Below are 72089 nucleotides of genomic sequence, written 5' to 3' on the forward strand. Positions count from 1 at the left end.
AAGTTGCTTGAGTCTTCTTTAAAGTTACACCTACCTTAAAGAAATTAATACTCCATTTTTGTATAGTTTACACAAGAGAAAATCTCAAATAATTTAATTAAGTCCATCATTCTAGATAACATTTTGCCAAACAATATCTGTAGAGAAATGTTTATGAACTTTTTGGCTTGAATTTCAATTAATTTTTCTGTACATTTGTGATGAACTTTTTAAGCCTCTGAACACTTCAGCTTAGATCAAGCATAAAGGATTTGAGGCTAAGCAATAAAAACAATTGAAGCTATATTTATACAAGAACAAAAGGTACAACCACAGCTATAACAAGGAGAAAGAAAGCTTTATTTTCCCTTAGTACTGAGTTTAAAGTTAAGTGATCTTAGTGACAAGTAGCTTAGTGACAAGTAGTAGTGACAAACTGGAAATTGCAGTTTGCTAATGAACAAAAGAATCAGAATCTTTAAGCTGTAAAACATTTTTAAAAAGATTCTGTGACTATCTGCGATAGGATGTAGAAGGTCTGTAGTACAGGAAGGAATGAAGGAAGAGAAAGAAAAGGAAGAAGAAAACAGGAAAAAAAAAACAGTCCTAAGTGATACCTCATACTTAATAACAAAAATGTCATCAATACAAAGGATTTGGGGTTTTTTTCCCAAGTGTCTGAATTGGAAAGTGCATATATTAGCATGTTGCTTCCCGGGTTTGGGTTCAGATTAGGGGTTCTGATATGTGTTAATTAGCTGGTTCTGTGTACCCCCATGCAACCCCTGTGTACCCCCCTCCCCACGGTGGTCCATTCCCGGGTCTCTTACCATTGGAGCTCACCCTGCCAGTCCTGTAACCACCCCCATCCACTCCAGAGAGTTCAGTGTCTGTTTCCCTGTTCCTGCAACCCCATTCACCTTGGAGCCCAGTCCGCCCCCATCGCGTCCCCGTTGGTTACCGCGATCCACATCACTCCCCTGTAGCCTGCCCCCACTGGGCGAGGGGGGCTTCCGCCTCCCTCAGGCCGCCCCCTATAACATCCTATGCCTTCCTTTGTCCAGGGCCATTTTCATCCATGCGGCATTGGGAGCGGTTTGCAGCTTCTCCACCGCAGCTCCCGCGGCCATTAAACCTTTCCAGCCGTCCAGGCGAACGAAGTGGACAATTCCTTCGCCTCTTTGTCTCGTCCTGTGTGTGGCGATAGAGCGCGGCCAGCCCTCGCCCCGCGGCGTGGAAGGCAGAAGCGCCTGGGACTCTCACAGCAGCCCCGGTCCCTGACGAGAAGCAGCGCCCATTCCAGGCTCCATGGAGCCGCCCAGGACCCGGAAAAATAACGCATCATCGCATTAGCAGGGTTTTTTTTTCAGTATTTACTGATACATCAACATATGCAGTTGTAGAAACATCAAGAAATGTTTATTACTCAACCTTTCTTACATAGGTTTTCTTCGTTTTTTAGCAAGATGATGTTAAAGATATTCAGAAGCAACATCAATGTGTTAAACAAAATTAGGATTTCCATTAATTTCAGGAAGGTTTTTTTTTTCCCTTACTTATTCCCTTCACTTATTAACACATAATTAAGAGTCCTTGTGTATATGTAAGAACCAGATTATGTATTTGGATTAATTGATCAACCAATCAGTTTCTTTGTAAGAAATGCTCAGTTCCTATTAAAACATCACTCTCTTCAACTAAAAAACATAGTTAGCTCTACAGTGGGAGATGAAACACCCTTTATGACTCTTTGGGAAAAAAGTCTAGTCCCTGTTTATTGGAAGGTATAATAAATAAGTTTTATTTATATTTCCACACAGTGTTTGATGAATATGTGAGATGCATTATTAGTGACTGATGATGGAGGGAATTCATTGAATGTTTTCCATTAAAAGATACTCCATAAGAGACTGGTCGTTTGATGACATCTTTCACTGTGTTTTTATTCTACTAGTAAGAAATGGATTTTCCCTGAAGAGTAATTAATTGAGTTAATTTGTCTTAATCTCTCTGTACATGCATCATAGTACATATGTATAATGTCTATTGTACTATTCAAAATTTTGCCTGAAAGAAACACAAAATTTACCCATAAGAAGAGGAAGCCAGGAAAAGCATTTGAGCATAACCTCAGATTTGGATAGTGTTTCTTGTTGATTTGTTCCCTTAATTTTTCATGTTTTTTTAGGAAGGAAATAACATTAAATTTCTGATATATGGGACCCAAATAATATGCTTATTTTCTGAAGATGTTACAATGTAAGAATACACTCAGGTACTCATAACTTTCTGTTCTAGAAGCACTTAAGAATGTAGGAGGATTGATTCAAGAAGGGATTTTTCCAGTATTTTCCTATATATTTGACAGTATTGCTAGGCCTTGACTTTGTGCAAAAAAAGATTAGAAATATGTCTTTACATTTTATTACTAATACCATTGTCCTGAAAGTAAAAAAGGAGCCTTGAAGCTAAGCATGTACATCAGTCACAGCTGATGGGATAAGAAGAATGGAGACAAAGAATGAAGAATGAATGATTTGGATTGTTTCAGGAAAAAGAGATAAAAAACTAATAAAAAGAAAAATTGAGAGTCTCCCAGAATCAGTATGCTATTTATTTGTTAGGAGGAATAGGGTTTCTGAGAAATTATTTCAAGTCTATTTCAAGCACAAGTATATTAAAAGACTTGCTTAAAAGTGTTAGCTGACAATACATTTCTATTTAGTATTTGATGACCTTTACAGTAATGTCAAGCATATACAAACAAGAAATTGGTTTATTCAAAAGAAACTTATAGTCAGAAAACACTATTAGTAAGCACACCATAAGGAAGAAGGTATTTTTTCAAAACACTTGGAAAAGAACTCATCATTTTACCTCATATGTTTATGGCCTTAGATACATATTTTACAGAGAGATAATAGTATGTCCTGTGGGCTCTCAGCTCAAGAACATAAGTAAGAGATGAAGCATGAATTAAGACCTCCTCTGATATTTTATGGTGAAATTCTGGTGGGATAAATTATTTATTTTTAAGAATATTAATGGAAATATAAAGACATCTTTCCTACTAACATACTCCTAATAAAGAGATGCAAACTTAAAGGAAAGCAAATCTGATCAGAGTTTTAAATTATATTTATATTATTTTAAAACTATAATTACAATAAGCTGTATAATAATTATAGAACCATAACTAGTAGTGAAAGAGTACAAGTCCAATGAGAGAAAGGATGTCCTTATTTATAAGTTGTCAGGGGAAGTCTGTTGGTCATGCATAGTCCAAGTGCCACAGGAGTCTTTCATGGATAAACTCTAGACATAAATAAATAACATTTCCAAATCCTGCTGAATTGAGGGGACTCACTTGGACAAAATGCCTTTTAAAATGACTCTAGATTCCACTCAGGGTCGAACTTCATCTGTAAGTGCTAATAATGTATCTTTTGTATATTGTCAAAATTGAAAGAGCAAATGGGTAAAATTTGTCTTATTTGTAGCATATATTGAGGGACTAAGGAGTACAGGACTGAAATAAGTTACTGCTGCTTTTTTAACTTCCTTAGCTGATCTGGACAGTTATATTTTAACTTCAAATAAAACTCTTGGCCTTTAAATTTTGTGAGGCACTACAAGGTTTTCCTCATCTGTTTGTTTCTTCATTTAATAAAAGAGTATCACCATGCTGAAGAGTCTGGCTATCCTCCCACACTTTTGTTGGGTTCTGCCTCTCACTTTCTGTTTCTAATTTCCTGTCCAATACAACACAAACCTGATTAGCATTGTTATTTTACAATTTAAATGATGAAGTCTAAATCTCCTAAAGGACTAAATTATTGCTGTTTTCCCTCCTTTTAATTTTTCCTTTGAACAAAGCTTTCTAAAATTGTACTGGGTATAATTCAGGGATACAAATGTCACTCTGGTGCATGTAATAAAGTCCCTACAGAACATGTGATCTCATTCTTTTTTGTTAAGATATGAGAAGGGAGACCATTAAAAAAAATTGCTCAGTTCTGTTGAATAACTTATTATTTAAATAAAAATATTTAATTCCATGTATTATACTGCTGCAAATATCAAACACTTAGAACTTTTTAAAAGTGTGGACTTCTTTAGACCCTTGAAAACCTTGAAAGAGAAAACATTTATTTAACAATAAGAATATAGGATTTTGAAAGTTTCCTTTCTGAAATCCACTCCTTACCATCCACAGATAGACAGCTTCATGGGATGATCTGTTCAGAGACAAAAGCAGATGCTAAGTAAGTTCACAGAAAATTAAAAAGAAGATTAATTATTTCCATTATCATAACACTTACTTAAAAATTCCCTGAAATTCTATATATTCTTTATTATTCTAATGTCTGCATGGGACATAACTGCAATACAAAGCATTTAATTGTGAGGAAAGAAAAGTATGTGGCAAGAAGGCGTGTTGAATTTGCTGACAATAAAATAATATTGAAAAGTAATGACACTGAAAATTAAGACTGCTATCATATAGAGACTGCTATCAAAGTGCAACTTTCTACATATCTGTGTTGCTTACTTGGGGTTTTATACAGTATATACTACTGGAATGCAACTGCTTATGGGTCATTTCAAGCAATTATGAATTTTCATGTTCACAAATGTGAACAAGTATAAGTTCTGTACATCCTATAGGTGTTTTCAAATATGAAATGATTATTTAGGTTTTCTTGAGGAAAAAATTATATGGTAAAGTTTGCATCTGAAATAAATGAACTTTTAAAATGTATTTTAAAGATATTAAAGACAGAGCTCTAACGCCTATGCTTGTGACTTGAAGATTTATTTTCTGGAGGTTAGTGCTCTGTGAGATTTGACTTAAATGAAAATGTGACATCTGATATGTATTATATCATGCAACCTTTCTGTGCTGCTAATCGACTATTCCTTTAGTTACCTTACACAGAAACCTAGCAAGTGTCTTCTCTTTAGTAATTATGTGATCACTGACATGCCAGTCTATGATGCTTCAATGTCTTGGTGAAATGCACACTAAATTTGAGTCTTTCCACGGCTTCTTAGGAATTGCCCACAGCAGCTTAATTAACATTATAGGTTGTGTTTGAATTTCTCACAATTGTTTTATTTACTTGACCAGTGAATTGCATAGCAACTGCTCTGAGAATCCTGAGTATTTTAAATACATGCCTAAATTCACAGTGGTGCTTTTTTATCTTAATGTGCAATATTACAGAGTCACAGTGCACTTAGAGTTGTAGTGTGTCAATTTAGCAGTCACATTTAACAGCCAAATAAAACCCAACTTCACAAGCATAGTTACTGAAGGTATAAAGCTGTTATTACAACCTAAAAAATTCGACCAGAGTTTCTTCTGTGACAACATTAGACTAATTATTTTCAGAACTGTGTTTTTATGAACTAATAACCACCATTGAATTTAAATAAACAGGAATGCACTACACTATCTTTTTCCCTCTTGCTCTTCTCTTGTTTTAAAAGTGGAAAATTAAACTAAAAGTAAAATAAATTAATAAAGTTTATTTCTCTATGAAAAGAAACCCAAACACATGTGAGATTACAGTCAAATGCATAACTTTATATCTTGTCTGAACCCAGAAACAAAGACTTGGTGAGCCTTAGCTAAAGCTTTTAGGATCTTAGCACTGTAGCTCTGTTTTTGCATGATGAGTTTAGCATTTATGTAAAAAACATTAATAACAGCAAGAACATATCTGAAAGACCAGATGGGCAATAAAGTTTTTTCCTAATTTGGTGGCCACCAGTGGGCTGAACAATAACATTTTATAATGTTTTCCTCTCATTGAATAAAAAATAAATCCCAAGCTACCATCCCTAGCGCTGTAAGTAATAATACAATGTTTTTGATCTTTGCTATTGGACTAGCACATGTTTATAAAGTGACAGAATTCAGCCTTTTGCTAGCATATGAATAAGACTTCATTCTCCATGCTTCATGCTCTTTCTTTAACATCTTAAATATGTGATAGCAAAGCTAAAGAACAGAAGAAGGTTCACATAAATTTTGAACAAAGACACCACACCATTTGTGATTTAAGTATGAAATGGGAATAAATTATATCATTCATTGAAGTCACTAAAACTAGAGTTTAATATCTTCTTGAACATTCAAGTGAAATTCAAGTAGATAAATGTCTTTTGATATATAAGGGGAAATTTACAATGTAAACAAAAAAAAATAGTACAATTATTCACTGTGTCTGGTGCAGTCAGACATTGGTTTTTTACTTTAAAACTACTCCTTTGCAGAACCAAATATGGCAGTGTGGCTTCAGGGAAACCTGTTTTGTGTTCTGCTTCATTGGACAGTGTTAGAAATTCTCTGCTACTGAGTGCTTATAGTCTAGATTGCTAACCAAAAAAAGAGAGTATGGAAATAATGGTAAATAATGACCAGTATTCCACCCACATCCACATATCTGGTTATTTTATCACTGAAGGAGTTAGGTTGGGCAGGTCTATTTTGCCCTTAGCTAATCTGCGCTGGCTATGCCAAATTTCCTTCTTCTCACTTGCCTGCTACAAAAGATGACTTTCTCAGAGATGAAACTGAGGTCCATAGTTTCACTTTTTTTCTTTTTTTGCCTATGTTTTTGTAGATGAATGTAAAAATTGTCTTTCTCCAGATGCCAAGGGCTTTATTCAGTCTCCATGACATTTCAAATCTAACACAAAATTACCTAGAAGGCACATTGGCCTGTTACCTCAGCCCTCCTTGTACTACCCATCAGATCCCAGAGACCCATGAGGGGTGATGTCTTGCAAGCAATCTTTGACTCAGCCCTCACTCTTGCCTGGTAGCTCCCCTCCTCCTTGAGCCCTGTCACTAAACTGCAAAGCCTGTCACAGCTTGTCAGTGGGGCTGAGGCAAATAAGGCAGTAAGTACTTCAATGTTCTCTCTCCATTGTCACTAAATCAACAGCCTTCATTCAGCAGCAGCATTGACATTTTGTCTTTGTTTAGCTTTTTGCTACTCACGTAGCAATGGAGATCCTTGTTGCCTATGATATGCCTCCAACTTCAGCTGAGTTTGACTTTCCTGAAGCCATCTTTTGCATCTGTGAAGGGCAAGGATTTTTGAATTCTTCTTTGGTAACCTGTCCCTGTTTCACCCCTTTTTGCTGCCTTTTCTCCCTTGGAGCTATGCTAGGAATTTCCCACTTAGCCAAAGCAATTTTGATTTTCTGAGTATTGGGATAAACTGTTCTGGTTTGTCATTCAGAACTGTTTTCAGAAACTGGAATACCATCTTCAAGTTTCTGAATAAGCCAAAATCTGTTCTTGTGAAGCTCAGGTTCTGTGCGCTCCTTTCTCACTCCTTTCAGGAGCTCAAAGACCATTACTTCGTGGTCACTGTAGCTGAGGATACAATTTATTACCACATGCCCATATCTGTGCCTCCTTGTTAGCAAACAGTAGATCCAGCTGTGTGTCCCCCCTGTTTAGCACATCCAGTTTCTTAATGGGGAATTTCCCTCTAAAACTCTGCAGAAGTTTTGATTACTGATGTCCTGCCAAACTGTCCTTCTAGGAGATGTCATGGCTCTGCAAGAGACACCTTCTCAAACAGTTTAAAGAAGACTTTGTCCACTTCTTCACCTGAACTGGCTGGTCTGTGACTCACTCCTACCACATTGTTAGCTTCATCAGTCTGACCCTGTCACACAGGCTCTCCTCCACCTGCCAACTCTTCCACACATCTGACTGCTCATTTTCACACAGACCATCCCTCTCCTTCCTTTCATGTGTGTGCCTCCTGAAGGACTTGTGTCTGTCCACCACTTCAGTCAAGTGAGCTGCCCTGCATCCTCTAAGAGATCCCAGGCATGTCACAGGTGTGTGACTGACTGACCTTGCTATTTATCAAAACAAAGGAAGAATTTTATATTTCCTGGAATAAATGGGCTGAAACAATAAAATTTCATGATTACCCTTTTCTTATTATTACTGGATAAGTTTCACAATCAAGAAACACATGAATGTGGTAGGTGCAAAAAAAATTACAATATATATATAAAGTTATAAGAAAGGTAATCCATGATACTTGTCTCTTGATTTTTGATTAGTTATAGTTTAGATTAGAAACGCAGAAAGTTGTATCTGTTGCCAATTGTGTAAGTGATAGCACAAAACAACCTATCAGGGTAGGAAACCCATCATTTCCCTAAATATCAGGCTTGGCCTTTGCAACCACTGAGCTTGGGTTCAAGGCATATGTAAATGGCTCTTGTTTGGTAGCAGCTCACAGTAATTTTTACAAGTGTTTGTGACTTCATAGTGTACATGTGTGACTATTTACCTAAGGAATATTTGACTGTTTCTGGTGGGTAATCCCTAACATGCTGAGCAATCCCATTCATGTTAGTCACATAGTCTTAACTGATGCACAAGGAAGTGCAGGCATTTTAATTTTCACTTAGCATTTTTTCCATGAATGGTATTTTTTACTTTTCAATTCTTGTGAAGGTTTTGAAGCTTAATTTTTGGGAAAGTTTTCCGTTTTGAAAATGGTGGTTCCTCAAATATAACTTTATCTCAGAATAAAAATGTGTTGTTCAGTGTGGGATTTTTCCTCTGGTGATTAATGAAAAAAAGAAGAAACCAAACATACATTTGCAACACAAGTAATTATAAAGTATTCTTATATTATAAAGTGTTCTTATCCAGCTATGAAAATTATCACAGTGATATTCTTTTTTTAAATGGCTTCATGCATGTAGATTGTTCTGTATGTGAAAAAAGAGCACATCACTTGATTTCATGAATTTAATTAATTCCTCCTATAGTGGAAGTAAGAATTTGACAGCCCCAGTCTTTCAGCTGTGCAATATTCAGTAAATTTAAATTACTCTAAATATTCAAAATGCATAAAATATGCTGGCAGTAAGAAAATACAGAGCTAGCTGTACAAAGACCAATAGATGTAGAGTTTGTTCTAATTGACTGTACATGTCCTGTTCCTCAAAGGCAGGTAACTGGAACAGGCCCAAATTAATGTAACTTAAAGAAAGATAAGTCTGTCCTGACTTTAGAAATTATCTCATTCAGACTTTATTGTGTTAACTTGTGACCATAACAGAAGTCAGAGGTAGAAGTGGGAAAAAAAAAAAAAATTAACAGAATTTCTGTGAGCAATAGATCTTTACATAGATTCCCAGATAAGTGGGGGAAATTAGCTTGACTCAGATAGACCCTTTATTAGGAATAAAATGGCTGGGATGAGGGCTCATTGTGTTTTGCATCCGCCACCTAATAAAATTTTGTATCCCTCAGGGTTTTCATATGACCAAGATTCATCACTTCTCATCATTTTCAACACTGAATCCCTGGACAGCCAAGCAAGAACTCACATTGTGACCGGAGTTCAACTGATAAATTCCCTGAGGGAGGAGGAGGGTGTTTTGTTTTAGTCAATCAATTTAAAACCCGCTTATACTTTAAACAGCACAGGGGGAGGTTTTAGGTTTAACTGGTTTTATTACAGAAGCCATCCTGAGCATTCTGAGCAATACTCTGACTGTTATAGTCAGGGGAACAAAATCAGGTCAATGGGAAATTGGATAATATAATAGAATATCCAGTGAAGTCTTATGGGATAGAAGCTCAATAATGATAACTTCAGTTCTTTTGCACATGCTTTCAGCATTTGCCTACATAAATAAAATAAAATAAAATAAAATAAAATAAAATAAAATAAAATAAAATAAAATAAAATAAAATAAAATAAAATGAATGCTCAACGAAACCCAGACCTTTAACCTTAACTAATACTATGGCACTTTCTAGAATGGACTTCAAAGTGCTACATGAGTAAACCATAATATTTTTTAAATGAACCCCAGTGAAGAAGACAAATGCTAATATCTATGCTCTCTCATGCTTCATTGTACATTTTCAACACCCAGAACATATCCTGTGAACTTGGCAGCAATTTGTAGATGAAGGAATTAGCATAATATTTTAGAGACAAAAAAAAATATTCAGTAGTGCCTTACATTCACTAAATGGGAGATTTTGCTATGTAAAAAATATGGAAGAACTCTCTTTCAGAAAACAGTAATTTTAAACTTGCTTCAAAGAAAAAAAAGAGTGAGGAGATCAGTCAAAAATATTTCATATAAGACTATTCATGAAGAGACTAATTTTAACCCAAGTATGTGCTACAGCACAGTGAGTGACTGAATTTTGTATTCTGATGCTACATTGAAAAATAAAGCAGCACAGATTGGGAAAGAAGAATGAACAACAAAATAGTATAAATAAAACTGTTTCAGAGAAGCATAAACTGAAATTTTTCTTGCTTTCTAGAAATTTCATAAAATGCAAGATTTTACCTCTGCATAAAAGGTTAAGACCTTTTATCAGGAGCATCTACTGATATTTCAGTATGTGAGAGTACAGGTCTAGGCTTTCAAATTAGAAGACAAGATAAAAATTATTTTGAAGCATCTTATTGCTCAGTAGTTGACTCACTTAAGGCTGTGTTTAATTTGCCCTCAGTGAAGATACATTAACTATCTCTGAAAACCTCCCTGCCCTCCATATGCTTTGACATAACTTCAGGAGCATCTGTTCCATATGTTATCAGGCATTGAGGTGAGGCTGCCTGGTTGACAATTCCTAGGGTCCTCCTTATTATTCTTTTTAAAAATGGGTGCCATGTTTCTATTTTTCCAGTCACCAAGAACTTCATCTGACTGCCATGACTTTTCAAATATGGTGGTGAGTGGCTTGGCAACAGCATCAGCCAATTCCCTCAGGATGCATCTCACCAGATTCATTTCACCATAGACCTATGTCTATTCAGGGTCCTCAGGGGGTCATGAATCTGGTGTTCCTTTATTATGGAGAGGAGTTGATTTTCAGGGATGTGTGAAGACTGAAAACTGAAGCAAAAACCAGCATGACCACTGCAACCCAGGCTGACAAGAACCTTGACCTTTCTAGTTAGTTTGTGTGTGTTGGGAAGCAACAGATCCAGTAAAGGTTTGCCTCTGATTGGGATTCCACCTGCATTCCACCTTCATTGCACTCCAACGGTTTTTGGGGCTGTTTACAGCTTGCAATTCTATTTTGTTCCCAGAGAAGTGCCCAGACTGGGTACAGCCTGTGAGCATGATGCTTCCTGTAGTTGAACTTTGCTGACAGACTACACTTGATTGGGGTAAACACAAGCCACGAGGTTTCAGTTATTGGCTTGGCCTCCAATTTTCATCCATAAACTCTCAATCTGTTCCACACTGTTTTCCAAAGACAGCTTGGTGGAAACACTCACTGTTTTTTACACATGGGGCAACTCTTTCCCCTGCCCCTTCTTTGAGCCCCTGTGTTTTATCTACTTATAAGCCATGAGTTGCAGCATTCCAGTTGTGTGTTTCATCCCACAAAGTTTAACTGATGTCAGCTAGGTAATAGCTTTCTAACATCACAGAGGTTTCCCACTGTGCCAAAATCTTTCTCCTCAGATGAAGGTTGTTCATTATAACCTAACTGTAATATATAAGTATATTACAGTTAGGCTATAATGAACAACCTTCATCCTATAATGAACAACCTAACTGTAATATATAATATATAAGTATATTACAGTTGGTATTTGGCACTCCTCCATGCCAAAGGTACCATCTGTTGCATCCCGGGCTGTGTTCAGATTAGGGGTTTTAAAATGTTAACTTAGCCAGTTCTGTGTACTCCTTTATACACCCCTGTCCCCCCCCGCAATGGTTCGCTCCAGGCTGCCTGCCATTGGATCTTCCCCATGTCACTCCAGTAACCACCCCCTGTTCTTTCCTGAAACTTCCTTGTCAGTTACCCCATCCCCGTGTCCCCGTTCGTCCCAGAGCCCTCTCCAGCCGACCACGTGGACCGAGTGGACATTCCTTCCCTCTTTGTCTCGCCCCTCGCACACGGCAGCAGAGCGCAACCAGCCCCACCCTGGTGTGTGGAACGCAGCCGCGCCCGGGAGGAAGCGGTGCCCCGGTCTTGCCAAGAAGCAGTGCCCTTGCTGGGCTCTGCAGAGCTGCCCAGGACCGGGGAAGACAAGGCAAAGCCGCAACCAGCCTCCAAGGTACAATCTCCCCCCACTGGGCATGCATTCTGTATTTTTGACTGTATCTTTAAAAGCAAAGTGAGAGAATTTTACACCAATTGGTAACAGAGGTATGTATGACTAGAGTCACTCAATCTCCACTTAAACATAAAGAAGTTAAAAAATAAGTCAAGAATAAGGAAGAAGTTAGGGAAGACTCCATTTTAACAGATGGGATCAGTCAACAGGCTGAATCTGTCTTCTTCCCTGTAAGGACACCTGTTGGGTAAATACCCATACAGGGTGAATATTTTACTGGGGTTTTGAGTTTGTCTGTATATTGCTTTGAATACGTTTTTGCAGTCAGATACTATCAACGGCAATTGTCAAATATTAACTTGTCACAATTTTATATTAATAAAGTGTGTAATTCTGGAAACACTTGGTGTTAGTCCTTCAAGGCTACTAGGCAGAGGGTAAAACATAAAGAGGAAGACCCCCCGAGGGTTCATAAACTGGGAAGACCTGCTGAGGGCTCTCTCTTGTGATGCTGTATTTCCGTAAGTCAGTCAGACCACCCCTCAGTCCAGCAGGATTGCTCAGTGAAGAGCCCCCTTAATTGGAGGCTGACAGACTGGTCAGGCACCAGGGTTTTGGCTTTCATGAGGTCCTGACAGAAAATTAAATACTAAGGGCTAAGGAAATCTCCCAGCTCTAACAGTCTAGGAAATTTCCCCTTTTTATGTTAGAAGGGCCTTACTTTGTCTGGATGTTCTTTTAAAATTCGCTAGTACCTTATTCTTCATGTTCTAAAGCTTGCAAGTATTGAACCTCCTGAGAATTTCGTTGTTTCTCTCAGGCCCTACCCAGACTAAATCAAACTACCTCCCCCTAAACCTGCTGAGTAGGCCAGGGCATTACACCTTGTACATGCATTATGACTTGAGCAGTTGCCCTGTCCACAGCAAATAAAACAGCCTTCCCTGCAGGAGCCACTCCAGTCCTAGTGTTGACAGAAGTGCTCCAGCTGGGTTATACAATATCAGCTCTGTCTCAGAAAGAAATGTGGAGTAGTCAGCAAGAGGGAAAGCCCACTCTCTTTCTGCATCCACCAATCTGTGCATGAACAACTCTCCTGAGTTTTTCCTCATTATTTTAAAAAATTAATCCTTATATTTTAGTAGTAGTTAATGTTATTTAGAGATATTATTTTAGATCAAATTTTCTTCTTGGTGGAAAGGAATACTCTGAAATTTGTTCTGTAGCAAAATAGAATAAATATTTAAATACTTAAATTTCATGCAGAAATGTGTTTCAGAAAATTTCAATGGGAAAATTTTGAGAGAAGACATTCAGTGTACTAGAAAGACAATGAAAAATGCTGAATGACCATCTCAACAGTACCATGTCACAGCATCACGTAATGGTTGAGTTTGAAAGGCATTCCGAGATCATCTGGCCTGACTACCTTCCTCAAGAAGGACCATCTTCAGGCTGTTGCTGAGGACCATGTCCATGTGCATCAATGTGTTTGTATCCTCTACATTAAGGAAAAATTATATGAGAAATCCAAATATTCACATTTTTTATCACATAGCTAGTAAATTAAGTTGTTTTCTCCAATATAAAAATTCATAAATTAATATTTGCATGCAAACAAAAAAATAGTATTTACCTTAAATAACACTGTTAAGTTGAATATTTAAAATGTCAAGTATTTATATAAATAAAAGAATATATTATATACATAGTACTTTATATTTTATAAATCTTTTCTTATGTTAAATATCATATTTAATCAATTCAGCTTTCCAGTGTTGTTCATCATGATTTGTCAGGAATTTTTTTTTATAATTAGACTTTTTATATAGTTATCATTTTCAGATTTCAATCTGTCTCTTCCACAAGCAGACTGCTTAAGTAACATTGTTGTACAGTTATCAAAAGAGAACTCAAGTTAAACTTCTTCTGCATGCATGACACTATAACTGAAATCCTTGTTTAATTGCTTAGCATATAATTATTATATTAATAAATCAGCTATTTTTTATTTAGTGTTCAGGTAGACAAAATTAATTGCCTGGAAGTAGCTTTAGAATTCTATATTTTGCTTTAGTCTTTGGAGCAATCACTGCATCTAGCCAATTCGTGATGCTCAACCAAAGCTGGACCTGAGCACCCATGACCATATAAATCTCATAAACCATATAGAAAATGCAATTATACAGTTAATTATGCTATAAAGAAGAATTCCTCTTTATGCTTGTATTTAAAGCTACTTTGAAGTTTCCTCTACTTCAGCCTTATTATGCAAAATCTTAGTAATTTGACTTTTTGCACTGGATACTAATTGTCTCAAAAGTGTTTACAATATTTGAAAACCGTATTAATTACCAAAATTGTCTTCCCTATTAATTTTTTTATTTGATGAGGTACAGTTATTTTTCAGCCACTACTGAGACATGATTGTGACATCTCTGTCCAGTTAAAAATTTTGAAAAGTAATGATAAGGAAGGGCATGGGAAGTTGAACCATGTGTGATGGTTAAATCTGTCAAATTATAGATGTTTAAATGTTTCCTCAAAAATGGCCATAACGAACTGGTTAAAGTATATGATTTCAAATTGCCACATAAAATGTGTAAACCTCCATTTCCTTGGAAAAAGGCAGGCTTATAGGCATACTATATTTACCTCCTGGCCTGCTAATCAGGGTATGCTTGCACTTCATGGTGCAAAAAAAAGGGGGTTGCATTTCTGCAGCACACTGCCTAGGCTCATTAGCTCTAACAGCAGGGCTAATTAACTCAGATGCAGAACCACACAGCTATGGATGTTCTGCTTTCAGATTTAGCATTGACATTAGTATTTGCAGGGTACCCATTTATTCCTCTAAAATGCCTGTAAAGCTTCACATAAATGTAAGTTTTTTGATAAGGAAAGAAAAGACTCTGCAGTTGCAAAACTGATACTTTTTCATTCAGTAAGGTAAAAACTACATTTTTTGTTATTTAGTGTGTTAATAGAGTATTACATAGCGCAGTACATTTCAGATTAGAGATTTGATTTTATCTGTAAGACTTTAATCACAAAGGGTTATGCTTTAGTTGTTATAATTTACTATTTTGTGAGGTACATTACTTTTCAAGGGATTTCATTAGTACTTTATTAAAGATAAAAATTCTCATGAATCTAACTGTCAAAATAAGGCTGGAAGGAGAATATATGTTTCTGTTTCATCTAAGAAAAGAGGTTTTGTTCTCTTTAGTTTGTATGTATATATATATTCACATATATGCAAAACCTCTGGGAGTGTTCAAGACCAGGCTGGATGGGGATTTGAACAATCTGGTCCAGAAGAAGGTGAATCTGTCCATGGCAGGGAGGTTGAAACTAGGTTGTCTCTCAAGTCTCTTTCAGCCCAAACCATTTTATGATTCTTTGAAAATTCATGAGGGCATTTCCAGGAACAAACTTACTTAAATGCAAACTAGTGTTCACATTGGAATTTTTTTTTTTTTAATCCAAGGCACTTTCAAGCAAAAAACTTATTCTAAATTGCTGATATTCCACATTATTTTGTTTATGTAATCTGTCATAACAGTCACAGAGTGCAACTGTAAGTCATCACATAATGAAATAACAAAATGCCATCTGTAGTGAAGTTTCAGAAATTTGTAGGTGATAGGATTCATCCTAGTTTCTAGTGTAATGTCTCAGTAGATGGGGACAGATGTCATCCAAATACCTGCTAGCCAGATATCCCTATATTTCTGCCAGTAGCATTTGCTATTCAAGCAGCTTATTGTATACTCATTATTTTAGTGCTTACTGCTTAGCTCAAAGTTTACTGATGATCTCTCACCTTCCCTTTCTCAACCTCTGCATTTTTCCTCTATCATTTCTTGATTCATTTAATCTACTAGATTGGAATTCTGTCAATGGATCTGTAAACTCAGTTTTTATTTACTGGTTACTATTTTGTGCCATAGTCTACACTTCTGAATGATCATTGAATGATCAGAATGATCATTCTGTTTTCATAGTTTCATTGTAATGCACACAAATACTATAAGTTGTTCTGTGTTAGGGCTTGCAATGAATCCTTACTTATATTCAGGCCTAAATACTTGTGAATTTTCAATGATTTTCTAGAATAGTGTAGAATAATAGTCATGAAGTACACATTCAGAGTACTATGTATCTGAAATACAGAGATCTATTCAATAACTGTGGAAATACAGAAAAGACTGATAAATTTGCAGAATGAATAAAATACATATATCAGAAGACAGAACTTCATCAAACTGTATTTCACATTTATAAAACCAGCAACATTAACAATTTCTGAAAAAATACATTTTGCTTTTAGGTGTCTATTAAAAAATTACTATTTTACTTCATCTTCCCCTCCACCCACCTTATTTCAAACCAATTTTCAGTAATTCAAGTGGAAAATTCCTGATCTGAGTATATAGAGGAAATATTTTTTCATTGTGGACAAATAAAAAAATTTGGAATCCTTGAGTAGAGATCAAGCAAAGGAAGCTCATTCCAGGAAAGTCAGAAAATGTGAAAAAAACAAAACAAAACAAAACAAAACAACACAAAACAAAACCAAACCAGAAAAAGAAAGCTCTCACCAATACTTAGGATAAAAGGTGCAAATCAGTACAGTTCAGTTTTTGCAGGAAACAGCTTTTGTATGGATAAATAACTTGGCCTTACAGAAGTTAGCCACAGAAATTCCATTAACTTTGATGGAGAAATTTTTTTTCGTATTTGTAAACTCACTGTACAAAGAGTAAAAACTTAATCCTTTCTATAATTCTGAAGCAAAACAAGTAGGTCTTCCTCTTGTTTTGTACCTAGGAAATTACAGAATGAATAAGAGCATATCTACCTGTCACAGCATATAGGAGCAAATTAGCTCCTGGGTAGTAGCCCACCAGGGAATTAACTTGATCCCTGAAAAGAGGAACCACATGCCTGTGCTGATACAGTACTTGTGCTTCTTGTCCTGAAGGGCCAGGCTGTTGTGATGCAACAATGCGGCTAATGGTTGTATGTTGCTGCTTCTGAATGACTTGAAGGATAGCTATTGTGTCAAAAAATGTTCTATTGATTTTGTTTTAAACCTGCTTCCTGATAATTGAACAAGCACACTCAGTACTGTTTATGTTGGGATGTGATGGGTTGACCTTGGCTGAGCCACCAGGTTCCCATCAGATCACTCTATAATTCCACTTCTTCAAAAGGACAGAGGGAGAAAATTCAATTAAAATATAATGTGTTCAACAAGAAGATCACTTAACAATATTGTTACATGTTTCACTTGGAGAAATTAATTTATTACACATCAATTGTAAAAGAGAAGCATGGTGAGAAACTAGAAACATCTTCCCCTCGCCGCTCCCTTCTTCCTATGCTCAACTCTGTCCTATCTCTCCCTAGTCCCAAGTCATACAAGGAGATGGGAAAATTGTAGTTGCAGTCACTTCAAAGCTCTTCATCTCTGCCTTTCCTTTTTCCTCACACTTTTTCACTGCTTTGATGTAGGGTGCCACCTATGGTATACAGTCCTTCTTTAAATTCAACATCGGTCCTTGCTACTGGTTCTGCCAGAAAACCCGCACCTGTATGTGCCTCGCTCCATGTGGTGCAGGTCCTGTTGGGTGCCAGCTCCTGTGTAGGCACTTTACAGGCTGCAGCTTCCTGCAGGGCATATCTGCCTGCTCCACCATAGGGCTCTCCAGAGATTGTAGGTTGATATTGATATCTGCTTCACTATGGACCTCAGTGGCTGCAGGGACACAGCTGTCTCACCATAGTCTACATGATGGCCTTAGAATTCAACACCTGAAACACCACCTCCCACTCCTTGTCCCCTGACCTTGGTGTCTGCATGCTTCTGTCATGTTTTCATCCCTGTCTTACAAGCTGCTGCACTGTATTTTTTATTTTTAAATATTTTATCATAGAGATGCTACTGATGTCATTGATTGTTTCAGCTTTGGCCAGTGGTAGGTCCAGCTTGTACCTGGCTGGAACTGGCTCTGTCTGAGTGAGATGTGGGCAGTTCCTGGTGTCTTCTTATAGAAGTCCTCTTACAGCCACCCCCTCTAGCAAAAATCTTGCCACACAGTTTCAATACTAGGAAAAAAATTGATCATTTCTTACTCAGTGTCTCCTTTATGTTGATGATTTTACAGTCCTCTAGAAAATTTCTATCTGCTGACTTTTTTTCCAAGATAAAAGGTTCCTGGCTATTTAATTTCTCTTTGTAGGGAGCCTATTTCTCATTTGAACATTGTTTTCACTATTTTCTGTGCTTTCCTAGTTCTGCTGCTTTCTGGTTTAGTTGAAATTACCTCAACCTTATCTTGTATTTTAAATGTGAATTTGTACAGTAGCAGAGTGACAGTGATTTCTAATTTAGTCTCCGTTCTCTGCTGCTTCCTATTAATTTGTATGGCATTTTAGGTGTTGTTAAATCTTGAATTGACCATTGAGAAAACTGTTTACTATTACTCTTTTCTGCCAAGTCGGAATGTATAATTGTGTGTTTAAGGCTTTTTTCCCCCTCTGTAAATTGCTTTATATTGGCATAGACTTTATCTTGACAAATAATTTCAATATACGCATTCAACATTGTAAGAGCTTTCTGGAACTCTTCAAAGTCAAATTTCAGTTGGGTTGTATTATTTTTGAGCAAATTTCATAACTTATCACAGATCATTCCTGCATTAGTTTTGAATACAATGAATTTAGCTGAGACAGAGTTCATTTGCTCACAGCAGCCCTCACAGTGCCTTGCATTGGTGGCTAGAAAGGTGTTGATAACACAGCAGTGTTTTGGCTACTGCTGAGCAACACTGGCACAGCATCAGCCATGCCTCTTCCAACATTTTCCTCCATCAATAGGCTAGGGGTAGGAAAGGTCTTGGGGAAGGACATAGATAACGACAGTTGACCCAAGTTAACTGAAGGGATTACACATACCTTTTTCAGATATAAAAGCTAAGAAAAGAAGGAGCAAATGGGGGGCATTTACTATTTACAACATTTACTTTCCATAGCAATGACTATACATGCTGGAGCCCTGCTTCCAAGAAAGTGACCAGATACCACTTGCTGATACAGTAATAAAACATTTGGGATTTTTTTTCCTTTGCATGACCAAATGCAACCTGTCCTCCTTTCAGTGGATGAAAGGGGTGATAGAGTGGCCAAGGTCAACCCACCACACTATTGCAAATTCATGTAAGTACCATTCTTCTACTGTAATAATCAAGGTGATTAAATTCTTTAATACACCAAGAAATTGTACTCTGCTCCCTGCAGAGGTTATAAATAAAGGGATGTAGTTCTCTTTAATTTTTACAGATTCTTTGCTAAAGATTGATGTTACACTTTGATTTATTTTCTGTTCTTTTGGTATAGACAGTAATGATAGGGGTGGGTTCCACAGGATAGCAATTTAGGATTTTAATAGCTCTGGAACACTTAAAGGAAAATACTATCTCATTTTTGCAATTTGTTACTGTTACAAGTTTATTTTAAATTCTGTTATACTGACATTATAGAATGAACCTATCCCTTGTCTTCTGTGAAGAACAGATTAGTTGGGAAACTTCAGAAAACAGTGTTATAGTGGATACTGAGACACACACAAAAATTTGATTTGGTTTTTCTGCTATGTATCAATACTCTTTAATATTCCATCTACATCTTAATCATGTATTTGTCTTACATATATGGCAGGTTTTTGAAAAAACTGCTTTTTTTTTTTTAGCTTTCATGGTTTCAGCACGCTGAAGAATGGTCACTATAATTTTCAGTTATTCTGATGGCAATTTAACATTTTTTCTACTGGGCTGTATGTTCTTGTCTTCTCTTTGTTGGGAACTGGCTTCTCTTTCTTAAAGGATGTCTCTGCATCCAGTAGTCTCCTATTCCCCACTGCTTAACTTATGCCAACCTTTCTTCATGGTCTTCTTAAAGGCTTTATTGATCTCTTTGGAGTTCAGTAAAACTCTTCCTACACGTGGGAAAATTACTAACCAAACTTGAGAAGAAGATGATTGAAAGCAGGGTAAAAAAGTTGCTGAAAGGATATATCTCACAGTGAAAAGAGTCTATGATAGTTCCTCAAGAATCAGCCTTAACACTTACAGCATTGCATATTTTGACAACAAAAAAGGCAATGTAACCTATCTTATAGAGACAGTTAGACTTGTCTACATGTAAACTCATACCTAGTCATATCATCACAACAACTCTTCACTATTTACATAACACTGCTCCTTATTAGGTATTTAGTGTTCACTGAGCAGGGAATAGCTAACAGCTGTTGACTGTTTTCAAAGTTTAACTTACCACTCTTCTGTGGGAATAAGCTGTCTCACAATAAAATAATCTTACTGTAAGAAAGTAATCATGGTGATTAATCATATGGAATTGACCACAAAGAAAATTTTTATAAAGTATCTATAATAATATAAATTCTTATCCCAGCTCACTCTACAGTAATTTTGCTGGGTAAACAAATGTCAAGATTATTGTTTATTTAGGCTTGTGTTTTAGCTGAGGCTAAGGCACTGTTACAGTTTCAGGTATTATCAGCTAGCCTATGGTATATTTAACCTAAAACAAGCTGTTAGGTTCTTAAATTGGCTTGATACTACAGGGCTTAATGTTACACCTGCATAACTGTGACGCACTATAGTTCTACCACTGGGGCACAAAGCTCTCCTTATACAGAGTGATCCAGAGAACCAAAAAAGATCTGTATTCTGAATTGCTTTCTGAGTAGCTTCTCTCTGCACTGGCTTTTCATAGTCCCTTTTCTGTGAGGGCTAAACCTCTATTGCCGTGGAGCATAATACATCTCATACATAAACATGAGCTCTCTAAAGTCCAAAACTCATACCAAAGCACTGGCTTTTGTCTAAGCGTTTTGATTGAGGGACAAGTTGATAAACAATAGAAAACCCCCCTTACTTCATAAATCATACAAAATTCCTAGTCACCATCAACATCAGCAGCCAGTTATCCGCTGCAGCTCATTTTTGGTTTACATAAGGCCTACAAATTATTTCTGCCACAGTCATATTTGGTTCCCAAGCTATAAAAATGTAATGCAAATACTTACCATTAGGGAGGTGAAGCTATTGATCATTTTGAGACTTTCACGTGCTACAAAGTTAGTGGCCATTTAGATGCTTAAATGGAAAAGAGAATGATGGAATGTCATGCACCACACACATTGCATTTTGTATAAAATGACGTACAGAGGTAAACCTGATTTAATGCATGCAATTATTGTTACACTGTTACACTGTTTGCACTTTAGATGGCTGTGTATATGCAACCAGATAGATACTTTCACAGAAACTTTGAGCGTTATAATATCAAGGCAGTCATTGAGACTTCCTAAATCATAGTAAAGTAAGCTTGTGTACCCTCTTACAAAAAAAATCCAGAGATTTGCATTTCCATAAAACAATTATACATGAGTATTTTCATTTTAATTTTTATGAGTGTGAAAGTAATAGAGTCAGAACATGACCCTGTACCTGTGTCATCCATAGTAATTGTAAAACACAAGAAAGCAGGAAAGCATGTTTCAGAAACAAATGTTTCCAACTATAAAAAGCACTGTATAAGTTCTTTTGTAGTAATTAAGGCCTCATTTAAGGTACTGGAAAAATAATTTAAATTATAGTAAATGTGCTTTTATACCCGTTTTGGGCTGATTTAACTGAAATATTTTTAGCTTCATACAATTTCAGACATACACAGCTTTGATGCTGAAGATCAATTATGCAGAGGAAAAACTAAAGCTCTTTGTAAACTCTTTATATCAGTTAGGTCATCTGTTTATCTTTTCTGTTCAAACATCTGGGTTTGTAGAACAGCTGGCCAGTATTGCAAATGAAAGTTCAACAGTAAAACAACAGCCCTTCCAAGTTAGCAGCATTAGAGGAAAGGAATGCATCAGGGTGATCCACACCATCAAATTGATTTATTACCACAGATGGTAAGAAAGACTAGCCAAAGCCCTGAATTCAAGTTGACTGTTTATTTATGTCACTGCTAGACCCTCAGCTATTTCAGGAAACCAACTAAAGAATGTCTGCCAAAATTCTTTAATAGCTTCTCTGAAGATAAACTTTAAGGACCGTCATAAAAATAGTGAGCAAAAATTCAAAGTAATACAAAATTAACCTACCATAATAAAAGGTCCCAAGAAATGTCTCTAGAAATTTCCCTACCTTTTTTTTTTTTTTTTTTTTTTTACTATTGATATTGTCTATGGGGTTTTTACATGATATCAAGTATCTAGAATGAAACATTCAGGATTCTGCAATAAAAATGCTGAAGCCTTTCACCGTATTCCAAGGTTGTTCTACACTTCCTGTATATACAGAAATAGCTCTAACAACTTCAATAAGAATACACTCAAATGTTTACAATGTAATCATGGCCCTAAAAATCACTTTACAGGGAGTTGCCACAAATTTAAAAAAAAAAAAAATGCAAAGGAAGCCGATCGTGAAGTATTTCCTGAAAAAGGAAATGTACTGAAAAAGGCTACAATTACCAAAAGTACAAACTAGTTGGTTATTAATGTTACAGTTGTTTATTCACAAATTTTGAAATTATACAAAGCACTTTATTACATTTTTAAGTTTTATGCAGTTTAATGTTTCTTTATTCTTCATATATATAACAATTTATCTTAATGATATTCTTATTCTACTTAAGTAAGAGCAAAGACTAATTTAACTTAGTTGCTTAGTATGATTTCTGCTTTATTGCTGAATGTGTATATTTAAACATCCTTTCCTTTTCCATTTTAAATTTTAGTGACTGATAAATTTTGATGCCATGGTCCTCATTCATCTACAAAAAAATTATTTCATATCTTAAGATATCTTCAGTAATGCATAAAGCAAGATGTCAGCAAGGCTTCTGAACATGTACCTAGCTTTAATAAGTCTATAACTTACAGGTGGTTCCCATAGGTCCCATTGATCGTATCCTACACCCCTTTTTGATTACTTGATAAATCAGAACCTAGTTAAACCCTAGGCTTCTGAACAGATACGGCAAAATCAAATGATGATATTTCTTCATTTCTTCTTGCAGAAAGTTAATTGTGAAAATGGGGAACAGAAATAATGTTTTTATTCAAAAATAGGACTAATATTTTTACAAAACCCATTTATTATTGATTGTAAAAAAAGCCTGTCATTTTTCATCATTAAAATAATGCCATATATTCTTTGAGATCTCTACAGTGGTTGAGCAAACCTGCCCATGTCTGAAAATCTCTGGTGTAATATGTTAATGTAACTGTTGCCTGAACAATAAGCATCAGGAAGAATCACAGAACTACAGAGTTCTAGGAAGGGCCCTTCCAAAGGCCCTGTCTGGAGATCATCCAGTCCAACCCCTCCTTCCCTGCCAAGGCAGAGTCACCTGAAGCAGGTTTACAGAGAAATGTCCAAGTGGGTTTTGAATGTCTCCAGAGATGACTATTTTTGTGTTTTACTCTATGGTCATTGCTCTTCATCCTGTCATTGGACACCACTGAAAAGACTGGCACCATACTCCTGACACTCACCATTGAGATATTTCTGTGTATTGGTGAGATCCCCTCTCAGTCTTCTCCAGGCCCAGCTCCCAGAGTCTCTTCTCATGAGAAGCTCCAGACCCCTGATCATCCTTGTCGCTCTCCACTGGACCCTCTCCAGTAGCTCCTTGTCTCCCTTGTGCTGAGGAGCCCAGAACTGGACACAGCACTCCAGGTGTGGCCTCACCAGGGCTGAGCAGAGGGGGAGGATCACCTCCCTCGACCTGCTCGTCACGCTCTTCCCAATGCACCCCAGGATGACATTGGCCCTCCTGGCCACGGGGGCACTGATGGCTCATGAGCAGCTTGTGATCCACCAGCAGTCCCAGGTCCTTTTGCACAGAGCTGCTCTGTAGGAGGGCAGCCCCAGCCTGTGCTGGCACTTGGGGCTGTTCCTCCCCAGCTGCAGGATCCCACACTGACACTCACCCTTGCTGAACCTCATCAGGTTTCTCTCTTCTCAACTGTACAGCTTATTAAGTTAATGGCAGCACAGGATTCATCTGTGTTTCAGTCTCAGCTAAATACACCACATTACTACACAGAAAGAGAATCACTATAATGTCATGCCACTTTACGTCAACATACAGCAGGAAAGTCAATCTAAATTTTAGTTTTTTCCTGCCAAGAGAAGACCATAGGTTTTTTCCCCCTTGTAAGGCTCATGGCTTTTCAAATAGGCCAGGTATGAGGCTCTGTATAATGAGCATCAAGATTACACACATACCAGCTTTACGTCCCTGCAGGAGAAAATGTCAAGTCAAAATATTTAGCCAAATAGTAGCATCCAAAATAGAATTACATATTGGTTTGACAGTTGTCGTGTGACAGCCATTCATTCTCTTCTGGTTACCTCCTGTTATCAGAGACCCTAGGTGCAATATATTTTGACATCCTTCCCACACTCTGATTTTTTACATTTAGATAAAATCAGACAAAAGAACCACGTTTTGAAACATGGTTTGATTTTACTGTGATACAAAGAAAAAGGTTCATATATAGCTGTTATATTGTTTGTTGAGGGATCCCTTTCTTTTACCTTAAAACTGAAAGTTTCAGTATTTTCTTTTTGTAATCCTATTCTTATTGGGAGGTGAGGGGAAGGGGGAAAGGGTTCAATTTGGCATTTAAAATATAGACATTAGCTGTCCTCTCTCTGGATTGTAATCTTAGGCCTTTTGGGGATTTTGGAAAATTCTGAGGTTGGAAAAAATCTGCATTTTGATCACAGGGTTGGTAAAGGTACCTAGCATCTGCCTTCACTATACTTATTTAATTTTGCTTTTACCATTAGAAAAAGAAAAAAAAAAACAACAAACCAAACCAAACAAAAAAGCCCCACCAACAATAAAAGTGTGGTAATTTTTGCAAAAAATGTTGCCATTTTCAAGGATTATAAATAGTGTTGTCCTGTATGGGAATGAGAAGAGGCAGAAAAACCATTTATTGCAGGATATTGAGGCAACAAGCAGTGTGTGCTGTTTCTTTCTTGATAATACAGCTAGCAGAATACATCTAATCCCAGAGATACTTCCTCACATACATCTCTGGCTTTATATTCTCTATGCAGTATTTAGCCGTGAACCGTTCATTAGAAATTAATGAAAAATATAATTCATTATGTTTGAAGTGGTAGATCAAGGACAGTTTACTTTCAGTTAACTTAAGTGAATTGAAAGGGCAAGTTTAGTTCCTGTAAGTAGTCTGACAAAAAGAATTTAGCTCTAGGTTAAAGATGACAATAAAAGGTGAAAATCCTGTATATTGTCTAATTGCATGCTTTGTTTCAAAATTCAGGATTTGATTTCCTGTTTTGGTGCCCTCAATAAACATATAACTAACAAAACACATTAAATTAAGTGTATCCCAAGAGTCAAATATACCTCAAAAGCCAAAAATTCAATAGGGTATCTTCAGTATTTTTTGATACTCTGAGACTTCAAAAGCAGTCAGGGAGAAGAGCATTGCCTTAACATACTCAATTTTCTTCTGTGCTTAATTTACTTCAAAACCAAAAATTACAAAATGATAGTGGTGAGGAGAACCTTCAGAATTTATCAGCAAAGATGATCAGATATTCTGGTTGGGAAAATATTGAATATACTCTTTTGTTAGTGACATCCTTATTAATATGTTTATTTATTCCTAATGCAAAAATTTTCTTTTACCACCATTCACTTAAAACAATTTTTTTGTATTAGACAGGTAATTCTACAGGTAATATTGACCACATTATCTCAATAGGAGAAGGGACTGTAGATATTTACTGCGGGAAAATTATCTGACAATTTCAGCCAAATAAGCAAATTTTAAAAAAAAGTAAATGTGAATTTTTATGTGTCATATGATTCCTTTATTGAAAATTCTTGAGACATAGCTATGTTAATATAATCAATTGTCCTGTTGTAAGTACTTTAGAAAAGAAAATGACGCTTCCCCAAGTGGGGAGGTGTAAATATCTAAATATACTGATACTCTAATCCTGTTCTCTCATTCCATGGACATAATGAAACAAACAAATGTAACAAATGAGGACCCCATAAGTGGGCACAGCACTCTAGATGTGGCCTCACTACATCTGAGTAGACCAGCAGGATCACCTCCCTCGACCTGCTGGCACTGCTCTTCCTAATGTACTTGGACACCACTGGCTTTCTTAGACACCAGGGCACACTTCTGGTTCATGGACAGCTTGTTGTCCAGCAGGACCCCCAGGTCCTTCTCCACAGAGCTGTTTTCCAGCAGGTCAGCTCCCATACTATGTATATATATATATGGTGTATACTTATGTAAATATATATATTTTATAAAGTGTCTCTCTACTACGGAACAGTCATAAGCATACTTCTTTCTCCATACCTTTGTGATGAATGACACTTCATTCTTTTCTTAAGTCCTTTAATCAACAGTAATTGGGACAATTTTTTGCGCTTTTCTTTCTCTTTTGTTTAACTAAATCGCAAGAGATCACCCTTTCTGAATTCTGGAAGTCTATAACTTCACCATTTTTCCTTGATTTTCCTTTGTCTTTGATATGACTACTTCTTGCCTGAACTACTTCCTGCATTATTATCCCAAGTTATATTTTTGTCTTTAGCACATCACTCTTTCAAATGAAGGTCTATACCTTCTACACTTAATTCAGAACTCTGAAGTAATGCAAAGCCATTTTGTTTGGCTCAGTCCTTGAACATCACAGTATTATCTAGTGAAATTATTTTTTTTGGTTCCCTATTCTCCTCTCTTGGTGATATTATTTATATAGTTTTTGCTAAAGAGCTAGAAACTAATAATGCAGAACCAGAAAACTATTACTGAATTTCTGTAATGTTTATATACTATGGCCTCTACTATTAGTTATTCTTCTAAATGATCCATCAGAAAGGATGGCTGAAGTCCAGTTTGAAACCAAATACTCAAGAAAATCTACAACAAACAGAAGTTTCCTTGGAAAATCAGGGAAAATAGCATCTGTTTTTAAATTGACTACATGCTTAGCTGGATGTAGATTCTAGTCAAGTATTGTTCTCATCCTTGTATTTTGTCTCCTTTTAAAACAAGGCTTTTAAAAACTGCATATGTTCAAGAACAGTCAGATAAAGTCTTTAGCTGTAAATATGAAAGTAAAAACTATTTTCTGTAAATTATCTGGCATATGCCTCCTGTCAGGCCTTTGAAATGTTTGGTGCAACATGTATTGCTTAAAGACAGGACTTAAAAAGAAACTAGCTCTATTTCTGTTTTATCATCTGCTAAATAGTTCCCTTTAATTTTGGTTTGTTTGTTTGTTTGTTTGTTTTGTTTTGGGATTTTTTTTGGGTTTTTTTGGGGGGGGGTTTAGTTGGGTTTTGTTTTGGTTTTGGTTTTGGTGTTGCATTTGGCTTTTTTGCGTGTGTGGTTTTGTTTTGTTTTGTTTTGTTTTTTTAGTTTATTTGGGTTTCTTTTTCTAAATAAGTTGTGCCCAAGTGGACACACACATACACATAAAAACTTTGGATTTTATTGCATTACAGTGTCTTAACACAGGTGGTTTTATGTTGGATATTTACCATACATATCCTAAACATCAATATAATCTCTGGAGACCACTGACTTCTCATCCTGAGAAAATAACTGCCCTAGTGAGAATGACCTACGCAGAACACCTTGCTCCAAGGTCCTGTTTTTATCCAGATGTAATGATCAAATGTTTCTTTTTGGAGAAGTAAATATGTGTTTTCATCAATGGTGACAAAGGCAACTATGTTGACACAAATCCTGAGATGGTCTGTAGTGCAACTTAGGACAGACAACTAACTAAAACCATCAAGGAAAGTTCTTGAGGAAGGAAACATCAAGTTCTTAATGACTTTATGTCTTTGCATCTCAGTTGTAACACATCTGTCTCAGCCCCTACTTTTTTTCTCTTTTATCCTGAATACAGGTTTATTTAGAAAATATTAAAAAATCTTGAGGAAAAAGAAAAAAACTCTAAAAGAAAAAGGAAATTGTCTTCACAGAGCTTTATCTAATTTAAGGGAATGTGACCACTTTTAGGCTAACCAGACCTAGTATGATGCAGTGAGGAGACCATGACAGCAGCTGAAATGTTGTGTGCAAAGAAAGACCTTGCTCCCAGATTTAATCTCCCACCACCCTCTAGCAACACTAGATGCAAGAATTGTCTTCAATTGTTCAGGTAAAGAGAATGGCTAAGAGTGAGAGAGCGAGTATGTATCCCTCTGACACAGAAGAGATTGTCATATCTCCTAGGGAATTAAGATTTCCTGCAGTAGCCACATAACATTATTAGATCCTGATGTCTCACAGTAAATTCTTTCCTCTGTTTTCATTTTTTGTAAAGGAGGAAAATGAATGGAAAATAACTATAGTAAGTGATTGGCATTTAGATAACAGAAGTGCTCAGCTGTTAGAAAACACTAACATTTCCTAACTCAGGTGTTTGTGATCTTGCTTTGCCATATGTTCCATGTACGTCCAAGTCCATTTACAGAATTTATGTTCCATTAAGATTTAATAGGCAACCACAAATGTAAGATTTGTTATAATTGGAATATTTGGCTTTTGACACCTCTTTTACATTTTTAAACATGTTTTAATTATGAAGCTATGTATGCAGTAAAAAATCTGGAGGTCTTTAGTCTTTCAGGAAAAAATGCAGGATTGCAAAGGATTAGGGCTATAGGATTATATGAATAGCTTTGATTAAACCTGTGTAAATTGCTCAGTGACTTTTAAATTGCAATTTGTGTCCTATGTGCCTAGGTCCATTCTGACCCTGATGTATACTGTCTTTGAAATGGAAATCTTCAGTTGTTACCTCTAGACAGCTTTAAAGGCTTGACTGCCCACTCTGAATTCCTTTGAAATGTTTAATTTGAATCATAAACTATCCCTGCAAACAATCTCATCATTTTGTTAGAAATCATGTCTCTTTTGAAATGGGTTTATGTCTGTAGACCTGTTTGATGTGTTGTTTTGGTGTGGGGAATTCCTTAAAACTTTTAACTTTTGTATCTGGTAAAACTTACTACTTAAACTTAGTATGCAGTGATTTGTTAACTCATTAAAATAAATTTAGTTCTGCAGTAATATTCATTACTTTAAAAAATAGTATCTCTCTAAATTGTTTTGTCTACACATATATTTTTCTTGAAATTACTGCCAAATTCACAGAATCACACAGAATGGTCAAGGTTGGAAGGGACATCTGGAAGCCATCTTGTCCAGCTCCTTGCTAAAGCAGGGACGTGGCTAGAAAAAACTAATATTCATATATTTGACACACTGAAGAGTGAGTTAATTATCTAGGTATTTCATTTCTATGAAATAACACAACAGACAAAAACAGACTAAATATAACGTAGGAAAAAAATAAAATTTCCAAGTTGCTTGTTTTTCTGGGTGTGGAAAAGCTACACTATAGTCCGGTGAAACACTGAGCTGGTACACGTTCTTCACCTGTATCCAGAGACTGACTTAAAACACTCAAGTAACAAAGGGTACTGATAAATTTTGGAATATATGTTTTGGATTTCTAGCTCTCTCAGCTAGTGCCCTTCCCCATTGGAGCCTGGCATAAAGGATGTTAAAGACAGAATATTAGAATGCCCTTTTTTGTTGTTATTTTACCTTTTTAAAATCCTACTTTTCCTAGGATTTGGAATTTTTATTATAATAATTAAATAAATAAAACTTAAGATACCAGTTAGAATTATACTAAACTGTTTGCACCATAGCCCTTTTTTATGTTGGAAAGGGCTACTCAAATATAAAATATTTCTGAAAAACTTAATAAATAAATCTTAATAATTCTACTGACTTGCTCATCAGATTTAGAAACAGGGTACTAATGTTTTTAAAATCCATGACTATTTGATCCACTGGTCTGCCTTATTCCAGATACTTCAAGAGCTTCACAGAAAATTCTGAGAACCTAGCACCACACCACTTTGTAGAAAAAATACTGCTTACTTCAACAGGCAATGATTAGGTATAGGATATGAAAGAAAGAAAAAGTGTTCCTGGAGTTTATGTGTTCTCTGATACAATTTCATTACTATGGACAAGTTGTGTAGCTCCTTACTACAAACCCTAGCTTTAAAAAGTTCATGTTGAGGCCATCATGCCAAATGTACCTGATTTACAGCCATGCTTATTAAAATCTGTAATAAAAATTCCATACAAGAAAAAATATATGAAGTTATTGTAAAGGGAATATTTGTTACCTTGGTAGCAAATAAAATCTGTATTACTATTGCGTATTTTATTTTCATTGAAGATTGAATCCTTTTCAATTATTGTGTGGGATGGGAAAGTAGTAAACAAGGTTGTAAATCTCTGGAATTTGTTTCATGGTAATAGTACATTAAGCAGGCTACTGGTATTCTCAATGCATTGAAGTAGAACTACTATGACTCACTACTTTATAATTATGTGAGGATTATTAACACAACAGGAGAAGTAAATTGGCTACTCAGCACGAGTATCACTCTGTGTCTTAGCTAATTGCATATATCCTAGGTTAGCCCAGCTAGGCAGATCTCCCATTGTGCTTGGAATTGAGAGATATACATAAAAATCGTAATAATTTACAAGGTAAAGTTGATGTTGAAAATTATAGAGGTTCTCAGAGGATTATTTAAATTGTTTGATATTTTAATATATTTTTGTGTGATAGTTTGTTTGCTCAAAAAGCAAATAGCTAATAATTTAAAACAAACAAACAAACAAAACAAACCCACTAAAATACCCCAAAATAAAACATAACACTCTATGGGATCTAATTGAAATTTTAGATCTTATCACTCTTAGATGGCAAATAAAATTTGTCAAGTTGAATGAAAATGCAAAACAGTACTGAAATATTAATAAATCTATATCTCTTCTGGCTAGCTGCTAAAATCTTACATAGTCACAATGAGCTGACAGCTTTCAAACCAAATACACTTTTTAGAGGATGTGTGTGCAAGTGTACATTAAATAAATAAAAAAATGTGCTGTGGTAAGAATATTTATATTGTTTGCTGTACTTTTAGGGAAGTAATGATATTGTGAAAAACATTTCACAAATTAGAAACATGGAAGTACTAGAAATGCACTAATATTTAAAGAAAGATGCTGCTAAATGGTGTGAACTCCTTCTCTGGTCCTGGAAACAGCAATGTGTAAAGAAATTCTTTTGTTAAGTAGCTTTGAAATAGCTTCCAGGAATAATGTAGACATGTGCATAAAAATATGATCTATGTAGAGATTTGCTTGTGGAAACAGAAGTTGTCCTGCTGGTTTTAATGACCTCATACACAAATTTTCAATTTAAGGATGAGCATGGCTGGCACACAGTTTTGTCTAAATCCCAAAAAGAGCTCAACTGAAGTGATACATATGTAAAAGAATCTTTTAGGTTCAAGTGTCTTTAATCTATCTCAGTTCTAATCACAACTGGATAGTTCTAATGTTCCTTGGCTAACTAAATTTAGTATAATAAACATATAATGAAAAGTAAATAAAGGCAAATATTTTATGTATGTGCACTGGTGTACATTTTCACTTTCATCTTTTTAGTAGCAAAAAATAAAATCCCAAACACCTTGCTTGTAGAACTTCATCAGTGGTCTATATACACAGCCAAATCCAGAGCGTTTCCATTCACAGCATCAAAGAAGACAAGAAAATATTACAAATACATAGTTATGTTAGGATTTTTACTAAAATAACAATTTAGTTTACTCTCCATTTTATGCAGTTTCTTTCTCCATTATTTAGTACCTAAAAGAATTGAACTGAAACACCTAACATTATATATGAAAACAGAAAAATGCAATTTTATTTAAGATATCTGTCACATGTGAAGAATAAAATACACTTGTCAAAACCTGTTTCGAAGAACATTAGCTGTGCTATTTTGTGTAGGATTTAGTTGACTTTCCTCAGAGCAGACCACGTGGTGCTGTGTTCTATATCTGCTCTTAAGGTACTGCTCAGGGGTACTTTAATCGTAGCAGAGAGGAGCTTGTCCAGCATCATGACCTTTTCTGCTCCTCATGCTGCCCTGCCAGTACGTGCACTGGAGGTGCACAAGGAGTTGGGAGGGACTACAGCTGAGACAGACGATTAGTGTTTGGGCTCACCCGTGGCCATGCCGTATGGCTTTGTTCTTGGCAGTAAAAACTGAGGGAAAGGAGTAATGGCGACGTTTGGGATGGTATTTATCTCCCCAGATAACCACTGGGCGTGATGGAGACCTGCTTTCCTGGACATGGCAGAATACCTGCTGGGACAGACTGTGAGGACGGGTGTCTGGCAGCGCTCGCTGTGTGCGAGGGCAGCGCGGGTCGGGCCCGGCCCTGCTGAGGCGAGGCCCGGCCCGCACAGCCCAGCCCCGGGCCCGTGTCCCGGCCCCGCCGTGGCCGCCAGTCCCTGGCCCGCCCGAGGCCGGGCTCACACCCACCCTGGAGCCCCGGGCTGGCCTGGCCGTGGCCAAGTGACCGCAGGTCCCACCTGGGGGAAGGGCCCAGGAAGGCCAAAGGCTATTTAAACCAAATTCTGTGGCAAGCACACGTCCTGACCCTACCTCCTCTTGGAAATTCTATCGGCTGAACACCACTGGAACCAGCACTGGTAGCTATAGGTGTTCTTTTCTACATATTTTCTAACGTTTCCCCTTTATTCTTTTTCTAATTTCCCCTTGTCCAATTTTTTGAGTAACGTAAAATCAGATGGCTTAGAGTTTGATAAGTTGAATGGGCTAAATTAATGCTTTGAGAGGTGCTCTGTGTTGATTGAAAGCTGTTCTACAATTTTGCTTAAGTTCTCAGATTTTCCAAAGTTGCCTGTAAAGGGTTTGCTATGTTATTTTCACCTCTTGAGAATATCTTGTCACTGTTTCCCGTGTGCATCTAAATAAGAGTACCTGGACAGCGGTAAGCCCTTCTAAAAGTCTCATTGAGCAAGTTTTTTGAGGTCTTATACCTGCCTGTCCATGGGAAGTGATGAATTCTTTCCTTGCTGTCCTTTGCTTTTGTGCACAGCTTTCTCTTTACCTATTAAGATGTTTAATCCACAATGTTACTGCAGATCTGTTTGCTCTTCAGCACAATTTTACTACATTATTACTTAAATTTTTAGATAATTTCTTTGAATCTGCTGGTATAAATTCTTTCAGTGCTCTTATTATTCAGAATAAATGAAATACTTCAGTGGTTTATAGATGGGCAAGTATTTCTGCAAATTTTGATAGTTGAATCCCAGAAAATAACAGATTATTGCCACAAAGGAATTGCTTGCTGCATTTTGGGAAGTCTGGAGATAAAATGGGTTTTTGCAGTTGTCCTGGTTTAGGCCAAATTTTGGAGAAAACCTCTGGAAAGAGCCCCCAGAAAGCAAACCCCCCCATGGCCCCTCCTCCACTTGGTTCGGGAAGAATTTCCTTGGAGAGAAGCGGAAAAAAAGCCTTCTTTATTTAACAAGCAAAACACTCCCCAATAAAAAAAAAAAAAACAAAAAACAAACCAAAAAATAAAAAAAAAAACCAAAAAAACCCCAAACAAACAAACAAAAAAAAAAAAAAAAAAAAAAAAAACAAAAAAAACAACAACTAAAAAAAACAGATGACAAAACTCTCTGCTCTTACTGCTCAGAAGAGAAGACAAATTCAGAAAGTCTCTCCTGGGAGTGGTCGCCCAGTTCTCAGTCTCCCACGCTGGGGATGGCTGCTGCAGATCACAAAATGCAGGCTCTCTGTGTTTCTTGGTGTTTCCCAGGTCCCAGTCCGGAGCAGGTTCAGATGATATTCAGGAAAGGGAAAGGACAACAAACAGTCCAGGGTAAAAATTGGACTGCCTAGCTAGACTAACTAATAAGCAAAAGCAAAACCAAGCAAGCCAGCAAACAAGCAAGCAAGCCTAGTCTCTCCTAGACACAGACCATGGTGGGGGGTGAGCCGGCTGATAACAAGACAAAACAAACCTTCACTTCTCAGAGTCAGTCCTGAAGGCACAGAAAATAATATCAGGCATAAACAGAACACACGACTGGGGATACAAGCACCGTAACGTCACTCTAGGACAGCAGTTCAGTCATGGCAATGATCACTGTATTCCCTTTACATCTTGAACCATTCAGGCACATATCTTTGTTTTTAAATTTTTTTTAATACTTTCTGTCATGGTGGATATCATCATTCAACAGGAGGGAAATATGTTTAATTCTTTCAGTTTTTTACCCTGATGTAGATTTACCCAATAATAAATTTCAACAGTATGAAAAGCTTGATACAGTGGCAGGTTTACTTTTAAGAAAAGATGACATTAAAAAAGAAAAAAAAATTCTCAAATGTAATTTTCTTAAGTACATATATATTATAGATTAAAAATTCTACTTTTTTTATTAATGACAATGTATATGTTACTAGTTTTAGAAATATATTTTTGTTACTAAAAATATCCCTCATGTAAGGGAGGTAAGAGACAACTCTTGTAAGATAACTACAATACCTATAAAAAACCCAGAATTTTCCTTCTAAAATTAAAATTGAATTCAGATTGAAAAATAATAATGAGAAAAAAGAACTGATTCTCCTATGTAACTAATACATCTAATGAGCATTTAGAATGTATGGGTTTATATATAGAAGAGTATATGTTTTGTTTCTCTTTTTGTTGTCAATAACAGAAGCCAGAAGTGAAAAAAAATGTATTGAACTGTAAGAGTTTTACAGTATTTTCAAAAATCTTGTATTTCGTTCCCTTAAGGAAGAAAAAAAAAAAAAGATTAAAAGAAAAAAAAAAGGAAAAAAAAAAAAAGAAAAAAAGCCTGCACAATTTGTTTTATTTGAAGTTACTCTTCAGGCTTTTCAAATGTGTTTCTTTCAGAGCTGTCCTCTTATAGTAGTAATTTTGTCCTGAATGGGGCATTTATCTGATTTTGCATCTTCAACAATGGCTCCAGATGAGCATATTCCCAGGGACAAATTTAAAAGCACTAATGCAGCTTTATCTGTTTGAAATGTCCTCCTCTATCATCAATGTCTACTGAACAGCAGGACCAAAGATGTGGTGTTTTTCAACAAGTACCACCCAGTTTTTATTCATCTCTCACAAGAAAGTTATACTTCTGGCTCTCAAAAATATCACCAAATATGCTTCTAGGCAGCTAAAAAAATGAACTAAACGAATAAAATAAAATAACTCTGACCTACATCTAAAAAACATAGTAACATATTTTATTTGCATGAGTCTCTGAATGTATCATGCAATAATAGAGCCATAACAGAAAAAAGCTATGTAGAAGTGTTGCAGGCTCTGCCAGTATTTTGCTGCTTTGCTCACAGATTTATGCAAAGTTTCCCTCTGAGATCCTCCTGCAATGTACCTTTCTTATTCTTTATCTCATGTGTTCCTTATTTTGAACAACAGCTCTAATTTGTAGGCAATGCCTTTTGTTCAGGAGATAAGACCAACCTCACCTGTTCAAGACAGACTTGACTCCAGCTATGACTATTACTATCTGTTCGTGTAGGGAGGAGTTTTACTATGGCTGGCTTATATGCTTCTTTCTCCTAAAATGCTTCTTTCATCTCCAGCCCAGTGAAGTTCTTAAGCACAATGTAGCAGGTGCATTTAAAACTGACCAAAATCATGAATAAGATTCAAAAGGAAGTGCAAACTTACATGATGACGTAGCGATGTTTTCTGATAATTTTTCCCCTCTTATTTTCCCAATAATTCCCTGACTTTTTTTTTTTTTTTTTAGGCTACTGTTACTTTCATGAAGTCATTTCTATAAACTCAGGTTCTTGCATTTGAGTGATAACAGTCAGTTCAGAACCCATGACTTCTTATGTGAAGTCATAATTTGTTTTTCCTATGAGTTTACCTATGTTAGGAGTAGAGTGTTCAGCTCAAGGTCAGAAAGAGATCATGAATGTGACTTAACTATAACTTCTAACAATGACAGAATTTCTTGATTGTGTCTGTATTATAACTGAAGAAATCTGAATAACCTCTAATTAGAAATTACCCACATTAGAACAAAAATTGCAATGAAGAGTTTTTGTTAGATAAAATATTGTTTCTAAAATGTACAGTATCATTTGCTACGTTTGATACATTGATTCATATATATGATTTATACCTGTATATATGAATAGAGTTCTTTTTCTGACTATACCAAGTCCTTTCCTGATACCCATGGGGTAGTTGCACACCTATCAATCTAAAAATTCTAATGCATTGCCAAACTATCTTCTACTTCTTTTCCAGAAAATAATAGTTTTACTTTTTTTTTTTAATCTTTCTATGTAAATGCAATATAAGAGCTGATGGAAAGGGGAGGTGGTGGAAAGGGGAAGGGAAAGGGTGAAGTTAATTTTTTTATTGTCATTATGTGATTTTTTTTTTTGTGGGGGAGTGTTTTTAGGTTTGGGATTTGTTTTTTTTTTTTTTCCCAAACACCATATCCAATTAAAGTTGTTTTCTTACCTCAGTTTTCCACTCCTGTACCTGCATCAGCTTCTTAAATGCAAAAATATAATGTTTTGGGGATTAAAGTATTATAAACAAGATCAGTTAAGTAAATTTGTAATCCTCTTTCCACTTTTTATTAATTTACTTGTTTATTAATCTAATTGTTTATTTTTCTGTAGTAGACATGGTAACACAAAGTTACACAGCAGAGGATAAGGTGAACTGCAGTGCAGAAATGGAGAAGAGGAAACAATGAACAAATGTTAGAGATTTTCTTGAAGAGTATTTACCACACAGAAACTACAATGTTTCAGTTAATTGAGAGAATATACTGTACAGATATTTCTGAGTTTTGTTTCTCTATCTAAACCAAGAGTTGTATTTACTTTTTCTCCTTACAGGTAGCTTACTGAAAGTTTAGTATTTCAACATGCACAGTAAACACAGAGGTATAAAACTAGTTACACTTTTCCCACACTGGAGGTCAAACAGAATTTATTAGTTGTATCTTTTTCCAAATGTTTCAACACTAAATTAGCAAATGACAGCAAAAGAGTAACAGATGCTGCATGGTCAATACAGTCCTTGAACAAATGTATTTCAGATTTAAAAGTGCATTTTAACCAAAGTTTTACTCAGATATGAAAGTTCAAATTAAATTACGCTTTTCTTAAAAAATCATTTTACTGAGAAATCTGCTTTGCCTGTTGCCACTACCAATATAAATTTCTCTCCTGAACAAAATTTTGGCATGTTCAAAATTAATTTTGCAGCCTTGCTCAAATAAACAGTAAGAAATCATTTAACAGGGAAAGGAGACATGGCTACTTCATTTGTGTAATTGTATTTAAGAAGGTAACAAAAGTGGTGATCCTATAAAATTTGAATCAAGGTTATGGGCCTGAATTGCAAAATTAGCCACCCTTGAATGAGTTGTAGTCTGCATGCTGTCCTTTAGCTATTGCAGCTGCACAGGTTCAGAATTACATATATTTGGGAAGTAGGGAATGAAGATCCTGAAACCAGTTTTAAAATAAATTCTGAAAAACAAGAGAATCCTGGGAATTATAAATGTTTAACTACTTGATGTCAGATTGGCAATCATCCTTCATTTCTGATCTCATTTTTATGACTTTGTAATCTTGGCCTCACACCATCTTCAGAAAAAGGACAATTTCATTGCTAAGTGATCAAATTTAAATTTGTTTAATTAATTAAACATAAATTAAATTTATATTTATCTTCCTAAAAGTAATAAGACTCTTGCTCTTTTTGCCTTCCTTAACCTGAAATTTTTGAGACTTGCTACTTAACAAACAAGACAAGATACTGTTCCAACAAGCTCTTGGTATTACTATTCAGTTAGTTTCTATTCTCTGTCACACTGCTTGCTAAGTTTTTTTTCTTTCTGTGTTGACCTGACAGCTATAAACACATATGAACTAAGAATACAAAAGAAGCTGGATTTGTCCTTAAAAAACAAAGGAGAATGAGAGATGCACCTGCACAGGAAAAATCTATCCATTGTCTCATGAAATAAATTATTCAATGTATTCACTGAATCACCATTTTTTATCTAGTGCAATGGGAAAAAATTCTTCTGTTACTTATTATTGACTTAGTTATGTGTCATAAAGCTTTGCAGTTGAATTAACTTTCAACAGAGCAGGGTAATTTGTGTGAGCAGGTGACAATATTCCTATATAGTCAATCCCCTGAAATTCTCATTCTATAAACTACAAATAGAGAACTAAAAGGCCCGCACAGATCTTGTTATGTCCTGCATGCTTCTGTAGATGGGGATTGCAGCAATTGGTACTATCCATATAGACTGATAAAGGCTCCCACGGCAAACCCTGACCTCTTTGGTGTGCTCTGCGGCCTGCTCTTCAGGCTTCCATCTCCAGCTTCCCTTTTCAGCTGACTGAGTTTGTAACTAAAAACTTCAATTCAAACTGGTCATGGCCCACTCATTGCATGTTTATTCTAGCTGGACATCCTTGCCTGTCAAAATTCATTCACATGCTATTGCATTTCAAATGATATTTTATCGGTAAGAGATGTTTGCCCCTTTGACGTTTAAATTATATCCTTCTCTGCCCTTACTCTAAAGCTGTGCTTTACTCCTAATAGGGCTAGCTCTCATTAATTTTAATAATATTAAAGGCAGAAATTCCTAATAGAAGTGTCTGAGCATTTTGTGCCGTGGATAGCACATGTGTGTCTCATTCTGATGCTGTTACGTTTGCCTACTTTGTGCCAGCATTTTTTCATTTCTTTGAACAGGTGTTATACTTACTGAGAAATCACATTGCGAGGGTGTAAAAAAATAGGATACTTAAAAATATGTCTATTTTAAAATACATTAGTTATTTTAAAACACAGAATCACAGAATATGCTGAGTTGGAAGGGACCCAAAAACATCATCAAGTTCAACTCCTGGTCCTGCACAGCCCCATCTCCAGTAATCATCCATGTGCCCAAGAACATTGTCCAAACTCTTCTTGAACTCTTGTCAGGTTGATGCTGTGACCACTTTCCTGGGGAGCCCAGACACCTTCTCAGTGAAGAATCTTCTTCATAATATCCAACCTACACCTCCACTGACACAACTTCAAGCCATTCCCTCAGATCAGTGCCTGCCCCTCCTCTTCCTCTCATGAGGAAGTTGTAACTGAAGTGAGGTCTGTCCTCAGTCTCCTCCAGGCTGAACAGACTAAGGTGCCTCAGCCAGTCCTCATACGGCTTCCCCCAGGGCTCTTCACCATCTTTGTAGCCTCTTTTGGACACTTTCTAAGATTTTAATGCCTTTCTTATATTGCAGTGCCTGAAACTGCACACAGGACTTGAGGTGGCCACTCTAGTACAGAGCAGAGCCTGTACTGAGTGAAACCTCCTTTGCCCGGCTGGCGATGCTGTGCCTGATGCACACCAGGACAGGGTTGGCCCTCCTGACTGCCAGGGCACTGCTGACCCATGTTCAGCTTGCCAGGACCCCCAGGTGCCTTTCCATGGCACTGCTTACAGCATCTCATTTCCCAGTCTGTCCATACATCCAGGGTTGGCCCATCCCAGGTGCAGAATCCAGCACTTTCCCCTGTTGAACTTCATATGGTTGGTGACTGCCCAGACCCCTGATTTGTCAAGGCCCCTCTTCATGGCCTCCTTGCCCTCCAGGGAGTCAACACCTCCTCCAAGTTTTGTATTATCTGTGAACTCATTATCTCTTCCAGTCCTACATCCAAGTAATTTATGAAGATGTTGAAGAGCAGAGGGCTGAGGATGGGGCCCTGTGGAACCCCACTAACGAAATGTCCCCAGTCTGATGTCACCCCACTCACTCTAATCATTTGTAGTTGACCTGTGACCCAGTTGCTCACAGCAACACATCCTGTGATATGTTTATCCAGCTGTGGGCTGCACATTAGGTCCAGAATGATCCTGTGTGAGACAGTGTTGAAGGCTTTACTAAAATTCAAAGAGATCACTGGATTCCTTGATCAGCTGGGTGGGTTACCTTGTCATAAAAGGAAATCAGACTTGATAAGCAAGATTTTCCTCTCATGAAGCTATGCTGGTTCTGACCAATTACTGTGTTGTCCTTCAGATGTTTTTCAGTACCCCCAGAATAATCTTCTCCATAACTTTACCGGGCACTGAAGTGAGACTGACAGGCCTGTAGGTTGTAGAAGTTTTTATAAGCTTAGTTTAACACTGAATTAGAATATACAAATTTCTGAAACTTCATTTTACAGGAACTTTATATATGACATGAAGTATTACTATGGTTTCATATATTTTAATTTTTTTTCAGGTATCTTCACACCAGATTTATTTTAAGGAATAATGAATATAAACAGCTATTTTCAGCAGTAGTTTTAAGGAATCAAAACTCATGGAGAAAATATATTTTCTTAAGCAGACAATCCAAACAAAAAAAACCTATATGAGACAGAATCTTACAGAAAACCCTATGAAGTAAGCTTTAGTACTTAGAGACCTATGCTAATTCTGTGCTCCAGACATTCTTTCTCTAACCTGAGCAATATCATATTGAGAAGGACTGCAAACTTACATGAGGGTACAGTCAATTTAGTTTGTTAAGCAAGAGGTCTTACTATACTCTAAAAAAATACCTTAGTTTCTGCTGCAGTCTCATTTCTTCCCTACCTCTTGAGCAAGGTGAATGCCAGCACTAACGAAAATTATTTGTCTGTCTTTTTCTGGTTAAAAGTTGATTTACAAAACTATGAAGCAAGCAACTGGTCTTGATTCAAGCAGAATTTTCAGGCTTGCATCATGAATACAAAAGCTCACATACCAGACTCTTGGCTAAAGCAGTACCACATTATAAAATTACCAGTAGTTTAAGTTACTGGTAACCAGTAACTAGTAATTTATCATCATTAGTGGGATAAGTGGTATTCTTGTGTATATAATAAAAAAAAAAACAACAACCCTGACTTCCATAAGCTGTCTACTGTCCTCCATTTTTGTGAAGTACAGGTATTGCAAGTCAGAAACCTCTGTAACAGAGGTAGACTCTGGAGGTTCTAATGGAAAAGGAAATGTTCTCAGTTGTCCTTAAAACAATGGAAATTGTTTATGTTTGGACAGACACTTTCCATCCCATTTCTTTTGTTCCAAACCCTTAGATTGCACAGGCTAGCAAAGTACTGTAATATCAGAAATAGTAAGAGGAAAATAATAATTCATCCTTTGTATAAGAACCAAAATAAAACTTCAGCAGTATGCAGTGAGAAATAACAGAGGTCCAACTTTCTTTGGAAGTAGGAGGCATGGAAGCTGCCATATGAGTGGCTCCATATTGGTGCATTTATATACAGGACTCCTAAGCTCATTCTAGAATCATAGAGGCTGAATACTGGAAAAAAATTGATCACCAAATTAGATTTTACGTATTTTCTTTTTTTTTCATTGATGCTTACTTTTCCAGTGTTCTTCTCGTGTAAATATGTTTTCATAGGGAACTCTGTCCCATAAATTTACATTTTTATTTGTTATCCATTACTTCAAATGCTCACACAAGTTTTAACCCTCTCCTCTGTGAATTCCATATTTACTTGGAATCCAGGCTTATTTACATAGTCATGGTGGGTATCAGAGTACATTTAAGGAGAGAATTTATGAGAAGTTTAGGAACTTGCTAATAGCTCTGCACATCTGGAGGAAATTTTCATATCTGGGGGGACTGCATGGATGATGGAGGGACCTAGTAAATATGGAAAGTGGTTTTAGCAAGTGCAATTCAGTGACTGTGGGACTCAAGAGCCCTGATCTAACCACCTGTCAAGCTGGTAGGTACTGAGGGAGATGCTGGCTTTGCTCCCCCAACACTCTTGACTTTGCTCAAATACCTAAATTTTCTGTTATCATACATTTAAAACTGATCTTTTACTGATCTTTCAATCTTGAGTTAGTTTGTTTTCTCTGTGGGAGCTTGAGATGTTTGTGGAAAGAAATCTAGTTTGTCATGATCTACAACCATTACCAAATGCCAAAGCACAGAAATCAATACCCTAAACCTGATTGAAAATAAATTTTGCTTGCATTAAAATGCACAAAACATGCACATTTTTGTGTTACCTTTGCTTCAAAGTGATTTTGCTTTTGCTATCTTACCATACTAGCTTTTTTCCCTCCCACTCTGCCCCCAGCTCAACATATTTGTTGGCTGTCACTAGAGTCAAGACAATGTAAAACCAAAAGCAGTAATTGCATGCAGGGGTGGGGGCAGAACCCCTGAACATAATTGGATAAAAATGGTTTTGTGATCCCTTAAAGGGGGACAAACACTTCAGTTGCTGATTGGCGCTAGAAACAAACCTTTGCCCTGAAAACAGAATTGAACCCAGTTGCCTGGCAGACATATTAATTTCCTTCTCAGGGGAAAACTAAATGGATTGCTCAGGAGTTTTGTGCTTATCAAGCAACTAAGACAGTCTAAAAGTGTTTGTTTTCCAATTTCTGTTTATGTGTGATCAGGACATAAGGTTAGAAAGACATTTGTATAACAAAAGCATTTATAAATTCTGCATTTCTGAATCAGAGACTTATTTCTGTGTCTTCTATTGCCAATTCATCTGCAAAGTAGGTATTAGCAAATTGCCCGTAGGGTTCTATTTTTAGTGCAGCATTAAAATACCTGTTTAGATTTTTAGCAGCAGGGATTTTCATTTCCATCTATTGCCCCAAATAGTTTACCATCACATCTACTTGCTCTTAAATGTAGTATATTTAAAGATGTTCAAATTTTTCTGCATTATAAGCATTTTAATTTTTACATTTTTGCAACTCTATTACTAGGGAGATGGTTAGAGTCTTAATTCATTGTAGATACACAGGAGCTCATTCTTTTTAAAAACTGAGTCCTTTAGATAGCTATTTGCATCTTTTACCTTTTTTTTTTTCTGAAAAAACAACTCACAACAAAAAAGCCTTATAAGAAAACTGCCCACATCAAGCAGTGCAGATAAGAAACCATTGTTGTGAATGTTTAATCTACTATTAGTTTTGAGCATATGATGCTACAGAACTATTGCAAAGTTCTTATAAATGACCACATAATCTTCTTTCAGCAAGAGATTCCCCACAGCTTGCCTTTCAGATGATAACCTACCTGCTTTGTACAAAAGAATACTGCTCTCTAGTGGAATATGGGAAAAGATTCCATGACCTCACCACTTAGCTGCCTCTGCCTGCATTCTTAGCTTTTTGCAGATGAAAGGCAGCTTTTTTTCCTAGAGTTATGACATGTTATGATATATGGCTACAATTACTGTGATACTATACTGTGAAGTGGCTTTTCTTTTGTAATCAAGTAAGAGAATTTTTCCCTGCAAAGTCCTCTGTAAATTGAAACCAGTGGTGGTTTTTTAAATTTTCTTTCCTTTTTTTCTTTTTTTTTTCTTTTTTTTTTTTTTTTTCTTTTTTTTTTTTTTCTTTTTGAGAATGCTGATGTCTATATCAAGAGTGTGGAACTAATAACTATTTAATTTAGAGGGGAACTCATAATAATTTAGCTGCCATAAGGTTAATTTGGAAATGATTAATAGCTACATTTCTACAGCTGGAAATTTTAATAATCTCTCTCTCTGGAATTTATAGTGATAATATTTTATATTCAGGATTTGCTTTCTGTTGTGATCATTGCCTCCTCTGGAGTGTGAAAGGTTTTCTGAAGCAGGGATCAAGTTGTACAAATCATTCAATACATTCTGTCTGTCTCAGCGGGTGGGACACTATGAGAACACATATGCACGCACAAAATGTGGTGCTTTTAGTTTCCTTCCTCCAGGGCTAGCTGTAGATCTGTCATCTGTTTGGCTAGACGTGATGGGATCAGGGCTCCTTTGACAGCATTAATCGCTATCACTACTCACAGCAAGCCTGCAAGCTAGTGAATTGACATGCTGGACATACTTAAAATAGGAATGTAGTGCAGGACTGAAATGAACCTAGCCTGGAATGTGCTGTAAATGTGCATTCAAAACAGGCATCCACTGCTTTGAGGTATTACAATGTTAAACCTGGAGCCAGCTGTTTTCTGAAGATTTATTTTCAACATGTCTTGTCCCTTAGGCGCTGGAAACTAACTTAAAACACCATCTGCAAAAGAGCTGGTTAGCCAGTGCCTGGAGTGCCTGGTTCTTGTTTTGTTTTCTGGAAATAGAGGCAGTCACAGTAGGTTAATGCAGGAATTTTCTGAATAGCACCTCACTGACTAGCTTTTTAAGGCACTTAATTTTCAGAAAGAAAATAGAGGTATATGAAGAGATCTGTAAATAAATACAATATTTTTTTCCTTAAATGAGAGAAGTGAATTGCAACAGTTATAAACTGCACCCCTTCCACCCCCCCACCACTGAACCAAACTGAAAGAACCACAAAACACAGTAAACAAAAAAAAAGGCCTCCTGAAGCAGACAAGGGAAGTAAGCATAGGATGGTTGCCTCAGAGGTTTTACTCCTTTTTTTTCTGAAGAGTGTCCTCACCATTCAAGTGTGGGTTAGCAATTTATGAATTTCTAAATATCAGTTTAGAAATTTGTGGGATGCCACAATTCATTGCCAACTATGCTGAAACCAACATATCGGAAGAATAGCTCCTCTTCTGAGAAACTCAGAGCATTTAAAATTTGTTCTGATTTATACTGTTGACTAGTCATTAACAATTTTGTAAAATTTTCACTAGTCACAAATCTCACCAATAGGAACGGTTTCCACATACAGTTTACTCAGTAATGAGCTATATTTTATTCAGACAAATCTGCTATGTTGCCATTACACCAAAATGGAGTTTTTCTCTTTTATTTGGCAAACATGGATAGCTATTCATCACCATGAATTTCAGCTGCCATCTATGCCAGAAATTAATTCCTAAACTAGAATAAACACCCCAAAAATTTGTAAATTTATCATTGAAACAGGGAGGGGTTTAGGATGATGAGATTATTATCTTCTTTTACTGGCAAGGAAATTAAGGTAGAAAGAGTAGAAGATGAAGTGTTAAAATTATATGAGATTTGCACTGGCACTGGGAACAGAATCCAGATCCTTTGCCTCCTACTCCTTTGCATTAACTGGAATATTATGGTTCCTTCCCTGGAGAATTTAAATTCATTCATTTTCACTAGTAATGGAGAGTTTTCCTGGGAGTGGGAAGGAAAACTATAAATGGAGAGTATGAACAAAACTATCTGGAGTAGAGGAAGACAGAAGCAGAAATCATCTGCAAAATCTGGTACAGTGATATAGAACAAATAATGAACTATGGGTATCATGTGATAGTTTTAATGCATATTAAAGCACATATAGCAGAGTGATCCTTGATAGTTCTCAGATGTCTTTAGCACTTAAATTGCAGGATACAAAACACAGGTATTCATTCTGTGGCATGATGGCAATATTCAAGTTATACATCAAGGGTTTCACTGTGCAGTAGGTGATAACAGAAAGATCACGGGTTTCTCCTGAACAAACTTTCCATATATGGTATTACTACTGAAAATGTGGTTTCTAACAGAGTGAGAAAAATTTCCTTCTGCTTCCATACAAAATATTGACATTTTCCTATTGGTTCAGTAATTATCATTAATTAATTGGGATGGGTGATTGTGAAGCACATTAAACATAATGAATACTATTTAGGTGCCAAGTAATATTGTTATTAATTCACAGTAGCTTTTGCAAACATCAGGGTTTTACACAATAAGAAAAACAATAATTAGTACAACACACGTTGGTTTTGTTTTTTAAAGTTGAATTATATGGGTAAATTACAAAATAGAGTGAAAAAATCTTTCAAGCCAACATTCAAAGGAAGTCAGGGAGTTAGCTGTTCAGCTTTCATCTCAAAGAGTGCAATAAAATCAGAAACAGATGAGAAAAGCCACATTCCCTAGAATAGCACATAGTAAAGTTGATAGACGAGGTAATACATCAAAAAACTAATTATACGTTCAAGATGAACTTTGAAATGTCTTTAAGTAAAGAAGAGTAGAATCAAAATAGCCTTCATCCCCATATCTCCTACTCTCATGGGTCACAAACCCTAGATATGCACATGAAAACATTTATTTTCATATGAACCTGCCTCATATCTAAGTCCATAAAGTCTTATGTCTAAGTCCATAATTTCCACGGCACAAGCAGTAAGTATGTACATCAAATATGCATGGTGGGAAAAAAGACTTGGTGTTTCCACAGCCAGAGACTGGAGATGGGGCTTTCAGGACATATAAGGACCCTCTAAAAAAGATGCAAGTGTTTGTTTATTTCTAACTTGCTTTTGTTTTTCTTCATCATTCTTCCATCTGTCAACTCTCCTAAAATATTGTTGCATCAGCCCTAAAGAGTTCTACCAAATGCACAAGAATTGTCAGTGTGCATTTGGAAAAAGGAAATGCTGGAGATTTACATCCCATAGGGAGTAAATGGATATGCTTAAGTGCTAAAATTTTCTGGAGATACCTACTTCAAAAGCATATGTATATAGGAAAGACTTTGATGTTACATCTGTCTTCTGTGACCTCTCACACTATTTCTTCACAATATTTAATATAATGGCCTTACAGCCTTTTGAGCATCAGTATGACCTTGGGCAATGAAATATAAAGAATGAAAACAGACTACTACACAGTTATCAGACTGGATCTTGTATCCAGAACTGTGTCTCCAAGGTTTCTTGAGTCCACATTAATATTTTCAGTTCAGGGCAATTCAGGTGCTTCAGACCAGAATTGTTCTCAGAGCTCCTGAAAATTTCCAGATCACAAGTTTGGGGGCATGTGCTAAATTCAAAGGAAACAGCAGATCCATTATCAAAGGAGGCAGCTCTTGACTGTCCCTTCATTGTAACATTATAATAACTTTACTCTTATTGTCAATGCATCAGTATCTCATGTCCAACTTCTAAATGACATTTCTCAGAAGGGGAAAAGAAGAATACACTGGGAAAAATGAAAGGAACTGGTTACCTTCTGTGAAACTCATCTTTTACATTATCTGAAGCTTTCCTTTGACTAGGTTTGCGTTATTATGATGACGTATTTCTGAGAAGCTGGGAGAAGTGGTTGATTTTTTACCTCAGTCCTTTGGAGGAAATTCGTAATTTTTGCACCACTGTAATTTCTGTACCACTGCAATTTCTGTTGTTTCAATGTTTTGAAGCCAATGCGCAGCAAATGAAAGAACTTTTTTAATTACACTGGTAGTGGAATGTACCGTAATGAGCTTTTAGGTATTATGGTACAGGCATTTCTAAAGATATAAAGACTTTGATTTAATATGATTTTATAAATATCTGCCACTGACTTCCAGACAAAGAAGGATCCTTACTTTACATCAGAATTTAGATTAAAAAACATCATTGAAATCAAAAGAGTTGAAGCTAAGTAAACTTAGTCCCTTAGAAGGAAATGGAAGCCAAACTTTCTCCCTAAATATTTTTACAACATTCACTATTAAAGGTGCCGATTATTAAAAGTTAATAAAAACCCTCTTGATCTGCTGATGAATGTAATATCTGCTTAAACCATGAACAATTCATAGGTCATTTTGGAAGTCAAATTTCAGATGTCAGACTGTGTAATAAGTTTAAAAATGTCTCTAAACTTCCTGGTGAAAATTAACACTGCAAAGTTGTTGTTGTTTTTTTTTTTTTTTTTTACTTTATTCACAAAAGACCAATGTTCTTCTCTGGAAAAGGTTATAAAAGCTTTGTAGGTGATATGTACTCATCTGTGGAGGTCAATACAGCTAACTCTGCAGACATGTCATATATTGACTACTAAATTTTGTGTTAAACTAATAAAAAGTAGGCGCACCTTTTGGACATACATTTTAGAATATGCAGCATGTGCTGGCTGGCACCATGATAATCTGGACCATATTAGAAAAAAAGTTTAATCCTGTTTTATTCTTCTGTTCATATAAAATAATGTGGAAAATATGCCTAAGCAGAAAGTTTATTTTCAGGACGCATCTGAATCACCCTGATTAGTAGATATTTTCTAAGTTTGTGGACAGAATTGTATGGATTTCTTGCATGCAGCTTTCATCCCTGTACATATTACCAGAGTATATTTTTATATGCTCAATTTACTGTTTCTTTGTATCTTCCCAGCTGTGCCAAGTCCACTCCAATGTTGAATTCACTGTTAATATGGATAGATATTGCAAAATAGCCAGACCTCCTACTAGGTTAAATCAGCACTACAGCATTTTTACTAATATTTTCATATTAATAATTACTTTTTTTTTCCTTTCCTTTATTTGTTTTTGTTCTGACAATTTGGTGACCCTGTTGAAGATGATTCAAGTTTTTTACTCATTCTGTGTCTAAAGTCTTACAGATAAGATCATAAAGGTAAAAATATATAGGAGTTGATAAATGCGCTGCTCTGTATTTCTGAGAGATTTAACATCTTGACACACGACCTGCTCTGCCGACATTGTAATATGCCTTACATTATTTCCATAAATTAGTAGTTTAAGGTTAAAAGCTCTAAAATGCTCAAGATGAATTTATTTAGGATGTACTGTGATGATCATGCTTTTGTTCAATTTATACACAACTATGATAATGCTGTAATTTCCAATATGCTGCTAATCATGTGCATGGTTTTACCTAGTGCTGTTCAGTACTGAGAAAATAAGAACCTGAGAAACAAACAGACGTATCTCAGAAAGCAGCTGTTTGCTGTTAGACAAATAACTTCAAAGAACTGCAGGAAAAAAAAAGTTTGTTCCAGTTTTGTCATTGATTTTCCACATTGGATGCTTTGATAAGTAAATAATCTGTGTCCAAGGCTTACAAATGGGATTATTGTCTCAGAACTATCTTCTGGAGGATTGCTGTATTTCTGAATAATGTAAATCTGCTCAGGTACTACAATGCTGAGAATGCAATCATAACAGTAAGAGAAAAATGCAGACATTTAAGGAGTTCCTTTTGGGTTCAAAATCCAGGGATGAGTAGAAAATTCTGGTATGTAGGACAGTGGTTTGGAGTTAAGAATAAGAATACTCCTCTTGATTTTGGCAACAATTTACAAACTTTGAGTAAGTTACTGAACCATTAGCACTTCTCAACCAATACTCATGAAATTTGAATATTTCTCTTAATAACTTACTTTGATATCTATGAATATAAGGAGCAATACAGGATATAGGCATTCATACTACAGTAATTTCAAATCAAATGGAATGTGTGCTATACAGGACCCTACCTTATAGTTCAATGTGGTTTAAAGGTAACTTTTATTTAAAAAAAAATCATCATCTTATGCAAAACCTCTCTCAAAAACACAAAAAAAAAAGACATCAAAAAGACATTTGGCTGCTCTCCTGTAAACTTACTGCCTAATTACAAGTTGCAACCCCATATTTTCTTTTAGAAATATCTTTAAAATAAGCTTCATGCTGAAATAATATTTTTCTGCTTTTTCCAAATGTCAGTTTCAGATATATGTATGTACAAATTCATTATTTATTCAAGAATTCAGTTCTGCGTAATCTCTTATTAGTGCCAAACAAAAAACTCAAGTGGAAAGAGAACTTGCTTTCTTTCTCCTCAGAGAAGGAAGTTTTTTATTGAAGTTCAGATTCTGCTTATAATTTTGCTAAAAATATCAAACTTGATGACAGTTACTTAGTCCAAATATGTATCTGGAAGAAACTATTTGACGGTTCAGACCAAGTTCATATATACTATTGCCAGGTGCAATAAGAGAAGGAGAAGAAAGGGAGATGCTGAAGAGAAGAAGCATCTTCATATCATGGAAGCTGGAAGAGATATCCAGGAAGGATCATGTGTTCAGGTGATGCTGCATTTTGGGGCTGGGAAAGCAAAGGTGGTACAACCTCTCTTGGCCAATGAAGAGTGAAAAAATATGTAGGTTAGTTCTCCCTCACATGTGGATATTCTCAGCTCAGTCAGAGAGAAAGAGAAAGGTTTTCTAACCAGGCGAGAGCCTGGGAAACAGTTGGGAAAGAATGTAAATAATTCTCTAATCTATCTTGTTATTCACATTGTTTATAGATATGCTCTGCCACTGTGCATCATTCACTGCACACCAATGGTGTGACATGTTTTTACTCTAAGACCAGTGAAATTAGTCTTCTCAATGTTCTCTATATATAGAGCGGTGCATTTGAAATAAAGAGAGAGCTCATTTTCTTAGCCTTCTGATCTAGAGTTCTCTGTTCCTGTCCTGCTCAACAGCGTCACTCACACATGACATTGCCAAGTCATATGGGCATACAGTGCTATATAAGCAAAGCCCCATGCTTTCTGTGCTTCCTGGGGTCTGCCCTTCAGTACAAATACAGTAATCTGATGAGAATTATTTGACTGGTATTCTGAAGAGTTTAGGTGACATTGCAATACTCAATTGCTTGAGTCTGAGTTCTTGATGATCTGGGAAATCCTGGTGTTTCTTACATAATGACTTGATACCACTGACTAGAACTTCCAGCTCTGTCAAACTTCCTATTAAAAAGGTTTTGGATGTATTTGGATGATATTGTATGTATCTCTCATAGCAGCAACTGATTACAGAGTACTGAAAAGTATTGTTAAGAACAAATCTACTTTGTATTTTAGCCATTAAATCTTTTCAACCACTTTCACATTTAAAAATGGGACAGAGCAGCTAAGTTACTGCCACCCTACAAGTAAAATTGCCAGACCTGTTCTAGTCCTCCCTGCCTTTCCTCCAACTCCTTCCCCATCCACTCCCCCCTGCCATTTAAAGCAGTGTGAAGCAATGACTTTGGGGCTAAGTTTATAATGCTTAATCTCAGTCCAGAAGAAAAAATTTTTTTTTAAGAGTTAATAAATGTATTTCAGATTTCAACCGTTCTGGGATTCTTGTGTAGCTGTGAGTCCAGCACATAAGTAGCTAGAACTCAGTTACATCTCTGTTTAGAAGTCACTCTACTTGACTAGATGTATACTTCTTGTTAAATGTTGTCTAACATGAAAGTGAAGTTTTAACTGAGGTTTTGTGGGAGATTTGTTTGTTTGGTTTGGTTTTAATAATTGCAAAAAAAATCTAGAAGACTGGGTTTTTAATTATTTTTCCTTTCTTGTTTATTAGAAAAGTAGACCCTTTCTAGACTTCTGAGACTCAGAGGAATGGAGGCTAATGAGGTTACAACATATGGTATACTCTGAAACATACAGCAGGACAGACCATAACCTCTACTAGCCTATGATTTCTTGTCTGGAGAGCATACTAATGTGTCATAAGAGAGTAACAGAGGAACTGGGCACAAGCAGAATACTTCCGCTACTCTGCCCCCCTAGCTCCAGCAGCCAAGATACAGAGAATTCCTGAATTCAATTCTGTTCTTAGACTGATCATCCCAGTGATTAATGGTATGTGAAGATTTGAGAAAGAAAATTTAGAACTGTCTTGGGACAGCTAACTAGGAGGAGAGACACTTTCATGCATGTGATGTTTATCCTTTCCCCAGCACTAGAAGTTTGATGAGAGTAAATAACTGTGCAGGAGAACAACAAAGTCATAGTTTCAAAATACTCCACTGTGTTTACTGGAGGAGGAGAGCTTACATAACTGCAAGGAAAAACTGAAGATGGAAGCTTTATTTTTGACTATGCTGAAAAATACAAACACGTTAAAAAAGAGAAAAGGAGTTCAAATAAAATTCATGTGAAAAATATTATCCACAATATAGTAACTTTTATATAATAAGATGACTTCTATATAATAAAATAACTTCTATTAACATTTTTGGAAATGTACAAAATGGTACTTGAGTACATGCTAAATGTCATGCTTTTGAGATTTGTAAGTGTTACAGTTGATCTAGTCATATTTAAAATAGCTGCTGAAACACTAGCTGGAGCTGAACACTTGGAATCAGACTATAGGGTAAGGTATCTGTGTTTTTCATTGGCATCTCCTTCAGCACTCTTCTTTTGACCTTCAGCTAAGGAAGACTGTCAGTCTGAATAAGTGTTTCCTCAGCTAAAACATGCAGCACATCAGGAAGAACTGAAAGTCTACAAGTTCCAAATTTCCGCCTACTGTTTGCAAATTAAATACAAATGTGAACAGCAGGAGGCTGACTTTTAAAACAGACAAGTGTTACCACACATTTATATTATGGCTCCACTTCAAATCTCTATATTGGCTTCCCTTCACCTTCTGCATTTAATTAAACTCCTGCTTCCTGATTTATGGTTGTCCTATGGCCTCTGCAGCATGGCACAGAGAGGAAATTTAGGGAGGCAGTGGAGAAAAATTTTGAAGGAGCAAATATGGAGAAAGAGAGAGAGACTAGAAAGTATAATCACTAGTATAATCACTAGTGGGGCTTTAAGAGACAGTTGAAAAGTGTGTGGTGACCTTTAGAAGTGAACAAGTCAGGGAAAACAGTAGTTCCTCTTTACTTCACAACTCAAATTTTTACTAATGCAGCATCTAAGGGCATCCCCCGTGTCTTTCAGACTTCTGCTAATTAGCTGTCTGTGTAGTATATACATTCAACTATTTATTACTTTTTATTTTTCTCTTTACTTCCTACCCTAAATTATTTTCTCACTCACATCCTCTTTTAACATATTACTTATGATAATATTCTACTGTTTCCTCTGTTGCCCATAATAATCTTTACCTGTTCTACTTGAGCTATCTCTGTTCTTTCTTGCATTCTTTTTCTGCCAAACTTTACTAGCTTTCTCTGTAAATATATTTGCTATAATTTACCTTTAGATGCTAAAATTTCACCTTTATATCAATTTTCCTGAGGTAGTATTATTTTGTATTTCCATTTCCATGAGCAAGTCGTGATCTGAACATCACTGTTTTTCTTCTTGCTATCACTCTTCTTTCATCAGAGTAAATGCAATCTCCATCTAATTTGAAGATCACTTCATGGTCACTCTTGTAATCTTATGAATATAGCAATATCGACCTTTTTCTCTAGGTATAGTTGACCCATAGTATAGAAAAATTATTCTTGCTGACTTCATGTATGAAGATAGAACTATATTATGGACAAAAATTATGAAGGTGTAAGATTAATCTTAGCTTCAAGATGTATTTTGGTTTCAGAGCGCAAAAAGAGACTGCTTCAGAGGCTTCTGGGAATAATCTCTGCATTTCTATCAAAAAACATGTACTTCCTAAATATTTTTCAAGTCTTCGATACTATTCCCACTTCATCTTGAAGCTTCTTGTGGTTTACCTGCAAAATTTACAGAAATCTTTATTCAGAAGGTGACAATTAACATCTTTTCCAGCAAGAACAGGATTTTTAGCCCTACGCTTTTTAAATCAGATCAACATATCCAAGCATCACTTTAGGGAAGCTGTGATAGAACCTCTTTGGGAGAGAGGGAGAGAAGGAGGGAGGGACAACATATCTAATAGATGCACTCATGCCTGCTTTTTAGGATGGAGTATGTGTGTAAATAAAAAAGAATTGCATTGTAACGTAAGAAATAATTTATTGTCTCTGTTTCTACACTGGCAAGACACCTAGCTCTCCATGTATTTTAATATCTAGTTACTGGCTATTGAAATTAAAAGAGACAAGAAACCATAATTTATAAAACTTTGATTTCTCTGGGAGGTAATTTTCTGATAACTGGGGAAACTTGAAACTCACAGTTTTATCTCCTGATTCTCGTTTCAGTGGTCTCAAACTCCAGACATATCAATGAAGTAGTTAAGGATCTTTTACCAAGTCAGACAGTTGTAGATACTTAGTCTGTGGTAGTACTGATTCTTACATCTCAAAGCCTCCTTGACAATGTCAGAAGTAAGGGACTATTTTTAGTAGTGGATATGGAGCTGAATAAAAGAAAAAAAATGTGACTTCTGATAAAAGTAGCTTGTACTTCAGAGGCATACTTTTCCCTCTATTTCAGCAAGTTGTTTTTTTTTTTTTTTTCTTTCTTTTTTTCTGAAGAAGTTTTATCTAGTTTAAAAGCCTCTGGTAGCATTCACTTACGTGGTTGGATTGGCTCTTCAACTGTATAGAATGTGATTGAAAGAGGTTCTGCTTCAAGATTGGCTCTTGAACTTGGGCCAATCCACTTTTGACAAACCAGAGTATAAGGGATATGTGTATGGACAAGCATGTGTGTCCTTTATTCTACTTCTTTAAGGCTTGTCTGATTTTGTAAAAAATAAATGTAACAATGAAACTTATTGTTGCTAGGAAGAACTATCTGCTAAAGAATCATTAGCTGTATCACCCAATCTGCTTGATAGCATAGCTCATGGGTAACGAGACATTAATTTGAGGCCAATATAGATCCAATGGGCTTATGTGATAGGGGAAAAGAAAGCATAAGGTTATAAAATGACATTTCAGAGGAAACGAAGAAGAATTGGATTCTAAGAGTATGGCAATCTCACTGGCAACCCTTGAACCTCAAACTCCTTTTGACTGTAGTATAATCCTTAAAAATTCAAGTATTAAGTCATAATGCAAGAAACTAATTCTACGCCTGTTCATAATCCCCTGTATATTGTTATAAAATTTAACATGTTGTTATGAGTGTTTTGCTGTGCTGCATAGATATGTGTATGTCTCCTTATTTCTCTTTCTCATGCATGTGTGTGCACATATATGCGCTTGCAAATAATATATCCTCTAGAAATGTAGAAGACAGTCTTTAACTGTATTTGGGGAGATCAGTAAATGTATGTTAGGCATAGACTTAATAGATGTTAGGTGATTAAATACCTTTAGCCAATATCTGGTCTATTCTGGAATTACGGGTATTCATTTTGTGACCTGGATTTTATGATTTCCAGACTTTCACAGTATAAATTGTCAGTGTGAGGCTTTCACAGTATAAATTGTCATGGTGTGCCTTATGTTTTTTTATTATTTTTGGATATATAAGTGGTCATTTCACCTGTATCTTTTACAGGTTCTTTTGGAATTCACAATACCTTTGCAGGCACAGAGAGAGTGTTATGTTGGATGGAACTGTAAAAGTTTAGCTTGGAATATCTCTGGGGAAGATGGTGGGGAGGCAGTCTTGGTTTTCTTGGAGGTGAAGATAAATAATGGATTGATCCAGTTGTATTCCAGGTAAGAGTTTCCCCCTGTTCACTCAACAACTTCTGTCTCAAATCTTTATCTTCAGATAAAGCCAATTATTCACCTTTTAAATAATTATTCTGTTTTGTGTCCATCCTTTGTGCTTCCAATTTCTGTTCCTTCCATCAGTGGAAACACTGATGTGAGCTCATTTGAATCCTTTCAAAGGTAAAATTAGATTTAAAAAATTAACCCACCAATGAAAGAGGTTTGAGATAATTTTCTAAAGCAGATTAGAACTCCTATGATATTTTCAATTGGAAGTTACAGAAGTAGAGCATCTTTACTGACACAAATAGAGCCAGAAGAGGACACATCTATGATTTTACAATTCCCCTTGACTGCACACAAATTAAGGTCAAGATCAGAACTCCAGTAAATTTTCAGTGTCAAAGTGTCATCCCAGAAGCTTTATTTTATGACTCCTGCTGTGCACAAATCAAAGGGAAACATTTAAAGCCATAGTGCTTCTGAGGTGAAAGCTACATATGATTCATACATAAATATTTCCATGAATAAACCTTGCTATTGTTCACAATGAGTAAGAGAGAGATATTGTATGTTTTTGCACAGCTAACAGCACTACAAGCTCAAGTGTTGGTGGCTCTAGATGCATTTGTTTGGAGCAAGTTAAAAGACACATCCTTTTCATTCAAGTCCAATAGTCCAATCATTGGTTTTAGTTGATGTAGGAGTTGAGCCCAAAGGCAGTTTTTCCTTTTGTTATTTTAAAAAAATTTAAAAATAAAAATGCTTCGAATGGAAAAAAATTGCTTCAATGTCCCTAAGAGGAGTTTAATGAAAAGAACTTGTCAAAATATATGTTGCAAAAACTTTCCTTGTTTAATTTTTTTGAGCTTCAGTTTTCAACACTTTCAGTGTTACAGAGATGCCGCATATCTTAACTTGGCTGTCCCTAGTTCTTAACGTGTGAAATTTCTCATAAGATGGGACAAACCAAATTTTGAAGAAGAGGCTGTTCCTTATTATAAGCTATCATCAAAGAGCACTTAGAGAGAAGCAAATATTGAAAGCTGATTCTGTTTATGTTTTGCATAGAACTGCCTCTTATTCACATGGCCAGGCAATTTGTTTTCTGTTAAATCTGAATTTTCTTTCACCAAGCCTGAGCTTATTGCACACATCACTGGAGAAAAAGCACTTTGTTGAATAAAAGAATCAGTATTTGTTCCAAAATGATAATTATGAAGAGTCATGTAAGTAAAATTTTATAAGGCTGGTGTGTAGGAAGAGGTCATATATTTCTAATTTCTACCTTTGTCATAGGTTCTCCTGGAGGACTTTCTGTGTTTACCAGAAATTATTCATGCGTCATTATTACATATTCCAGAAAGATGGTACTGCTGAAACTCAGTGTTTAGACAGGCTTTTTCATAAGGAGGTCTGGAACTGTTTTCCTTAAAAAAACAGTGGGTAATCAAGTTTTTGGTTGGTTAAAAAAATTCTACAACCAATTCAAAAGTTGTGGAATCTCCCTCCTTCAGTGTGTTTTCAAAACTGAACTAGAAAGAGACGTTGCTCGGCAGGAGTTAGCATTGGGTATCTTTAAAGCAATATTCCTGAGACTATGTAAAGTCTCACAGCTGAAGAACAGAAAATGAGAAGGGAAGCAATTTACAGGGGAAAACTTTGCAGAAAGTTTCAAGAAATTCTTCTCTTAATTAGTTTATTTTTTATCAAAAGGTAATGTGTTGAACATAGGAATCAAGCCGTGATAATACAGCTAGTTCTGAATAGGTGAATGCTGCAGAGAGACAGGGATCCACTCTCCTCATTTAAATATTCTAAAGGCCTTCCCATGTCACCACTCTGTTTAGTCACCTACCCAAAGAAGCAGGAAAAGCAGAATCTGCAAGATCTTTCTTAATAATTTCTATTTTATTTTGTTTAGTTAAATTTAAATACTGACTTCTAAATATTTTACTGTCCCTGTCATTAATCCCCTATGTCACTGCTAATACAGTCAATATATTCAGCTTTTCTAACCAATTCAATGGAAATGCAACTAGCCACTTATTATGCCTCTCTTTTATCCACTGTGATAATTACAGAAGTCCATTTTGGGAAAAAATAATGTATTATACAAGTGAAAGGAAAAGAAAAAATCCACTGTATACATAAATTTGACTGCAGATTTATAATCAGATTTCCTTCCTGCACAGATTTCCTTCATACCAGTAAGGGGTCTTATTCTCCTAATACCCATGCAGATGAACTGGGAGCAACTAACCAATAATACAGCCTTCTTGTTTTTCTCCTAACATTGATGTTATTCATCAGCAGAAATATCAGCTCCAGGGATTTCCAAATAAATGGAAAGACTAAAACAAATTCTGTGAGGATCCTCCTTGAGCCTACCACTTATAAATCATATCCCTTGATGAATATTTCAATCAATTAGTTGGCAGTTTATTTGATCCACATTTTTCACAAACTCTACTGTGTTTTAGCTGGCTACCCAGTTGGAACACATCTGTCAACGACTACTAACTCAGTTAAACTAATTCAGAGCTAATGTATATTTCTGGAACTGAGGAAGCACTGCCAAGGAGTCTCCCCAGGGAGATCTCACTGTCTGATTGGTACAGGTTGTCTTGAGCCTTAAGACTCAATATATTAAGCCTTAAGACTCAATATACTAATATACCCTTATAACACCTTTGTTACCTTATCATCACACTTATGCCTTAAAACTATGGGTGACCTTTTTAGGAAGGGAAGCCTGGTTTATTCATGTGCCCGCATCAAAATGGAACAGTACATTCAGGTGGGGCAAGAGAATGAAAGATAGCAACCCATGTTCTTTAGAGTTTTCAGACTTCTTTACTGTGCCTTCCTTTTCAATTGTCTATGATATCCAAGCATCCATGTACAAATTTTTTATATCATTAACCATTCTTTATAAGCATCTTATAAAATTCTGCACAGTTGGAATGCTTTTTACATTCCATTTGCAGAAATACATGTAGAAAATCTCTGTTCTGAATAGTTATTTTCTAGAGCATATTACCTTGCATTTTGTCTTGATCCTGAGCTGGTAGTCTAGCAATACAGTAAAGACAAACTAGTTATATGGCTTCTACTATTCTGTTTTCCTTTCTGTGGTCAAACCTGACTAATCCTTTCCAACAGAATATTCTCTGAATCTATAAATCTGTAAATCTGTGAACATGGATCAGATTTGCACTGCATGGTGATCCATAATTGTTAAAAGCAAAAATTATCTATAAATTCCTTAAAGAATGAACAAGTTTTGGTTCCACCCTATGTGAAACAAAAATCAATATCAATTATCTGAATTTTGGTAACTGAGCTCTTGCCTATTAGGTGACTCACAGCCCATGTTGTTAATTCAATACTAAAAAAATACTTCTATATCAGAAGTTTCCAGAGGATTTAGGCCCCTTTACTCTGCTTACTTACATAGCTGAAGGTGGCTTTTAATATATGAAGGGCCTTTTTTTTTCTGATTTCCAATAGCACAGTGACACAGGCAGCATAAATTTTACCCAACTTATAGCAATTCAGTTTTACTCTGTGCAGGCAAGAGGTGCATTCCTAGGAGATCATCAGCTCCAGATATCATGGACATATATGACGTGAGTCAGTCACTCAGCCTCAGACTGGCATTGCATGTCTGCATGATATAGGGATAAAGTACTGTACACTACTTGCACTGTAGATGTATATCCAGTTAGCTCTTACAGTAAATTCAAATTTTTAGTGGCTAAAACAGAGGGTGTGCATACTTACAAAGAAGCAGATTACATAAATCTGTAAGAAAAATATGCAACTTGAAGCTCCCTAAATTATTCTGCTTATTCATCCTTAAGCTATTATAGATTATTTAGCAACAGCTTCAGGAAAACAACCCCACAGCTGAAAATCTCAAGTTAACTTCAAAATAAACAAAAATAGAAATCAATGGATAAAGGCAATTACATCCCAAATCTGAGCAATGGGACTGTAAAATAATGTGTCAAAAGACATAATTTTATGGGAAAAAAATATTCAGTCAAGGTGCAAGACTGTATCTTCAACTGTTTATTTTGGAATTTTGGGGTGTTTGCTTTGTTTTTTTAAATTAACTATTCAGAACACTGCAATCAGGATTTTAAGGTGAAGTCAGAAATTAATTATTACTTACAATACAACCCAAAATGCTGATGCATTTTGGGAAGGGCTAAAAGAAATATTTCCTCCACTACTGCAGTAGCATGATATCATCTTATGAATAAAGGATTTTCAGTAGCCTCCAGGACCAATACAGAGAATTTAATAACAATGAGATTTTTCTGGCAAATTTGTTCTATACATATTTTCCTTGATTTATTATGGTGCTTTAATTTAATTCACATAAAAATTTTGTGTATGTCACAGTTAACATCATCCCATGATAATGAGCTCATGAGTGAGCTTTTATGTGGTATCTATTCCTCCTCATTAGCTCCAAAGCTGAGAATCATACCAAAACTGAGTAATGGACTCAATTCACACTGTTTTCCAGCTATATCTTAAGAGGAATATTATTAATAATTTTGATATAATTGATATCTACTCTTTACATTGCAGTGAAAACAAACCTCAGGAAATACAACTCTTCAGCTGTAAACAGTTCAACCTTGCAAGAAATTTCTACTGGAACCTACTTTTCTAGTAGACCTGCATCCTACAAATGGACTGTTCTCCTCAGTGAAATCAGTGGAACAATTCAGTTTCAGTCTGTAACAGAAAACTGCTGTTAAGAAATAATTCATTACATTATTGTTGTGTAACAGTTGCCAAGTTTGAATCAATGAAAATGCTCAACTTTTGTTGTAGAGGAATATTGTATCTACCCATGAAAGTCTAAGGGCCTTATGATATTTAAGAAGTAAATCAACTTTCTGAAAAAAAGTTGCTATTTTTATTGTAGAATTCAAAGATTTCATTATTTATCAAAATCTCAGGCTTCAGTCAAAAAAAAAAAAACATACTTTTCAAACAATTGTAATGCATGTAGACGAAATACAGGCATTCCATGTTTCAAAGTACAAAATAAATACTCATTTGGCAGAATATATTAATTTTGAGGAAGTGGTAATTCAAGCTACCAGAAGAAAAATCATTCATGTATAGCAGTAGCTCATTTTGAGTTTGGATGACCATTTTGATAAGTGAGCCTAGTTTTCATTGGTAGATGAGTATCAGACATTAATGTTTTTATCTCAGATCTTACTTCTTCACACTTCAAAATTAATCTTAAAATTTTCATGGCAACAAGTCTTTGTGAGATAGGATGATATCTGCAGTATACCTAATTCCAGCTAAAGTTTATGAACATTTTGTTCAACAGTCTGTGTTACTTATGAGGTGGGTCTACTTCCTTTTATCCTTTATCTTGGAACATAACTCTAATAACTGTGAACCCCAAGATCGCTGGGTAATTCATTGGTCTTTGAGTATCTTCCTTTCTGCTGGAAACTACCCTTGAGAAAGTAATTGTATAAAAGAATGCTGATGATGCCATCAGTTTGGTCTTTTATAAAGTGAATTGTCAGTTTCATAATTGCCATTTTAGTAGATAATCTGTCTAGGGACAATATTCTTAGATTTTAATCATCTCAGGAACATGCTTGCATTTAAGTGATGAAAATCTAATCCTCACTCTTCCAGAATTCATATTTACCAAATATACATGTTACATATTTAATCATATGCCACATGTTTCTAGATCTGAAATATCAAGTTAAACTATCTCTGAATATTACTTTTTGGAAGAAATGTAAAGAAATAAAAGTCTGTGTTGAGATGAGATCTGCAACTACATCCTGGTTTTTTGGTGATATAGCACTGGTTACCTTAAGCGAGATCTCTGCCCTCACATAGACACAACTGCCAGCCAAATTTACTCTTGCAGTCTGGTGGAAAACTTACTACAATCACTAAAACTCCCAAAATTCTGTTGAATTGCAGGCTTAATAAGAGGTACTTTTGTTTTCAGTCACCTTCCTGACCACAGTTCATGAAGTGAAAGCAAGTTTTATTCTAATGAAGGAAAGTGTAAAAAACTTGATTACAAACTTGGAAAGGAAATTACAGAAGGAAATACAAACAAATGACAAACAAATCTCATTCATTCTTAAGAAGAAGAATTTTCTTAGATATTCCAAGGTATGAATCTCGGTAGACTGTCAAATAGTTCCTTCCCTCCTTTAAACTCTTTCAGACTTGTTTATCTACATAGTTATTTTCTTTTTTAGTTATTTTTTAGTCTCTTTCTTTTTCACATAGGGATCTACTTACCTCTCACTTATCTCAGAGCAGCTATGATCTTTTTCTGCAGAAAGGATTAATCTTTGCCAATGTAGAGGCCTTTCCTGAGGCAGGCCCTTGATGTTTTAGACTGCAGTTTCTCTTTTTTAGTATTGTCTCTTAATGTAAAAGCAGTCTTCAATTTCTTAGTGGACCAAAGGACCATGCAGATCTGAGGTTTATTCCAGTGCTGAAGAAATACCAACTTATTCACATAAAGATCTTCAATGCAAAATGTGATGTGTATTTATTGTCATGTTTTAAAACACGACATCTTAAGTGCCTTGATTTTCTCTTGATTTTTTCCCTTTCTCTTCCTACTCCTTATACACTTTTTCTGAGCTTCTAAATGAATAAATGAATGAAAAATGTTCATGTAGTAAAGAAGTTTAAATATTAATATCTTCCCTGGTTATCATAAGCAGACAGAGACATGATAGAATTATAACTCTACTATACTCTACTGTACTATAGTAGAGAAAACACTATCCGCCATTTAACACACTCTATTCAGTTTTTGACAAGAGAGAAATTTCACTGGGAATGTACCATTAAAGGAAAATGTAAAGAAGACAGAGGTAGTTTTCTTGATCTAATCAGAGAGAGCAGATTTCTCTTTCAGTAATTTTTGAGACACAAATTTAAAATCCCAATATTTGAAAGTTGGAGTTTCTGACTCTAAAGTAGTCCAAGTATCATATTTTCTTCAGTGTTTGCTCTAAATTAACCCACAAGAAAATTAAGCTATGTAACAGGTTGTTCCTGTTATTTACCATGCCTAGGGGGAAAAAAATCAATTGATCTAAACCTGTAAATTCATAATCAGAATTATTTTTCCTCACCTTGAAATAAAAGTATTTTTTTAAATGGCCAGGATGTCTGAAGAGGTGTTTTATAAGAGAAGAATGAATGGATTTGTTTCATATTCCTGTATAAAAACTGTTTTTGTTAGGGATAATGACTATTGGCAGATTTCTGATTCCTACAAGATGGGTCACTCCCCACCATTGATACCTTGGACAGCAACAGCTCTGGCTTGCTTGACATATTTGTGAGCCTCATCAGCTTATTAATCTCACAAAAATTAATTCTCTTACCAAAAAATAATTTAATAATTTTTACTTGCTTATAATATACACTGGAATAAAAAAAATTACCTTACTAAGACATTTATCAATACGAATGTGTCTGTGCAGAATATTGCAAATTTATCTAAGAAAAAAAAAAAGTAAAATAAATGCTAGTTTCCAATCACTTGTAAAACCCAGACTCTGACCAAGGAAATTTTTGACAGCCAGAAACACACAAAACTGGACCATCTGTACTACTTGAGTCATCTTCCTTTTCCTTCCAGAAATCAAAAGAAACAGTAGCACAAAATGACAGTTTCTCAGAGGCACAAGAGTATTTTTAAAAAGGGATTTCAAGTTTTTTGTGGTTTCATCTTTGCCAGAGTCTCTCTGGAAAGGGTAATTCATGATCTATTTCAGGGCATACAGTGGAAATCAAATAGAGACATAATAATGCCACAAAAAGCAGATTCTGTAAAAGATATTAACACACAAACACAATAATCAATTAAATTTGATTTTGACCTGGGTTAAAATCAATTTTGAAAAAATGGAATCATTCTAAACTGGGCTTCAAGGTTAAGTTTATTTCATTGTAGTAGCCAAACTTAAACCTATGTATTTATAATATCCTCTCACTGAACTTCAAAAGATGTATTTAAGAATTGACAATGTAGGTGACATCATGTAGCTATTTTGCTATATTGTGAGAAATGTATATACCTTTAAATTTTGGCTATTAACATTACTTGTATCAGAAAGAGCATAAAATGGCTTTTTTTGGTTGTTGTTTAATAGACTATATTTCCTTCTTAATCTCTAAACTTCTGTTGCATCCCGGGTTGGGTCAGTTAGGGGTTCTGATAAATGTTAGTTAGTCGGTTCTGTGTACCCCCATTTTCCTCTCACAATGGTCTGCTCCAGGTTGTCTGCCATTGGAGCTTTACCATCTCAGTCCTGTAGCCACTCCCTGTTCATTCCTGAAACTTGTGTGCCAGTCACCCCATCCCTGCAATCCCATTTGTCCCAGAACACTGTACCCACCTCTGTTACGTTCCTGTAGGCTGCCATGGTCCACGTCACTCCTCTGTTGCCTGTCCCCATTGGGTGACGGGGGCTTCCACCCCTGTCTGCCCGCCCCCTATATAACCCCATGCTCCCTTTGTCTCACCGCCCTCTTGTCCACGCTGGCGCTGGGGGATGGACGCCACCCTCCACCACGGCCACCACGTGGGAATAAACTTTCTCCAGCCACGCAGGGCAAGGTGTGCCTCCTTCGCCTCTTTACCTCCTCTCAGTGTCGGTTACAGACAGCCCACGCGGAGGCTGAACCCCAGAGCTCCGCAAACATGCGGCAACCCCGGTCAGGCCAAGGGGCAGCGCCACTATCTGGGCTCCAGAGCCGCCCGGGACTGGGGAGAAGAACACAGCCACAAACTTCTATCCCATACACCTATACTTTGCCCTGGTTAAGCTTCTTCCTAGCCGCTAGTATAATGGGGTTTAGTATGGGAATAATGCTTTGTTTTCTGACTGCATTCTTTCTACAGATATTTTCTAAGTGGCAAACAAACCTTGACCTTCTTGAGACAGGACTGTTTGTTAATTTTCAGATCTATATGCCTGCATTGTTTTACTTTCTAAAACATCTAGAAGAGAACATTAAGCCAATCAGAGTTCTAGATAGAACTATTAATGAAAATTTGGGAACAAATAGTTAAGTTAAACTAATTTCTCTTCCTTTTTTTTTTTGGGGGTTTTTTTTTTGTTTGTTTGTTTTGTTTTTTTTTTTTTTTTGTTTTCAACAGAGAACTTCCATTCACGTTTTTGGTGTTCGTATTACCCTGATGCATCAAGTTGTTTAACAAGATGGTTTTTTGCTTTGTTTTCAGATGTTTGGATTCTGGACCATCAAGAGTCCAGTCATGGTCTCTACTATATAGTTATATTTTCCACAGTGTTCCCATCTACTGAATAGAAGTGTAATTTGAAATTGAAACTTTTCCTGATTGTAGCAATCAGAAAGCACTGGAGATTCATCTTACTAGGCAAACAGCTTCTTTTACTTCAGCTGTGACATTATTCCATACCTTTTGTCTTCAGAATATTTACAAATCTTAACTCAAAAGTATTCCCACATCTACTTCAGATGTAATCAAACCTCAGATTACTTTGTTCTGTCAGCTATGGCAGGAGTAACAGAGTAATTAGGCCAAATGCTTTGGTGGCATAAGTCTGCTAGCTCACTGGAGTTATTCCAGCAAATTACTTGACTCACAGGTATTTAAAGGGAAAATAATGAGATATTAATATTATTAAATCCCTTAGCCTTGCAAGTGTAATGTAAGTATGTATTATAACCCAGTGGACAATGTGGGATATAATACTAGACAGCATCAGAATTTAGGAAAAAAGCTAGGGCATTATTAACTAATATGACATAATTTTGTCCATGTCTCATCAAGAGTTGATGTGTCATACAAAATTGTAAAGGCCATGTGTTTTTTAAACACTTTAATAATTTCTTTTGTATATATTAAGTGTTTTTTGCTTTACATCATAATCTTTCACTGGTTACAACCTACAGCTGCAATCCTCACATTTTGAAATAGGAGATAACCTTCAATCTCTGGCCTAGCAGCAAAATCTTGGAAAGTGTAGAATATTTATCTTCTTTTTGGAGAAGAATACCAAAACTAAAAATGGAATGCACTATACAGCAGTATGCCCCATATCTTACCATTCAAGAAACCACAGAATACAAGCCAGATTTGTGAGTAATTTGATTCTGTTCGCCAAGGTCTTGCTGTGATGTTACTTTCATATGGAATACCTCTCAAGCACATAGTGTACAATAACAAACTTTCTTATCTGGAAACATAAAAATAGGAGGAGTAAAACAGTTTTAATGAGTGGACTCCTGCAGCAATAGGCCTGCCATGTAAGAAAAGTGAAAACATTTGTTAGTGCTTAATAAGCTCTGAAAAAAATTGGCTTTTTTGTCCTTCAGTAGTTTCTTTTTAATTTCGTTTTTTATAAAAAGAAACATCTTGTAGTGTCTGTCCCTTTAATGAGTATATTTAGGAAAACAGTACTTTTTTTTTTTCTTTGAGAAAGGTGAGGTAGGGGGAATCAAGGTAGAAAGGAAACAGATTATTTTCACTGTGAAATATGTTTCTTTCAAAGCCAGTGTGAAAACAGCTATGTGAGGTTTTGAATTAGCTACACACTTTGGCCATCAAGGCATACTGGTAGGAACTATACAGGTTTGGAGGATCCAGTGGGGTTGAGGCAGTATGTATTGTGGCCAAAAGGAATAGCTGTTACACATCTTGGCAAAGGGTGCTTACTTTCATCTGGAAAACAGGAAGCCCCTTCTAGTGCTTAGTGAAGTCAGTTGAAATCTTCCAGCTGGCTCTAATGAGAATTTCATCGGGTTCCTAGGCTTTGGTAAAATGACTGTGAAAGTGAAGGGAAACTATAATTGAGAAAATCTTTCCAAAAGCAATTTTGAGCACTTTTCCTGCTAAAAGCATAAAGAAACTGAGAAAGAAGAATAAAGGAGAGCATAGATCAAACTCTAAAGTAGTTCCTAGATTTTTTTTTTTTTCTGTAGAAAATAGTACAAGGAAAGATGCCTAATGCACCTGTATTTTGAAATTATGAGGCAGACACATTTTCCTGTTTTGCCATTTAGCTGACATAACATATGAGGACTTAGGACATGTGTATTGTTTCATCATAGAAAAAATTCATTTCTATAATATGGGAGACAAATTACTATTTGATATAGTCTTTCCAAGAAAATAACTACAAGAAATTTTCCATTATCCTTTTAAAGTGTCATTACTATCCAGATTTAAAAAGAGGTGATGTCAGGCAGGTTCCGTTCCTCTTTTGGTTCAGAACAGAACTGTATATAACTCTCCATCTAGGGAAAAACAAAAAACAAAAACCCAAAACCAAAACCAAACAAAACAAAAAACCACCTAAAGGCAAACCACAATCAACCATAAAATCAGAACAATCTGAGATTTTGAAAGTTGAAAGTTCTTTTGTGATGAACAGGGTAGAAAATAAGAAAGGGCCCAATCTGAGAAAGGAACTTGTGTTGTCTAAGAAAAAACTCAGAACCTCACATCCTAATCTCCTGGTAATTATTTCAGGACACATTAGAGCTACTTATTCACAGAATTATAATTTTTCTTGCTGTTTACAGCAAATGACCATAATGGTAGTTTGTCCTGTGTCTAATTAGGTAAGTCTTACGACACAAGTACTCCCTGTGAATGTAACCATACTTCCATAAACACAGATGACCTTTTAACTTGCTTTAGTCAGGATGTAAACATGTTTAAATCTCAGTATTTACAGTAACTGTGCTTTGAGAGAGTAAATAAAATTTATTTAAGCACAATTGCAAGATTAGCTCTTTTGTATTAAATTTTTGATTACTTTCTTCGTAATCCTTCTGCAGTCATGCAGAACATAGCTATTGCCTCCATCCACACCAGCCTGCTTGTCTTGGCATTGTCCTCTGAGGTGATTAAAATTATTATTATTATTATTATTATTATTATTATTATTATTATTATTATTATTATTATTATTATTATTTTATTATTATTAAAATTATTATCTAAATTCCAACTCAGATTGTAAAATATGTATCTCTGCTTTTATTATACATTAACAGGTAACTTGTAAAGCATGGCTTTCAAAATGAAATTGTAGACCTACATTAGCAAAAGATATTGCAGAATACAGTATGCACAAGGAACTGGATATCTACAACACTTATGAGTTGGAATTTAGATAATAAAAATGCATGTTACAGACAAAGTATAAAAAATATCCATTCTCTTACAGACTTCTGTGTTCTTTCGGAGTCATGTTGTCCATCCTTCTAAAGTAGGTTTTCTGCTTTTTTCTGTCATGTAAACTTCTCTTTCTCTGTCATGCTGGCAACATAAGTCCTTTACTGCTGACACAAACAGACACTTGTCTTGTACCTGGTTCTTCCTGTGTTCTCTTGTGACTTCCTCCTTAAGTTTTTCTTATTTCTTAAGATGGAACACTTATTGCTAAAACACTTACTGTATTTTCTTGCTAAAAAATTTGTCTTCATATCACAGTTCCCAAACACAAGTTAAAGGAAATTGGTATAAATTAGTTCTCCTCAGATGTCTCTATAAAAATAGCAAAATACCAGGACTGATTTTTTTTTTTTTTGCACCAAATATTGAATGCTGAATGTTGAATTTGCACCAAATATCAAATGTTGAATGCTGTAAGTGCAGACTTCTGAAAGTAAAAGGCTTTCCAAAAATCAGGAATATTAATAAATTTTAAGTGGGGGTTTCCAAGTATTTAGTTATATTGGCTCAATTTTCCATATACTTAAAGATTTTGTATTTAAGCCTTGGAGAAGCAATATGTTTAAAGCTTCTCATAACTGAACTACTTGTCAAATTACAAGTTAAATGAGACATGAAAAATCCTCATCCTCACTAATACTACTTTTTTTTTTTTTTTCCCTTGGTCAGGATTAAAAATCTGAAAGATTTGGAGCTCCAGTGGTCCAGCATATTATAAGCTATCCACCTTTAATGTAGTAGTGTTCACTATTTTATTAATAGCAATTTTTCACTTAAAAATTTTCTTGATATTATTAAGGATGATGTGACATCTAATTTTGCATTGAACTTGTTCCTGCCATTTGATATTTATGTCCTTTTGTATAGTTAGTTATCTGGCTGCCTGGGATGACCAGATGAATGAATAGCATAATTTCAGAGATATGTGCTTAGTTTGACATAATAAGGACCAAGCAACACTATACAGCTAAGTATATTTAGTAAGAAGTCACTGTGCCTTTCACTGACATTCTAGGTAAACTCACAAGGAAAAATCGCTTCTCAACAACTGAGCTGTTAAGGAGAAGTTTTGTAACCAGCTGTAGGTCAGAAAGAGGGGAGAGAAGTGCTAATGCAGGTTGTTTGCTATGTTGTTTGAAAAAACATCCAAACTCTATGCTCGAATCTGTAGAAGTCTGCCTTTTGATACCAATTGGCAGATCTTTGAATTGCAAAGCATATGTTCTCTCTTATGAGTGTAGTAGTGCTGTGATCTTACAGTCTTTCAAGTTTGTAGTGACCAGATACATAATAAATATGTATAACAATTATTTTTACAAGATGGCTGGATGTTTGAACTCTGCTGGTAATGCATATCTCCATTCCAGACATGTGTTTAGAAGCAAGAACCATAAATGTGTACCTGTGTTTTTAGAAATACTCATAAGGTTATCAAGCCTCTCGCAATGTTTTATGTATTTTTAAAGGTTTTGTTCCTGAATGCAGCAATCTGCAAGGATTTTAAAAAAAAAGAAGCATATTTTTCCTTCTTCTCTATTTAGGTGAAATTGTCTATTTTTCATGACTCTCAGGGTAAGTCTGAAAAAATTCCCAGGTACATGACAATGGAATACCAATAAACTGTGTCTAAAAACATTTACACTAATTGTTTACCGGGCATGAGGTCTTTTTTGCATTTTGCTCTCTATGAATACAGATTTTATTAAAAATTATATGGATCTTGTTAAAAATTCTTAGTACATGTTGAGAAACAAGAAAACTTTTTTTTTTTTTTTTTAATTCTATGTACTTTTGATCCTTTATATTGAGAGTTCAAAATACAGATAGATGAAAACTTCAGGAAACAATCGTCCTTAATCTCACTACTTTCATAGCATCATTTTATAGTCAGCCACTTTGTAATGATAAATGGTAATATTTTCTTTATGACAATTCTGCAGTAGAAGTTCGTAAGTAAGAGTCAGCATAGATTTATCAAAAAATAAATCATGCTGAAGCAACCTGATAGTCTTCCATAATGCTGTAACACACTTTTTTGAAAGAAGGGATCTGTTGCATGCCGGGCTGGTCAGTTAGGGGTTTTAATAAATGTTAGTTAGTCGGATCTATGTACCCCCATTTTCCTCTCACAATGGTCTACTCCAGGTTGTCTGCCATAGGAGCTTTCCCATGTCAGTCCTGTAGCCACTCCCTGTTCATTCCTGAAACTTCCGTGCCAGTCACCCCATCCCTGCAATCCCATTTGTCCCAGAACACTGTACCCATCTCTGTTACGTTCCCATAGGCTGCCGTGGTCCATGTCACTCCTCTGTTGCCTGTCCCCATTGGGCGAGGGGGGCTTCCACCCCTGTCTGCCCGCCCCCTATATAACCCTGTGCCTCCTTTGTTCAATCGCCATTTTGTCCGCGTGCACGCTTGGGGACAGCCGCCCCAGCCACCACAGCGGCCACGCAGGAAATAAACTTTCTCCAGCCACGTAGGCAAGGTGTGCCTTCCTCATCCCTTTGTCTCCTCTCAGTGTACGGCTACAAAAGCAGCAAGCCCACACTAGAGGCTCAGCGCTAGAGCCTCCGCGCACGCGGCTACTTCGGTCTCACAAAGGGCAGTGCTAGCCGGGCTTCCCAGCAGCCCGAGACTGGAATGAAGAACAAAAGCCGCAGGGATCACCTGACTACAGTGAAGGTTTTCATGGTATCCATGCCTATCTGCAAATAGAAAAATTAGAAAAGAGAAATATGAGAATATAGGGCAACCATTGAGGAACTCTGTGAGAAGCTGCATCAGTTCTTGACATCCCTCAAAATGAGCATGAATCCAGTGGCTTCCCAGTGGGAGTCTTATCTCCAGATCCATTAGACTTCACCTCTCTCTCGTCTCAGTTCTGGGAGTGTGAAACAAACAGTCCTTCCCTGCATGTTTTGATCTGAAACTCCCAACCACAGATTGAGAGGCTCTCTCTACCTCTTTGAAACTGAGGCAATCCTGATTTCATTTGTCCCTTGTGTCTCTCTTTCACCCACCTTCTGAGGTGTAGTATGTTTGAAGGCTTTAAGATTGGCTGCCTAGGTCAGGAAAATAGCCTGTGTAAAACCTGAATTTTAAAATTTAGATTTTTTTTCAAGTCATCCTGTGGTGGTGCATTTTTGTTCTAATGTTCTTTCAGTTGCTGTTGTGTTGTATTCAACATGTTTTAAATGGTTTGATCCTACCTACCCCCATGCAGTTGGTTTCGTCCACCATTGTTTCCTCCCCCTTTCCCTGTGTGTTAGTCCAAGTAACTACCCCTTGTTCCTGACCTTTCCATGCCTGTCACTGTAACCCTGCCCCTCTCCCCGTCAATGTAAATGTAAATGTAAATCTGATGTTAATGTAAATCTGACCTCTCCTTCCAGAACCCTCTCTGTCATTTATGTAATCCCTGAGTTCCCATTGGTTGTTGGAAAATGTTCTTCTCCCCTCATACCCCTCATTGGTTGCAAGATTATGTATTCCCGCCCTGTACTCCACCCCTGAGTTCCCTTGATTGGTTGATGTATTGTATCCTTCTCTAAGACCTCCTGCCTTTACAAGTTGTTGCACAGGTACCAAAGGTGTTTCTTTGTTCCTGACCACCTTCGGAGAATAACCCCACTTAAAGACTCACACAAAGGACCCCTTTTGCTCCTTTACCTCAACCCTTGGTGCCACTAGCCAACTGTCCGCTGTCGGGATCAGCCCCCAGCTGCACCGCTGCCCGTGTGGGTCGGTGACTGGGCAGAGAGTGGCCACTTGGTGGCATGGTTCCGGGGGAGAAAGTGAGCCAGGCAGAAAGAGATTTCTCCCAGAGACCTTCTCATCATCATCCCAGCAAAAATAAAGACTATTTCTAGTCTGAATTAATTCTTTCATCTAGTTGATTATTTTGCCTATCAGCCTTTATGGTAGCATAATGGAAGGATCAAGTAAGTAGGGAAGGGCTGGAAGAGCAAAATTGTTGTATTGTTAGGATCATCAATAGCCTTTCTGGACCTATGTTGCCAGATTTGAAGGAGGAGATGGGTCAAAAGTTTAGGGCAAATCAGAGAGGTCTTTGTGCCATTAATGATTTTTGAAAAGGTGATTAAAAAAAAAAAAAAAACAGTTTGTGTTTTAAGTTTCATTTTGCAAGTATGTAAATAGCCAAATACTTTAAGAGATACTATTGCACTGGAAGTTAGGTTTGTTCATAAGAATTTTCAGAATCCAAAAGGCTTCTGTTTATTACATCCTGATGGCAGGCAATTTCAGGAAAGAAAAAGAAAAGGATTAAAGCTGACAAAAGTGCAATAAATGTGGTTTACTCTGAACCAACATTATTTGTTTTCTCTGCATTTACAAAATTTTTGCAGTTCCAAACATATTACAGTAAGTTCCTATCTTTTGCACAAGTGTTGAGAATAAGTCTATTAATGTGTGAAGAGCAATGTGCTTTATCATGTTGAGAATCAAAAGAGGAGCCTTCAGAGAAACATCATTGAATTGTGGAAACCAAATATATACTTAAGTTACTGTAATGGTAATTTCAAGTGACTAAATGTGAATGAGAGTC

General features: G+C 36.1%; 1 long non-coding RNA gene across 1 annotated transcript; it reads left to right on the forward strand.

The window, feature by feature from the left end:
- The first annotated feature begins 32237 nt into the window (after window positions 1-32237).
- Window positions 32238-60090, forward strand: LOC128821925 (uncharacterized). The gene is made up of 3 exons (XR_008441276.1): window positions 32238-32802; window positions 55088-55251; window positions 59854-60090. It is a non-coding gene; the product is annotated as an uncharacterized LOC128821925 (long non-coding RNA).
- Window positions 60091-72089: the final 11999 nt, after the last annotated feature.

This window comes from Vidua macroura, chromosome Z, assembly GCF_024509145.1.
Source record: "Vidua macroura isolate BioBank_ID:100142 chromosome Z, ASM2450914v1, whole genome shotgun sequence".
Taxonomy (NCBI): Eukaryota; Metazoa; Chordata; class Aves; order Passeriformes; family Viduidae; genus Vidua; species Vidua macroura.